Source organism: Hoplias malabaricus, chromosome 5 (genome assembly GCF_029633855.1).
Source record: "Hoplias malabaricus isolate fHopMal1 chromosome 5, fHopMal1.hap1, whole genome shotgun sequence".
Lineage (NCBI taxonomy): Eukaryota > Metazoa > Chordata > Actinopteri > Characiformes > Erythrinidae > Hoplias > Hoplias malabaricus.
Window position 1 is genome coordinate 40,762,410 of NC_089804.1, and position 70,368 is coordinate 40,832,777.

The following is a 70,368-nucleotide window of genomic DNA, read 5'->3' on the forward strand; positions in this document are numbered from 1 at the left end:
CCCATCACCTGCAGTGTGCGGAAACAAGCTGTGACACAATCTCAATAACCTGCCTCATAAGGAAAGAATGGGTTAGAACACAGCTCACTAGGATTAATATCAAGCTCATATTTGGCAGTAGGGCATCCCATTTCTCTTTGATAAAAAGGCACTCACTAGCACCCTCTAGGAGTACTGCAATGATGCACAGGACATGGTCCAATCTGAATGCAGTTTAAACAACTGTGACGTGCTTGGTAGTGAAAAAGATCTCTATGAGCATAACAAAACAAATAAAGAAAAACATATATTACACTGTGCTGGTAAACTAATAATGCAACATACAACACACATATTAAAAATAACCTACTTATAAATATTGCCCAGTTGATTTTCCACTATTAAGAATGTCGTTTTAACAGCCAGACAAGAAAAAAAAAATCACTTCCATTGGGCCTTTTATTTTGAAATATCATCTGGATCTCTAATGGGTACAAGAACATTAGTAGACTGTGTATCACCATAGCAACATTGTGACTCTCTCATTCCAATCACACTGTGCAGCCACAGGGACGAGGCTCACAAGAGGGTTTTGTGACAATTTAATAAGGCTGCCAATAACTTGTCAAAGTTCATTTGTCAAAATATGCCTTCCTTTACAGAAAGATTTTAGACCACCATGAGTTGGTACAGTGAGAAGATTACAAATGGACAACAGTTAATATTTCTTAACCATTTGTTTTCTGACGTCAGTCCCTTTGCAGAGAACACAGCGACTGTCCCCATTCAAAGGCCCAAAGCTACACTTAGTCCATTGGGCTATATCCTTAACCCTCCCAGTCCACTCTGGAGTTGATACAGGGTTATGTTTCTTCTTAAGCCTTTCTCCATGGTAACAATCAACAGACCTTCAGGCAGGGCACTGTCAGCAAGTGCACTGTCTTTTGAAAAAAGAAAACAGTCCTTAGTTGTGCTTGGAGTTTGCAAGTTCCCAGATAAAATGACTTTCCAAGGCCACACCAGCCCAAGTTTGGAAATGTGTCAGCAAGTGGAAAAGAAAACAAGGACAGCTGATAGGGACTGTGCAGATTAGATCCCGATGGACTGCAGGACCCTTCTCTCAGAATCATTAAGATGGCTAGAAAACATGCTGTAGCAAGGCTGCTGGGCAAACTGAGTCAGGAAATCTGTCAGATATGCCTGGGGAAAAAAGACATGTAAACATCAGGCTCTATAACAAAATGATTATATAAGAACAATAATCATTTATGAGCAAGATACCTGAAGGTCAATTCGATATATAGGATCCGTCAAGGCATCTGGGTCATCCTCATCATCCTCATAATAATCGTCATCTAAAGGGGGGGGGAGATACCTTAGTGTTAACATGGAAGCCTCTTAAGACTTTTTGTTGTTACTGTTACACTAAAATGACTGCATCACCTTAGTAATGGAGCTTTTCTGTTGCATAGTACCTACTCGGTTTGGCTCTTCTGCGTTCCCATTAGTCTAACAGTCGACCTGCTACATGGATCCAGGCTCTTTTTTTAGACCGTTAGCTTGTAGTTTCAAGTAAGCTGTATAAGGACTGACTGGTCGAAGAGACTCATCAATTATTATAAAACGCAGACATCCAGCACAAACAAGACGTTTGTAATATCTTCATGCTGGAGTAGTGATCGCGTTTGTTTTATCTGACAATAGCAGCTCATAAAAATTACAATGGCTGCCATCTGAAGTGGTAAAAATCGACTGGTACTTCCCATTTAAGATTGGTATTTGCAACGTCACTGGCTTCATTTCCGGGGCGCTGATAGTGGAAAAGCTACCAGGGTCCTAAAAGCTAGCACAGCAAGATTATACACCAATCAGCCAAAACACCACTGTTTTTCTACACACACTTATCAGCGTCATTTCGCATACAGCTGCTTTGTTCTGTTCTCTGATTAGTTTCTGTTGCTCTGCATACAGTTAACCCACTTTAATCTTGTTAAATTAACCTGATAAAACAACTACTTTGAGAAGCAAGGAGATGCTTTTAATGATGTGACTGACTGGTTTATATTTAACAGTTTCACTAATTTACTAGTGTTAAAATGCCTTCCTGTGGCAATATGCTTGGAATGTTTTGCAGGTCAAATTAAAGTTCTGAATGACTGTGTATTTATTAATAATTAGCATCCACTACTGCTCCACGGAAGACATAATATATATATATATATATATATATATATATATATATATATATATATATATATATATATATATATGTTTCAGTGACAAAGAAAGGCATAGTTAAAGTCTTTGAATTTGCCTATGCATTTATTGATGTATGTACTTCTGAATTCATTTATTCCACATGAACTATGTTTCTACAGTTTATTATTCATTATTGTTATTCTTTACCGCTGTATTTCAGTGATTGTATGTCAATTGGATTCCTAATACACGATTGGTTAAAGAGGTGTGAGAGGAGTTTTGATGACACCTTGTGGCAAGCATTAACAAGTAGCAGTCACTGAATGGCTTTAAACCAGTAGATAAAAGACATCAACTGTTCAAAAATAAAAGACATCAACATTAAACAGTAACCATTATTACTGACCACACAACTACAGACACAAGCTCCTTAAATTAATATTTTCCCTGTCACTGTTCCCAAGGCTGTAAACTAATGATCAGAGATTAGTCTACGATTATTTGTGTTTTCCTTTTAATACATAATTATTTACAATTTTTCAAATTTCACAGGTGTGTTCTCCCTGTGTCTGCGTGGGTTTCCTTCGGGTGACTGTCTGTGAGGAGTGTGGTGTGTTCTCTCTGTTTCTGCGTGGGTTTCCTCCGGGTGACTGACTGTGAGGAGTGTGGTGTGTTCTCCCTGTGTCTGCATGGGTTTCCTCCGGGTGAATGTCTGTGAGGAGTGTGGTGTGTTCTTGTGCCTTGCGCCCAATGATTCCAGGTAGGCTCTGGACCCACCGCGATCCTGAACTGGATAAGCACTTACAGATAATGAATGAAAAGTTCTGGCCAAATTTGGTAAATAAGAAAAAAAATATATAGTAATGTCCATGTGCGTTGATGTGATGTGTTAATTTTGATAGCACTAGCCAGAGGGGGCTGATACACTTAAATCTTGTTCTGTTTATAATATTCACACTATTGCTATCACGTCTCCCAGAACTTATTAGAATTCACTTTATATAAGTGAAGTCTCACCATATTTATTAGACGATATGAGGTCAGAGAGAAGCTGCCCTTCTGATCCTTCATCATCATCATCATCCTCCTCCTCTGCTTCCTCATCTTGATCCTCCCACATTCCACCGGAATCTGAAAAGGACATCCATTTGAGAAGCATTATTTTCTCCATTAAGATTTGGATTTTTATTGACACTGCTGCTAAGAAACACCACTAGAAAGCTAAAGGCCGTGTTATGCTTCTGTGTTGAATAAATGTCTTGAAAACAGAGTCAGTCAGTCAGGCTGTGGCATATGGTTTGGCGCAATCAGGTGTCTTTGTGGGAGGATTTTTTGACGCATATATGCTACACAGAAGCATAAGTTGGCCTGAAGTGCTCAGATCTGCTACGCCAGCTAACGTACACCCAGTGTATGACTGTAGTACCTTGACTCCAATCTGCAGGATTTGATCTATTTGTGTTAGCCTCTACTACAGATGACAGTTCATTGACAATAAGTTTAAAGATCTTCACCAGCAAGGGAATGTTGGTCCAACGCTCTGGGTCTGAAACATTAAGTATCAACAGATTTCTTAAAACAGAAATGGTAAATAACATGCATTAATGGCTGCTAAAAAGGTACAGTCTTACTTTTGGCAGATTTGGATCGTGTGCGTATTCCTTCATCAGAGTTAAAGATTTCCTCCCCTTTGACTACTATGTCTTGTAGTCTCTTGTCATTGGCATTAAGACCATGTTGAAGTATTTTACATAAAGCTATAGCACTGCAGACGAAGGAAATATGATCAGAGAACTTTTATTCTATAATGCATTTTTTCATCATTTTGAAAAAAAGCAGGAAGGTGTCACGAGTCCCCACCTGACTTTACCCTCATACTGCCCATAGAACAGATGTTGACGGCTCATCCATTCCGTCATGACAAACTCCAGAGCGGGTTTTCCTGTGGGTCCAGGAAGACTGGACAGGAACTCCAAAAGAGGTTCCAGCTGGGAATGGACCAGATGGGCAAACACCATAATCAGAGACTGCAATAAAAGAGAAAAGGACAGGAGAAAATGTCACATGAATATAAAAATATAACATTGAAGCAGTTGTTGTAAACTTGTCTTCTGGTGGTTTCAAAGTGAAGAGAGGAGACCAGTTGATATAATGCTGTTCATTGAGCGCTCTAATTGAACCTCAGACTGATCTACTGGTCTGAGAGGCACACATCTTTACCCTCCATTTTGCGACCTTCCACATGGATGGATCATTAACTAAACAGGATCTGAAAACAGGAGGAAACTGTCGTAACACACTGTCGTAAACAAGTCATAAACATCATCTGAGTTCCTGGTGCACTGTGGTAAAGTTAACCATGTTTATCTAACAGACTGAGCTTATCAGATGAGGTGTGTGATCTCTAAACCAGTCCAAATGCCAAATTCAAATAAAGGAAAAACAACTCAACACAGTCTTTGAGTAGTCTACCAGATTATTATGCAGAGGGTTTAACTGCACATGAAATTCTGTTTAAAAGGTTACATTTTAAAATGCAGAGGGAATTTAAAAAAATAAAATAAAATAAAAAATAATTAAAAAGCTGAATGGCAATTACAATTCTTGATGCATATATTTACATTTTCCAACAGAGATGTTCTAATCTATAAATATTCTGTTTTATGTTTTAAAGTTCACAAAAAATAAAACTAAATATGATTGGCTATTAGGAGCCCATAATGATGGCATGAATAGGCATCAGCCAGCCATATTTTTACAATGACTTCCTTGTTTCTACATACACTGCCCATTTGTTTAGCTCCACTTACGATACAGGTGCCGTACCTAATTCTACAATAACAGACTGCATTTCTTCTCTTTCACTGTATAATTTTTGCCCCATTCCAGTTTCACTTTCACTGCAGGTACTATTTGGGTGGTGCACCATCCACAACACTACAGAGACACTGATGTGGTGGTGTTGGTGCTAAACCCAACAAATTGCAGTCTGCTGCAGGAATCTTTAGATGGCCATTCTATTATACACACACCCACCTGTAGATTTAAATTCACTCATGTTACCGCAAAATTTGTAAGAATCCTCTATTCCTGAGATAACCTACTACAAAGTTCACCTGCATGGTAAGTGGAGCTGATAAAACGTACGATTCCAGAAAAAGGTGGTAATTTTAATGCTGTGGCTGATCAGTGTGTAAGACTGGATTATTAAAAATGTCTTGATTATGCACTGTTCTTTCCTGTTGTGTGGAAATTTATAAATGGATACCTGCATCACACTCAGTGTCTCTGCTTGTTGCATCTTGCTAAGAATGGCACGCAGTACTTGGTCCAGCTGCTCCCCTAGCTGTGTGCCAGCACGGGCGATCAGGGTGGAAACAAGACGGCCTACAAAGGCAGCAGTAAACTCAGACGTCCGCGGATCCAGGAGCTGACTGACCACCTGCATGACGTACCACAGGCCACTGTGGCCCTGCTCATCCTGCCACTGTCCCACCTGTTCCAGAGCCACAGAGACGTAGGCCCGCAGACACTCACCACCGTTCTGCAAGTTTTAAGACTAAATGTTTGTATGCAAAATTTCATCAAGCCATTCAATACACTCTTGTCTAATACAATTATTACTAAACATACGGATGCCTGGTATGTTAATAAGTATGTTTATAAATAGCTATTTACCTGCATTGTTGTATTATCATCAGTGCGAAGTGTGCACTGAGCCACAGCAGGGAAAGCCTGGCACACAAGCATCTCAGACAAAGGAGGTTTGGTGTTCCGAACAACTGTTGTCAATATATCTATAGCAGTCTGTGCAGTCAGGACAGTGATTAGTGATTAATGAAAGTGCTGAAACAACATTTAATATGAGATTAAATCTAAAATGAGAAATATACCCACAGCACAAAGCCCAGCAGGGATCTTATCCGGTGGGGCCTGCATGATGCTGACAAGTGTAGGGATGAGTCGCATCTGCATGGGGCCCTGGCAGGCTTCGATTTGGGCCAACTCTTTAAAGATGTCTTGGGCTAAGGATGCCACCACAGGATCTAATGTAATGAAGACAAAAATGCATATTAAATGTGAGAAATCCTGAACTGGAAATTGGTTCAATAATCAACTAGAGGAACATTAAATACTGTAGGTATACCATTGCTGTATTTCAGGAAGATGGCGATAGTGAGTGGGCAGATCTTGTTCTCTGCACTAGTGGTAAAAGCTGGATCCACTGTACATACGATGCAAAGAGTCTCCATGACTAAGGTAAGCACCTCTGAGCTAAACTGAGCAGCCAGTTGCACTAGACCCTCCAAAATACTGGGCAGGTATGGCTGCAAGATGTGAGTGCTTTCCGACAACTTCAGCTGATCACAATACCTGGTACACACACACACACACACACACAACATGGTTCAATCCAAGAGCATGAAAGAGTAACATCTTCAGCTGTCAAAAGACGTAACCTGAAGCTTGTCATAAAATAAGGAAACAATTTGTCAAAACTCAACACAAATTTCAGAGGTCCCTCATATGCTGGGGTTCTCAATTTTGCAACAAGGGACCCTTAACAGTGTGAAGAAAAAACAGAGAAAGGAATTGATCTTAAGAATACAGAACAATGATTCAGTTAATATGCACGTCAGAATGTATACACCACTTTTATTCCTCCTCATGCCTTAAATAAATTATTATTTTTTAAATTATATTAAGTGTTCCCTTACCGTTTGCTTTTCTTTAGTCAGTTGGTGCTCTAAACTGGTCTAACGTGTTTACAAAGCCCCAGTGTCAGTACACGAATAAATAAACAAGCTGTCTCTGTCCGGTCTTTCTCTCTATTTTAGACAATGTAGAGAACCCCAAACACTGAAATGCATGAACCCAGATGAGGATATTGCTCTATTCCTGCTCCATAGGTGGGCAATATTCACTTCTTTTGCTGTTTCAGATCCCTTAATGTAGGAATGTCTCCAAACTCGGGAGATAGATGCATTAGTGAAAGTGCTACAAAACTAAACAACTCGAGTTACAAATGAGTTTCTGTAGGATTTCTAAAAGTGAATAAAAACTTACAAGTTACAGACACTTTTAAACAGTTTTTCTTCTCAAACATACTGTTCCACCTTAAAAGACATGGAGCTTCAGAACGTAAAAACAATCGTAGATGTCCCCTTTAAAGTGACAGCTCCCTACTTATGAGTGACAATTGAAAATATCTTTAGAGAGGTGCTTAGAGGAGCCCATGTTTACTACATCGTAGCACAAATAAAGATGTGCTAATCAACATCTGCGGCACCGTGGCGCAGCAAGTAGTGTCGCAGTCACACAGCTCCAGGGACCTGGAGGTTGTGGGTTCGATTCGTGACTGTCTGTGAGGAGTTGGTGTGTTCTCCCCGTGTCTGCGTGGGTTTCCTCCGGGTGCTCTGGTTTCCTCCCACAGTCCAAAAATACACATTGCAGGTGGATTGGCGACTCAAAAGTGTCCGTAGGTGTGAGTGTGTGAGTGAATGTGTGTGTGTGTCTGTGTTGCCCTGTGAAGGACTGGCGCCCCTTCCTGCCTTGCGCCCAATGATTCCAGGTAGGCTCTGGACCCACCGCGACCCTGAATTGGATAGCTGAGCCTTAGGTAGACTTTTGCACAGGCCATATTGATTTTTTTTTAAATGCTTGTCAAGAAAGACAGAATAACTATGCATTATGGTTTTGTAGCTGAAAATCTGATTAGCTACAGACTGGAGGGGCAGGGGAATTAAAAAAAAAAATTAATAAATCACACAAAACGTCTTCTTCAAACACAACCAAACCCAGTTCAAATGTCTTTTCAAAATAAAAAAAAAATAAAACTCTTACCCCCAGATAGCACGCACAGCAGAGATACGGACCGACGGTGGCTGGCTGTCATGTAAACCACTCACTGTAGCCTGTAAGAACTGCTGGATTAATTCTGGGCACATGGCTGCAGTAAAGCGACTAGCTGCCCAAAGAGCTCGGCCCAGTAGGAATGGAGATGCAGCTGAGGAAAGACAAGGCATTCAAAAATGTAATAACTACCACAACTTATTTTCCTAAAAGAGGAAGTTGGGACCGCAATTAATAAAAGAGTATAAAGAGCTCAATTCTATGTTAAATTATAGAGATTTTCAGATGGATTGATATTTACTTGCTAGATTAAGATCAGCGAGAATAACATTGGCAAGAAAGCCGTGCATGTCAAACTGCACACGACCATTCTTAACATTCTCTGTGATGATGGTCTTAACTGAGCCAAGAGCCAGCATGCAAGCTTCATGGATTTTCCACCTGCATAACAGAAATATACAAACAAAAACAATTCAACGTGATTAGCCATGTTAATGTTTTTATGACTTAACTTTCAGTTTCAAACTGTTTCATCAATTAATCCATTTGAAAGCTGTGCTGAAAGCCTTCTAAACCTCTATACAATTCTTTTTTGGCGTCTTATCATCACCCACACTGACAATTAACATAAATCATCAATAAAAATCAGACTCAATCAAACAAAACCAGATTTGCAAATGCAATAAAAACCATAATCTGCCATTTGTTAATTTTTTTTAATTCAAACAAGAGAATTCCATTATTTTCACTGAACAATGTGAATGTATTTTGTAAATATAAACACATTTAGATTTTGATGCCTGCAACACATTTCAAAAATGTTGTGACAGAAGTTTACCAATGTGTAACATCACTTTTGCTTATACTGTTAAATCATTTTGGGACTGAGGAAGTTTTGCTCATTCTGATATGTATCAACCACAGTAACCACTGCCTTATTTTCTTTTTCACAGTGTGCCATAGGAGACAGGTCTGGACCACAGGCAGGTCATTGAAGCACTGCAGCCATGTTGTTGTAGTTATGCATAGAATGAGGCTTGGTATTGTATTACTGGAATATCCATGGACGTCTCAGAAAAAGACACTGTCTAGATGGCAGCATGTCTCTCTAAAAACCCAATGTTTGCATCCATATTAATGGACGTTTTTTTTACATTTGCGAGTCACCTGTCGTGCTGTCACCAGTGCACTATAGGTTACAACAGTCTGGACGGTCCCTAGCGACATTAACACGGAAAAAAAAAACATTCCTTTTTCAAGAAAACATGCTGAAACATTCCCACTGTCTTTTGGATCATTGGAGAAGAGCTTGGGCTTCTATGGTTTTGAGGTATGGCCTTCAGCTTGCATTTGACGCATTTGCTGACTGACTCAGTAAAATGGCAAGAGTTTTTTTCCCCCTATAATAAGCCAAAGTAGCTATATTTATCAGTGTAGCAAGAGTGTTTCTTATTCAGTGAGGGTTTGACAACCCTGGTGTAATGAGCAAAGACTGAGCCTATGGTGATTGTTCAATTTATAATCATCTGCTTATTATAATGCTTTAAAACAGTGTGGCATGGGGTTTAAATATATTTATTTCACCCATTTTACCCCTGTCCCAACAGTTCTTTGCAGTGTGTTGCAGGCAGTTATTGCCGTGTATTTCAGTTGTACAGCACATTTCAACAAAACCTGAATATGCACTCTTTTTTCATCTCCAGTTTTTTTGAAATCTGCTGTAAAATATAGTTGCTGAAAATTACACAAATGACAACTATTCTACCTATTTTTTTTTTTTATTTCTGCTCTCCACGCAAAGTAACATTTTAAGTGTTTTTTGAACATTTCAAATTATTAACACAAATCAACTCACTGACGTCAGCAGCTCATCTTCAACCTACCAGTGTTCACTGCCAGAATTCCTGGCCTGCTCTGCCTCTTGGAGGTGCTTAGTGGCTGCTGCTGCTAAAGCTGCAGCACTCTCATTCTGGAACTCGGCTGCCACAACCTGATAAATGACGTTTGATAAAATAAATCACAGGTTTAAATCAAAGGCTAAACAGTTATTACAAACAGACAAGATTTCACCCTTCCAGTTTTATATGTGCACTTTTCTTGTAGCCGTTTTCATTCTGGTCAAATTAACATACACATTTATTGTTTGTGGTCTTTTAAAGGTGAACACAAAATTCTTTTACCAGCAATAAGTCTTGAGCAGATATTCTGACTGAATAAGAAAATGTGTCATCATCTTCATCCTCAACAAACTGCTGTGGATTGGCAGTCCAAACTTTGATCTATAGAAAAACATGTTAGTTATAAATAACACATCGCTGAAGACTATAAACAGGCAGAGATGCAAAAAAAAAAATAAATAAAATAAAAGTCAGATAATGGTAAATGTACCTGATCTTCCGTAATCTGCATGTAAAGGATAATGTAATAGATGAGTTCCGGGAGAGCTTTCTTAACTGTGCTCTTAAACTTGTTGTTATCCAGCAATGTGTGGACAAATTCAAAGATACTGAAAACCAAGTTTTCAAAGCCAAGAACCTCCCCTAAACACAGGATTCAAGAAAAATGTATCGTGGTCAGTAAGTGCAGTCATTTTCCTCATGGTCCAACTGATAATAATGGCAAGGTTTATGTGGATAGCAATTTTAAGACGCAAAATTTCAAGTACACAACTTCTTAAAGATGATTTCAGTTTAATGTTATATTTTACTGATAAATAACTGTCACACATCTTAGACTCAAACATCTATTAGTGATCTTTTTAAATCAGCATTTACAGGTGCTGCTCATGAAATTAGAATATCATGACAAAGTTGATTTATTTCAGTAATTCTGTTCAAAAAGTGAAACTTGTATATTATACTCATTCATTACACACAGACTGATGTATCTCAAGTGTTTATTTCTTTTATAACAACTATTGAAAACCCCAAATTCATTCATTCATTATCTGTAACCGCTTATCGAGTTCAGGGTCGCGGTGGGTCCAGAGCCTACCTGGAATCATTGGGCGCAAGGCAGGAATACATCCTGGAGGGGCACCAGTCCTTCACAGGGCAACACACACACAATTCACACCTACGGACACTTTTGAGTCGCCAACGTGTGTTTTTGGACTGTGGGAGAAAACCGGAGCACCCAGAGGAAACCCACGCGGACACGGGGAGAACACACCAACTCCTCACAGACAGTCACTCAGAGCAGGAATCGAACCCACAACCTCCAGGCACCTGGAGCTGTGTGACTGCGACACTACCTGCTGCGCCACCGTGCCGCCACCCCAAATTCAGTATCTCAGAAAATTTGAATATTGTGAAAAGTTTCAATAATAAAGACATGTGGTGCCATACTTTAATCAGCAAATTAACTCAGACCATTTTAAAGGCCTTTGTAGGTGTTTTCTCAGTCTAGTTCTGTAGGTTCCACAATCATGGGCAAGACTGCTGACTTGACAGTTGTCCAAAAGACGACCATTGACACCTTACACAAGCAGAGCAAGACACAAAAAGGTCATTGCTAAAGAGGCCGGCTGTTCACAGAGCTGTGTTCAAGCTCATTTATAGAGAGGTGAAGGGAAGGAAAAGATGTGGTAGAAAAAGTGTACAAGCGATAGGGATATTTGCACCCTGGAGAGGACTGTGAAACAATTTCCTTTGGAAATCAAGGTCTCAGAGTCTGGAGGAAGAGAGGAGAGGCACAGAATCCACGTTGCTTGAGGTTGTAAAGTTTCCACAGTCAGTGATGGTTTGGGTTGCCATGTAATCTGCTGGTGTTGGTCCACTGTGTTTTCTGAGGTCAAAGGTCAATGCAGCCGTCTACCAGGAAGTTTTAGAGCATTTCATGCTTCTTGCTGCTGACTAACTTTAAGAAGATGCAGGACGTGCCAAAGCTACCAGTACCTGGTTCAAGGACCATGGTATCCCTGTTCTTAATTGGCCAACAAACTCGCCTGACCTTAACCCCATATTGCAGGAAGATGCAATATGCCAGACCCCACAATGCAGAAGAGCTGAAGGCCACTATCAGAGCAACCTGGGCTCTCATATAACACCTGAGCAGTGTCACAGACTGATCGACTCCATGCCACACCGCACTGCTGCAGTAAATCAGACAAAAGGAGCCCCAACTAAGTACTGAGTGCTGTACATGTTCATACTTTTCAGTTGGCCAGCGTTTCTAAAAATCCTTTTTTTGTCTTGATCTTAAGTAATATTCAAATTTTTTTGAGATACTGAATTTGGGGTTTTCATTAGTTGCCAGTTATAATCATCAAATTAAAAGAAATAAACACTTGAAATATATCAGTCTGTGTGTAATGAATGAGTATAATATCCAAGTTTCACGTTTTTCTTGGAATTACTAAAACAAATCAACTTTTTCATGACATTCTAATTTTATGACCAGCACCTGTGTGTGTAACAATGTTAATATCATGCCAAAGTTTTGATCATTTTTTGGGGTTAATTTAATTTACTCAAGTGTCAAATGTACAAACTGTCTGCATTTACAAACACATTATACAGTCATAGTAGGTTTCCCAGTGGTACAAGCATTTGAGTTTTTCTTACTATGCCCTAGGTTTGAACTTTGGCAAAGACACAATGAAGAAAAAAAAAAGGTTGTCTTCCTCCAATAACATATCAGTGTGCTCAAATTTTTTACAGGTGTGACCTGGGAAACAATTAAAATTCTGCTAAAACTTAACATACCATCTGAGTCAACAGGATCATCCACTTCTTCTGTGTAGTTGACTTCTGTTCTCACATAAGTAAACAAATGGTTAAGAAAAATGCATTTAATAAACAGTTTCGTGGTAGGGTTCGCACATAATCGCAATGGCCATACAACAACCAACTTATCAAAACTTAAATAACTGAACTGCAAATACAATGCCTTTTAAAAAGAGTGCATAAACATGACAAATATATAAAAGGATATAAAGAAGCACTTTCTGTCAATGTGTTCCACACAATGGGAAGTATTTGTTGCATGGAGGAAACCATAGATTTGGGGAAATTCTTCACCAAGGCAGTCACAGCCTTTGAGGAGAAAGAACCCAAAAGCAGTTAAAACAAAACGACAAATAATGTATACACACTACGGCAGCCACAATTCATTACTACAACCATTACCAGAGCCTGTCCAGACTTTCCTTGGGCCCCAGGAACTCTGAGACAAATGTGACCATTTTTTTGACAGTTGCACCTGACTCTCCACTAGTGTTCTACCTCCATTTTTGGCTTGAGAATAAACAGCCACACTCAGAACAAAATGAGGTATAAATTAACATTTATAAAGTATTACAAAAAAAAAATTATATACATGTCTCATAATTAACTTTGTGATTAGCCCTCCATCATCCAAGTCAGCATCTATCAGAAACTCCAAGACCTCAATTTAGCACATTTTTTAATGTGGAATGGAATAGTAAGGGACTTGGACTGTACCAGTGTGTTTGGGGAAGTTTAAACGAGTACCAGACATTATAAAAGCATCTGTATGTTTTCACTTTTCAGCTTCAAATTTGGTTCATAGTTTTGTGGCCCTGCGAGACTTTTAAGGTCATGGAGAGCAGCTGTGCGGTGCACGCCCTCTAAATATATTCCCGCTGCTATGTTCATAGAATATTATTTATTAACAATCCCATCTCGAGAAGAACAGTCACAGGTTTACCTCACTGCTGTTCCCGCAGCTCAGTCTCGAGGTATTTCTTTCCTTATTTGGTTTCCCGAAGGACAGATTCGCTTCATCATCTGATGATACAGTGGTTGGGTTTCCATTCAAAACGTTCGCAAATGTTTTGCGTAATAAAGAAATATCGGCAAAAAATGAATCGTGTTTCCATCCACTGCACTTTTTTTGCGAATAAACTTCAGATGATGTAGGCTCCGTGATCAGGGAAAGCATCGAAACGAGGGAGAGGGAGGGATCTGAGCGGGTTGTTTATATAAAAAACACACTCTATATCAAAAGGCTTGATTTATTTGTGGAGCATCTGTGGTATAGAGCTTTTTCTTAATGTTTTCATAGGAAAGTGAATTGCTGCCTCTGATTTTGCATGCTTTAAAAGGATGTGTCAGATCAGTTTTTTTGAGACTTTGAACACTTTTTTTTTTTTTTTAAATCAGGTCTGCACAGACATAACAAGCCCTTACCTTGAGGACTTCCATCTTAAGGCCACTGTCTGAAGTGTGACCATCAGGCATCTGCAGGGCTTGCACAAATGCCTCTGTGAACTGCTGTACCACAGGAAATATCAGAGCTTTTGCAGCACCCTTGGAGAGAGAGAGAAAGACACACGTTATTCTAAATTATATCCAAAATAGTAGCTATAATTGTAGCTGTTTTATCGTTGTTCACATTTAAAGCTCACCTTTTCGAATACCTCAATAGCACAGATAAGGTTGGCACAAGTGGTAAAAATCTCAACCGCTCTGGAACGTGTGCGAATACTGTATACCTTCAATAAGACAAAATGACAGGCCTTTAGTGCATTATTTTACAATATACATTACAAAGCCATTAATAAAACACAACTTAACATACCTCTGCCATGGTGAAGATTTTGTACATCTCTGGCAAAATGACAGGAGCAACCAGTGGCATCTGTGTGTCTGTCACTTCTCTGGTAAACTCTATAAAGCAGATTGTGTGTGTAAATTTATATTTTCAATATATGCTTTTATAAACTGTGTTTAGTTTAGAAAGCAGGTTTATACTGTACAGTTTAAGAGGTGGTTAGAAATTAAATAAACAGAGCAGGTAGTTTAAATAAAAGATGATGTACTCCACAAAGCAGTAAAAATAAATAAATAAATAATACAAAGGCTTTCATAAGATTGGGGGCTGGTTTTAATTAGGGATGCACTTTTTCCCTTCTGATAGCGATACCAATATTTCATGTTCAAGTATCTGCTGATACAGAGTACCGATACCAACTCTATCTTAACGCCTTTGAATCCAGATATTTATATTGCTACACTTACAGATTTTATTTTGTTAAAGCAGTGTTTTGTATGGCTAATAAAATATAATAAGCTTGAATGAACAACATTTACTTTTTATTCACTGCACATAAAAAAAACAAAAATAGCAACACAGGTCAGCAGCAGCCCTTAAAGTGCATTTCACAGTCGTGACAAATATACACATGAAAGTGTAAAAAGCTGTTCAATCCGGCTAGACTGTGTTAACATGCTCCTTTGTGGTTGCTTCAATTAAGTCAGTGTTCTTTGTAGTTTTTCATAGTTTTACTGTTAAATGCATGCCAATGTATTAAATAGTGCTGTATGCACATGTCTCCATATAATATGTATCACCTGTAGGAGAGCCACAAAACAGTTACAGCCTTTATTCCAACTGTATTCTAAATTTCCATTCCACCTTAAATGATGAAACACTGGCTCCCACTAGTGTAATTTCTGAACCTAGCCACAACTATGTGCTATTCTCCTAATCTCCAGCTCCTGCTACAGTGTGTAGTCATGCTGACAGAGTTTTCCCATCCATTTACATGTTTTTTCTTTGTGAATCTATACAAATAGCTGCGTAAACAATAACCAGAGACTTGTACGTCCGTATTTATCTGTGTCTCCTAGGAGTTGTGTTTGGTTGTGGAGTTTGGGGTCGTGTAGTGTGTTAAAATCGACAAAAACTGCTAAAATTCGTGCTGCATCTAGTGGCGTGTATGTGCATCAGTATCTGCTTCATGGAGTGTATCCTGAAAAGTGCCATGTAAGTGTTTAACTGCCAATATTGGTGGCGATACGGAATCGGTGGAACACGACTTTTTATTATTATTATTAGTAGTAGTAGTAGTAGGTGAATCCACATGAATATTCTCTAGTAAGAAAACAACATGCACATTCAAATACACCTTGCTGTGTTCTCCCTGTATCTGCGTGGGTTTCCTCCGGGTGACTGTATGTGAGGAGTGTGCTGTGTTCTCCGTGTCCGCGTGGGGTTCCTCCGGGTGACTGTCTGTGAGGAGTGTGGTGTGTTCGCACTGTGTCCGCGTGGGTTTCCTCCGGGTGACTGTCTGTGAGGAGTTGGTGTGTTCTCCCCGTGTCCACGTGGGTTTCCTCCGGGTGCTCCAATTTGTTCCCACAGTCCAAAAACACACACTGTTAGGTGGATTGGTGACTCAAAAGTGTCCGTAGGTGTGAGTGTGTGAGTGAATCTGTTTGTGCAAGTGTGTGTCTGTGTTGCCGTGTGAAGGACTGGCACCCCCTCCAGGGTGTATACCTTGCGCCCCATGAAGCCAGGTAGGCTCTGTACCCACGCGACCCTGAACTGGATAAGGGTTAAAGACAATGAATGAATGAATGAATGATGGAATGAATGAATGTTTCTTGAAGAGAAAGCGGAACTTGGAAAAACAACAGAAGACATAATTTGTGTCCTGGGGAGTCCATGCTGTTCACAGCTTAAGAACAAACATGTTTCAACACCTCTGGTGATACAATGTGTTTAAAAAATTAAATGTAACTGTATAAGTGTGTAAGGTGATATTAATAGGACCAGATGTGCAACTCTGAAAGACTCAATACCTGTGAGGACTCTCATGGCGCCATGCACAGCATTGACATCTCCACTGACCAACATGTCCATAAGGAGTGTGAACAGCTGAGGCCAGGCCTCTGGCCAGTCCCAGTGAGCAATTGCTGACACTGCATAGGCCACACTGGAACGCACCTTACTAATGGCCTCCCGCAAGCCGCCCGGAAGGAGCTCACGGATTGCTGCCTTGGCCTTGACAGGAAAGAAATTTTAAAAACAAAAATGTTACAAACATACAGAAAGTTAAACATGTAATATTCTGAATTTACAGCTGTGACAATCCTGATGATACCTTTAACAATGAAAACATTAATGCTTATTATCATTGTTTTATTATTCATGTCCCATCACAGTCATGTGACTGAAAGAGGAAAACAGACAGTGGAGAATGTAGTGCACACAAAGCAAAAATCCATAAAGTATTAAAACACATTAATGCACTGGCTGCGTAACTTTACCAATGAAAATTTTCAGGCAAGAGAGAGAATAAACACTGCATCCAAGGCAAAAACCTGGCAAGATGAGAATGTGTCTGTGTTCACGTAGTTAAATAGTTTAATAGTAGTTTAATAAGCACCCCTGGCTGAAGTACAGCATCACTGTCGCTGTTAATTTACAGTAATAATACCCTAAACCCCAAGAGTAGTAGTGAAAAGAGTAGCTCGGTTTCCATCCCAACGTTCTGCGTAAAAAAGAAATATAGGCAGGGAAAAAAAAGCGCAGAATGTTCCTATAAAGTCAAGTTTCTATCCACTACACTTTTGCAAATAAGCTCCAAATGACATCAGCGCCGTGATCAGAGACGGGTTCAGCACGAGGGAGAGATCTGAGCGTGTCGTCTATATCAAAAACACACTTTATATCAATGCAAGGGAGGAGCAGAATAGTGCAAACAACAGCAACAACAAAATGTGTCTGTTTCTAATGCATCTCTCAACTTTCAAACAAGCTGCAGCTTTAACATCTGAGCACTAACACTGATCTCATGGCCATGTAATAATTTAAAAAGACAATGAAACAAAGAAATTAAGTTTGGTTTGTTTTACATAAAGCTTTGGAGACAAACAGTGCTGTACGTTGGTGCACAGAGAGCCAATCAGAACGCAACGGGCAGGATCCTGACTGTGAGGCCACATTAACGCACTGAATGCACTGTGTAGCTGGGGGCAGAGCGTCTGTGGCTGTTGAAGCAGTAACCGTAGCTCTGCTTAGGTTATATCACCAACTTACCCTTTCAGTAGTTTCTGGAGGTCTGAACTTCTCTGACTGGGCACACCAGTGAGTCTCAACGTACTGCTTCAGAATGACCGAGGCAAGCTGCACAGAAGTAACACAGATGTTTAGTGGGTTATTAAAAAGAAAACAAAAACCCCACACCACCAAATATGCATTACAACTTGACAAAGATTTGTCAGCGGTCAAACTCTACTCACCTGTCGTATAGCTAGCGCCCCCTGGGGGTCAACCGTGAGCTCAGCAAGGTGAACGCCAAACTCTAACGCACATGTAAAAGAAACAGTTGTTACAGTGTTAATCAAACCACTGACTTATCTGTCTTCAGTTCTGTTTTAAAAAGTAAAAACAATTGACTATCAAATGTCAAATAGGAATTTAAACGGCTGACAACAACAGCATCGTTTCATGTTGTAATTACATTTTAAGAATCACCACTAACCTATTATTAAGAGGGCCCCTGGCTGGCACAGTGAATGCTAAGAGCCAGTGACACGTGCCATGCCTCTCTGTGCCAGGATTTAGCTCAAAGAGACTGTGGAGGCCAGGAGACAATGTTACTGCTGACAACCAGCTCACCACAGTCCCCTCAGTGAGGAACAGAGGCCTGCTGCTTACTATAGCAAATCCTGCCTTCTGCAAAATCAGCCTTGTGTCACACACTGATGTTGATTTTAGTCTAAGTTCTTATTACTGATTCACCAAGCTACAGTAGAGCAACTCAGTACAGACAATTCTCAATAGAGATGTCCCAGGTAAGGAATAATGGTCCAAAACAGATATTTAAAATGTTGCTTGTATATATCTGTCACTATTGATGCTGATACATAGATATTAATTACATGTAGATATTAGACTACACTTAGTATTATAGTAATATATAAGTATTACAGACTATCATAATATTTATATTCTAAATTCTATGTTCTTTCACTGTACAAAAAATACAAAAATGGTTTGAAAATCTACATAAAGCCTATAGGTTCCTACGGGAAATACTGAAGTGCGTTTTTAAAAGTACAAAAAGAGGAGTCCCCCGTGCAGAACAGGTCCTTCCCTTAAAATAAAATCTAAGCTGGACTGGTCCAGGGTCATTTCATGCTGCAAAAGTAGCTGAGTATTAGTGACTAAAAAACTGAAATTCAATATAACTTAATTAAGTGGGCTTTAACGTCCATGGACCAGAAAATAACTAATTAATAACAAAAAGAATAACCAAAGAGAAAAGATCCCATCCCACACAACCACACAAAGCCTTATTTATGTTGGAAGAGACAAACGAGAAGCCCCTCGCTGAGTACGGGTTTCTCCCTCTGACAGATTCACTTCATTCCTCAAGATCTCAAGTTCAAACTTCCACAGGGACATACAAGGCCTTTATCTGAGCAGCGCCAGTCGTTTCATCTCAGGAAAAAAGCCATGCCTTAAACTCAAGGAGAGAAATACTGGCTTTAATTCTGTTTATAGGTCGAACTGACTGAGTTTCTGAAAAAGAGACAGAGACAGTAACTGAAAACATGTAACTGGGCTTTATCCACAAACATGTAGAAACGGTGGCACGGTGGCGCAGCAGGTAGTGTCGCAGTCACACAGCTCCAGGGGCCTGGAGGTTGTGAGTTCGATTCCCGCTCCGGGTGACTGACACCACACTGAGGAGTGTGGTGTGTTCTCTCTGTGTCCGCGTGGGTTTCCTCCGGGTGATTGTCTGTGAGGAGTGTGGTGTGTTCTCCCTGTGTCCGCGTGGGTTTCCTCGGGGTGATTGTCTGTGAGGAGTGTGGTGTTCTCCCTGTGTCTGTGTGGGTTTCCTCCGGGTGACTGTCTGTGAGGAGTGTGGTGTGTTCTCTCTCTGTCTTCGTGGGTTTCCTCCGGTTGAATGAATGAATGTATTATACCAGTTGTATAATACAATTTAAAAATAATATGTTATAAATATGAATCTAACTAAGTTTTCTTACAGGATGTGACTTTTCTCTGGTTTACATGGTTAAATTGCCCATGGATCTGAAAGCCCTTAACTGGTCTGGAATATCAGCTTCTTATTTTTCTGATACTGTGTTCGAATCCTCAGTGTGTAGACCTTACCAGTAGTTATGAGGTATGAAATCATATTAGACCAGTTTCAAACTAGGTTTTATTTACAGTGAGGGATTTGTTTACTTTAAGGAATTTTTATCTGCAAAGGAACAACAATATGGTGCTTAATATTCCTCTGAAATGTCCCAACACAAACAAGGCCTTCAGTATGCTTCTGATATTCCATCTGGAATGTTCTACTGTTCATTACTGCTCAGTGTAAAATGCTGTTAGTTTATTTACAGGTATGAAATCACCTTGGGTCTGAACCCAGGTGTTCCTAACAGAGAAGGGTCAGGTTTTTACAAAGGAACTTATTTTTTTGGACCAGATCTGAATAAAATCTCCAGTAGGCCTCCTGTTTTTATTCAAAATTCCTGAGACTGCTGAGAATGTTTCAACTCACTGGAGAAACAGGGTCATAGGCGAAATTAAAATTTAAAAGTAAATACAAAAGTGCGAAGTGTATGACAGCTGCTCTCATTTCGGTTTAGAGTCGTTCGCTGAATAAGAAGCTACAAATTAAGAAGAAAAACTTTAAAAAATTAAGAAAAACGAATAAGAAATAGTAAGTAACTTCAGAATCACAGAGAAGGGCTACATCTGACGGACACTTCAGAACGGAACAAGGCGGGAAACAGGAGGCTGTCCGAGAGCCAACAGAATGATTTTATTCTCGGATGAAATTCAGCTAAAACTCCACAACAACTGAGAGATGTGGTGTTGAACCCTTCAGAAACACAACGCTGTATTTGACAAAAGTGGACGTGTTTTCTGTGAGCTTTGTTACAGAAAGGAATCGTGGTCAACGGCACACTGACGTTCCGTTTCAACGTATTCATTACACAACTGTTAACGCTCAAGTTTTGAAGCTAAAACACAAATTCACGTTTTTGTTTAATATTTGCTTTTCCAGACCCGGAATAACAGGCCAATAAAGTTTGTTCCACACTGCATCCTGCCCTATAGGAGCCAGTTAGCCAGCCCGCTAACCCCAGTGCTGTATGAATTACAGCGTGGCCAAGAAGCGCTAAAAGGAGTTATCTTTCAAGAGCAACAAAAACAAGAAAGGCTAACACACTGAGGAAATGTCCGGGTGTTCAGTGTTTTCCCCGCACGCGCGCACACAGCGGCTCTGGATACACACAGATAAACGCAGCACACTAAGCACCAATGTAAACCTAGTTTACCGGACTGGCTAATGTTAACCTGCCAATGCTAAAGCGCTTACCTTCGGTCACTTCTAACACTTTAACTTGCTCCTCCGCAGCAGCTCGTAGTTCTTGAACCGGCGACAGGATTGCGGTCAGTGTCTCAATTAAAGCCTCCTTCAGTCCTTGCTGAACGGGTCCCGCTGTGGACCCCGCACCGGGAGCTGAAGCGCTCATGCCCGCCATGTTCTCCCCAGTTTCTCCGAGGCTACGGAGGAAGAGCCGCGGCGACGCTGCGCTGAGCACTGCGCGCCAATGCCCTCAGAGGAGGGGCTTTAACGATTAACTGTTTCCATCCTGTTTTTTATTTTTTAAAGATATTTCAGCTCCATCTTCTGGACCGAAGTGTGAATAACGTCAACAACTTTGGAAAAAAAAATATCACATGAAATATATTGATAATTACTAAAAGCCATCTGTTCTCACAAATGTGAAATATATTTGTTAAATTACTATTTAGTATATAGTGGAGTTAAATTATGTTAAAGTGGCTATGTTTATGGACAGCACGATGGTGCAGCAGATAGCTCCAGGGACCTGGAGGTTGTGGGTTCGAGCCCCGTGGGAGACTGTCTGTGAGGAGTGTGGTGTGTTCTCGCTGAGTCTGCGTGGGTTTCCTCCGGGTGACTGTCTGTGAGGAGTGTGGTGTGTTCGCCGTGGGTTTCATCCAGGTGACTGTCTGTGAGGAGTGTGGTGTGTCCTCCCTGTGTCTGCGTGGGTTTCCTCCAGGTGACTGTCTGTGAGGAGTGTGGTGTGTTCTCCCCGTGTCTCCTTGTGTCTGCGTGGGTTTCCTCCGGGTGACTGTCTGTGAGGAGTGTGGCGTGTCCTCCGGGTCACTGTCTGTGAGGAGTGTGGTGTGTTCTCCCTGTGTCTGCGTGGGTTTCCTCCGGGTCACTGTCTGTGAGGAGTGTGGTGTGTTCTCCCTGTGTCTGCGTGGGTTTCCTCCGGGTGACTGTCTGTGAGGAGTGTGGTGTGTTCTCCCTGTGTCTGCGTGGGTTTCCTTAGTGTGACTGTCTGTGAGGAGTGTAGTGTGTTCTCCCTGTGTCTGCGTGGGTTTCATCCAGGTGACTGTCTGTGAGGAGTGTGGTGTGTTCTCCCCGTGTCTCCTTGTGTCTGCGTGGGTTTCCTCTGGCTGACTGTCTGTGAGGAGTGTGGTGTGTTCTCCCTGTGTCTGCGTGGATTTCCTCCGGGTGCTCTGGTTTCCTCCCACGTACCAAAAAACACATTGATAGGTCGATTGGAGACTCAAACACGTCTGTAGGTGTGAGTGTGTGTACCTAGCCACTGGAATGCATGCCAGCTAAACAGGAAGTGTTGTGTCAGGAAAGGCAGCCAGCATAAAACTGGTGCCAGATCAATGGATCCCAGTTGAGGGAGGGATCAGACGAAAGAAGATGAGGAAAAGGTTTGCATGTATAAGATACAGAAGTAATTGGCAGAAGGAAAATATGAACCAGATATCAGATACAGTATTTTCACTTTTCATAAAAAAGACATACAGACTACTGCTTGAAAGAAAACTATTTGTAGTGACCTTTTCCCAAATAACTAGCAATTCTAAACAACTAATTAAGACCTTAATTACCAAACTTGTGTATCATTGCCTGCATGTTGTCATTGATGCAAAGCGCTGAACAGTGCCCTCTAGTGGTGCACTTCCTAAAAGTGTGTTACAAGCCGGTTTTCACATCTAAAAACAACTCTTGTAATCCTGATTTGTGGTACTCTTGTCGGTGAGAACAACTCATTTTATTCCACAGCTGTATTAACATCTGATATTGTTTAAACAACAAAGTCATAAAGAATAATTCACACTTTTTTCTGTCTGCTACATCACTCATTTAACCCACATCAGGATTCTGTACAAACATTTGCTAATGCAATAAGCTACAGATCAAAGCAAATATTACGCTATTAATATATTAAAAAAAAAAACAAGAAACAAACAAACAAAAAAAAAACAAATAGGGCAACCAGCGTAAATGTTGCTGGCATAAATAAATAAAGTGAGAAACAGGTACCAAAGCAGAGCTCCAGAAATAAACTCAGAACATTTTGGTAAGTTCAGTTAATACAGTTTGGTGAAAAAAGCCCCAAAGCAAAATATTCTGATTATTTTAGATGTTTAAAGAAACATGGCTTCTGAAAACGGAATCCAGTTTTACATTTTTATCAAGCTGATATCCCCCTCTCGTGTTTCAGGGGACGAACACCCCTGAGGTACATCCGTGTCATATTTTCTAGACAAGAGAAAAAGTTAATAGGAGGAAAAAGCTTAAAAAACACAGAAAAAAGGCAACAAGTTTTAAAGTTAACAGTCCTATCAGAAACAGGGGGTAGACTGGTACTTCTGAAGGCAAAAGGGATCTGGGATATGGTGCTATTACTCATTTGCAAAAACTCAAAAAGTCTTCAAAGCAAAACCGTTTGCTTTTGGTCCTCATTGGGTCAAACCATGTACTGAGCAGTTAATGCAGACGTAGTCCTCGTTCTCAGCCTGCTCAGCAGACACACCCACACAAATCTGGTGGAACCACTGGTTACAACTGCCGTCGCACTGGACCCAGTTTACCTGTGTGGAAATGGAAGTGAGGATATCAGAACCTAGGACAGTCTGTGAGCATAAGATATTCATAAATGATGCACACTCATGTTACCTAGTATGTGCCAAATATAAAAATATAAGAATGCCTGAGAGAACTAACCTCGTTGCCCTCTGGCTGCAGACATCGCTTTGCAGAGCACACAGACCAGTCCTCTTCTGAATCCTCTGAATTGGATGGGTCCGAAAGCGATTTGGAAGGGGAGATTGTTCTTTTCTCGTCAAGTCGCCGCTCCTTTTTTGTCTTCGGCTTCTTATTCTTGGGTTTCTTGATCTTGTCCCTCTCCTGCATATCAGAGTTCTCCTTCTCCAAACGCCTCTTGGGATTCTTCTCCAGCTTCTCGGTTTCTCTCGGCAACTCCAGGAGAAAATCCTAAAATAAAATGATGATTTGTTTTTAATCAAACTTGTCCCCTCTGAATTACAACGTACAGACACTGAAAAAAATCCTGAAAGAACACTGCAGTCTAACCTGTCCTTTACTGTGTTGTGGGCTTTTGTGGGGTGGGCTCCTGTGCGGCGGACTCCTGTAAGCCGGGCTCCGGTGGGGTGGGCTTCTGTAAGGTGGGCTCCTGTCCTGAGCAATGTGGTACTGATGATCATGCTCACTGCTCTGGAGGGAGTAATGAGATGGGGAGAACTGGTTGAGCAGGCATTGGTAGAGTTGTTGCAGCTCAGGTAAAGTCACCTGCAGCAGGAGGCCCTCAACCAGCAGCTCTTCAAGCTCAGGACTAAGAACTGGGACACAAACACCCACCACATAAAACACTTCAGATATAACAGCACAGTTCAGATTTGTTAACACCAGTCACATTAAAATGTTTACATTTCTTAGCTCACCAGTGAGAGTAATGCAGGGATGCTGCATGTAGAAGGAGCTGTTACTTCCTTCCAAGGCAAAAGTGGATGCCATTCCAGAGAAAGGTCTCATCTACAGGTTATAAATCATAATTAGAAAATAAAGTAAACATATATGCACCTTATAAGTCACTTTAAAACATAAATGAATACCATCAATACTGTTTATAACATGTCCTCACTGACATTGGTAAACAGTCACAATCAGAACAGTGACCGTAGGTGTGAGTGAATGTGTGAGTGTGTGTTGCCCTGTGAAGGACTGGTGCCCCCTCCAGGGTATGTTTCTACCTTGCACCCAATAATAACAATTCCATTTCTGTGTGTGGACCTTGTTCTTAATGTTTTGGGAAGAAACTAAAATGCTGTGTGGTCGCTGACTTTTGTTCAGTGCTGTGTCTGCAATATACCACACATGATCTAAAACAAGAAGCTCGGGCGCTGGTGTGAGAACAGAGTGGTAAAGAGAGGAGAGGAGTGAAGAGGAAGGAGAGTCGGGGGGAGTCTGTTAAAACCCTGTGGTTGCTGGGTCGGTACGGTGCTGCATGTGTAGCGTGTATAAACCAGCTGAAATATCATCAAATGTTTTTCCAAAAGACCATTTTTCAATCACCCTGTTGCAAATGTATGCTTTAGTCTTATTCTACCTAACAGCCAATCAGATCCCTTCATAAAATGGGCCATGGTACAATGACTGGAAAACAGCCACTTCATGGTTTCCACTTGAACAGATCGTAAGGCAACTGTGCTTCAAGTGTTCTCTTCAGTTTACTTTATCTCTTTTGAGCTAAGGCTCAGCTAATGTTTACATCCATGAAGATACCATTAATAGCAGACTTTTTTTTTTTTTTTTAGAAGTGTCCAATCCCGTGAAATCCGCTAATAGTTGAACAGGTGCATGTGGAGGAGACCATGTCAGTTTGAGATGACTGGCATTAGGGATTACAAACCAAGTAACCTCCACGACCAAGTTCAGAAGGACATGTCAGAATCACTACTGAAATAGAGAGAGACGCTTTCTTACTTTTCCATTGAACTGCGGAGGAAAAGGTGAGACCTGTTGCACCTTATGTTGCCAACGCACCGTCCTCTCGATCACATAACGCAACGCATCACCCTCTGGGAGCCGGACCCGGATACGCTGAAGAGAAGCCAGTAAGGGCAGCACTTTGTCCAAGGGGGGCTTCTCAGATCGACTGCAGAGGGGGCATAACCACGGCTGCCCTTTTTGGGTCTCCTTGAAACCCAGCACACAGCCACTATGGTAAGCGTCACGGCAGAGTTCACACTGGAGCATGGGGCCAGCTGGCACTGTGTGGCACAAGCACACCGTAGTAGCCGAGCTGCTGGACAATGGCTGAAACTTTGCCTCATTCATGGACCTCAAGACAGAAATACTCTCCAACTCCTTCAGACGTACCTCACAGAGAGTGGCCATCTGTCGACAGACGAGTAATTATAAAACTGATAAATCATATCACTGCAATGATCCAACTTCTAATATGTACGTTCCATATTTTTATACTGAAAAAATGTAAATTATAATAAAAGGAAAAAAAAAAAAAAAAAAAAAAAAAAAAAAAAAAAAGCACATACAGCAGAAGTTGTCTCTTTGCTTTCGGAAAGGGCTCGTTCAACGTCACTGAGACAATCCAGTTTTACGCCTGTTTTTTTACCAGGCGGTGAAATATCTTTCAATTTTTTCGATTTTGATTTTAGACACCCGCTCTCACACCTGGGACAAAGGACCTTAAAAGACACAAAGCAAAAGGTTAAACCTTTCATGCAATTTTTTCCTCACAGACATAAGCTGATCTTCAATAGTTTGCTAAAATTTACCTCCAAAAGTGACAGGGATGAGTTCTTTAACAAAAACATTTTCGCTGCACTTTCCTTCCAGGACTGCACCTCGGACACCAGGCTCTCCAGCCGTGCCAGAGGTTCCAGCATGACTGGGATGCCCTTAGCTTTTGAGACCAGATCAGACAGAGTGGCAAGGACAGGGACGCGCCCTCCGAGCTGCAGACACAGAAACATTTAGACATATGGAACATAACTGACACAAGGTCATACCACTGACACATTATGAATTGCACACTTTTTCAGTGCATGTGCACATTAATCTGTGGATCTGGAGAATCTACCAAACCACAAACTGTGAAAGAAGACAACCCAAACAGTTTTTTTGATGTTTGCCTATGTCAGTGATGCGGGATAACATGAGCAGTTCTGATTTTAGTGCTGCTCCTTACGAAGTGCATCCCCAGTGTCGAAACCATAAGAAAAAGTTAAATAATCTAAATACATAAAACAGAACCAAACAAGAATGGGGGGAAATTAAGAAGAAGGTTGGGGGGCGGGGGGGTCACAGAGTGTCTGCATGCCCTGCTTGACACAAATGCTGTGAGCCCTGGGCGTGAAGGATCAGGGCATTTTTAACAGGTTTGTTCAGATAGTGTAACGCCTATGAAAATGTATCACAAGGCTCCAACACCATTTCCAGCCTAAGAGCCCAGGGAACTGTGGAAACCTAACTTATGGAAAGGGGGTTTAATATGTCCTCTAAGTGCTTTAGTAGGTGATAGAACCTTCACCTGTATGGCATCTGCCTCACGAATCCACTCTCTGGCTCTGCTGAGAGAATCCTTGAGCTGGAGACAGTTGGGAAGGTAAGCATGAATGCTTTTAATTTCTAACAGGGCTGCTTCCAGTGTCTCCAGATCATGAGGAGGCCTAAAGAAAAACATGTTAAGACTTATAATTAAAAATGAATAATAATAATACAAGTTCACTAAACACTGGTACAGTTTAATTATTCATTTCTACTGCAAAGCTTTTTATTACTGTAAAAACCCTGAGGCAAAATGGAGAAAGCTTCTCACGCAGAGGACACAGCTTTCATAATGGTGCACGCTTTCAATAAACAGACAGTGGCACAGACAAACTGTGCAAGGTTACAATACAATGATGCAGTTAATCTGTCAGGAAGCAGCTTCGCACTCAAAAGGCTAACACAGCACGTTTCACCCCATTAGGGATACATATGTTTTTCCAACATTTTGTGCGTGTTTTAAACTTCACTAAAACACACACTGTAAAACCTGTGAAAATAAGTCTGGCCCAATAGCCAAACCGAGGTCGGGATTTTGTTACATTGTCTTCATTTGGTCCGATCAGTTTTGCTTTCACACTGCAATAGAGTGAGCAGACTGAAGGCCTCACCACATCCTGTCATCAACACAGGCTTCTTATCACTGATTGGTTTGTAGAGGGCCATGACTTTGAATGAACATGTCCATTTCCCTTATGAGGTACTGCTATTTATTTGTGGCTCAGATCAGGACATATCTTATGTAACACACACACAGCTGCTTATGGTGGTTACATTGCAGCTATTTATTCACATTTTTGGTTCCATCTTAAATGGTTAAACCCTGGCTGAATATTGCTGTCCCAAACCACACCAACCTTAATTTTACCTTCTAAGTGCCCTACTGACTGTAACACTGACATAGAAACCAGAGTGGAGAGACAAGTTATACATTTCCCCCACTTGTGTATTCAACTCTGAATATTAAAAATGTGCTGAACTCCAGAAAAAACTTTATATTGAAAGTTGTTCACTGAAGGTTATGGAACCAGTGATTAATTCACAGTTAAATTAAAGCTTTGTACATGTTTCTTATGTGAAGGGATTGAGTAATTCACAGGGTCACGTTCAGCTCATATTTACACTGCCTCAACTTCCTGTAATTGGTTGGAAAGTCTGAACCATCGAAAAACGTGGTTTCACGCTGCACACGGACTGGACCTTGGTTCAGTTTGACCCAGACCGAGACCACCTCTTTGGGTCAGCCAACATCCTGGTCCAGACCACGGTCCGAGGCACTTCTCACATGTGCTATTATGGGTTCAGACCAAACTGAACAACCAAATAAGGCCTGATTGAAAGCACCGTACTGCTTTACCGTAATTCTGCTTGTACTTTATGCAAACCTGCGTCCACCTTGTAATGAGCATCCATGAAAAATCTCATGCGTTTCAGCACTCAAACATCTCATGTAAATCAAGAGATGCAAATCCTACCCAACAATGTCTGCTAAAATTAACGTACTGACCTGGATGTCAGCATATTTTGTGCCTTCTCTTCCCAGTGCTCGCACACTGTGAGCAGCTCCTGCAACTGGGCCATAGTTTTCTCCACACAAGCATGGGGTGCCAGGCCCACGCCCTGGTCAATTAGCCTCCTCATACAGTCCAGGGTCAGGCAATCCGGCTGCTCTGTGGCCTGCTGCACAGTCTCCACCCACCGTGCCTGTTCCAGCCTCTGCCTGAGCACAGTCAGCTCAGGCAAGTCCACATCCAGAGCAGTGCCTTCGTCTAGCAAGCCCTGCAGAGCCAAGGAGCAAGGCATGTCTTCACTCAGGAGGTCCAAACTTCGCTGCTGGAATTGCTCGATGCGGTTCAGCAGAGCCTAAGAAAGCAGGGGGTCAAATACATTTACATGAATGCCAAAACATTTCTATGTAAACATCATATTTCAACTTTTACAGTCTAACAAAAGGTTCAGTCTTACTGAGGTTACAAATATTGATTCAGTTAACTTTTCAAAGTATAAACACTCTCTGCATAATTTGTCCCCATCTCATTCTGCTCTTCAAAGGGAACCCACACAGAGCAGGTGTGACCTCGGTTGTGGATCATTCTCAGCTCTGCAGTGACCAGATGGATGCATGGTAGTTGTTCCTAATCCAGTGATCATTCAGTGTAAATAGAGTAGACAATTATACAATCCTTGTAAAAGGTCTCGTTTTGGTTCTGTTCCCTAAACTCTCTCATAGCAACATGCGGAATATATACTAAAATAATAATCAAAATATCCATGTCTTTATATATAGCTTTCTACTGTACATCAGGCACTTTCATATTTTGGCCTGAAAACATGATCTGTGTTTTTTTTGTGAATCCCTTCCTCTGTGCAGGCTGTGCATGCTCAACAGTGAGAAAGCACCTAGGCACACTCTGTACACACTACAACAGCACGGCTGATTAATATTCCTACGCATGTTAAACAAAGCATCAGGAAAACCAAATCTGTCTCCTACTGAAAATATGCAAAATATCACACTTCAAACACTTTAAAGTTATGCAACAGAAGATAAAAATAAGCCAAACCATGCTTTCAAACTAGATCAACTGGTATCTTCAGTTCTCAAATTCAGAATGCCATTAAAAACAAGAAGTTGCTACTGTCGCAACATCTGGGCAGCATTCACGTACTGTACAGTTGTTTTGAAACTTGACTCAACCCTTCAACTCAAAACTTACAGATAGCAGAAGCCAAAAGGTAGAAGTTAAGGCAAGCTTCTATCTGCTTTTACACGAGTGTTGAATCAAAGCTTTTATTGTGAACAGGGAATATAAAGTTATCAGACAAAAGATTTAATTTGTGTGAAAAATAGAAAAACTCAGCTTCACTGACTGTTTTTAATATAAGGCTACACTAAGTGTTATAAATGGTTTAGTCTATTTATTAAATGGTTACTAATTAGGTTGTAAACACACCAATAGTTATAAATATTTTATAAAACTAATAGAAAAGGCAACAGTGAGATGTTATTTGCCAAACAGTAAACTCCCATCCATCTACACAGCTGTGCTGCACACAGAGAAATTTGTTCTCTGCATTTAATCCAATCCGTGCAGTGAAACACACACACACACACACACAAGTGCCCGGAGAGGTGGGCAGCCCTAGACACTACGCCCAGGGAGCACTTGGGGGTTAGGTGCTTTGCTCAAGGGCACTTCAGTCATGCCCATGCCCCTGCCCCATTAGTCTTTGCCTTCTACATCAGTCGACATCAAGTCTCATTTTCAACACATGTGGTAATAAAGTGTAAACATGTAAACACTATATTAATTAATTTACCACAGACAGAATGCACATATGAACTGACTCAATCTGGTATTACACAAAAGAGGTCAATGTTGCCCATTCTACATCTGTGTTAAAAATGATTATTAATGACCATTAAGGTGTTTACACACTAATTAGGAATCATGTGGATTTTTAAACCATTTATGAACGCATATAACCATATAGTCAAAGCTTACTGCATTATGAAGGACGTGGACCATCCTACCCACACAGAGAGTGAGGCCGACTGTGCTCTCGTTAGCCCTAGGGCTCCAATAGTTGAGGCTTCATAGGGGATCAAATGTCAATCTCCCAAAAGTGTTTATTCAGAATGGTGTGGATGAACAATTATACTAGCTGTTACTGATTGAAAACTGCATAAAACAACACTTAACTATTATCACAATTAACAGCAATTTACAAATCAACTCTACATTATGGATATAGATCCTGACTGCTTTGTCTCAAACTGTGCCACTGCATAAAACTGACAGTTAAACTGTTTGCCTACTCAGGATCAGGCTGATGTCCAGTACCTTGAGAAAAGGAGCCTGTCTGATTGTGCAGGGCAGGTCATAGAGCTGTTGAATAAATGATCGCAGCTCCTCTACAGTGAGCTGGTTCTGAGATTTCCCTCCACCGGCACGATACCTAAACAAATCGAGTTCAGTAATTAGTGATGTTCTCTTCTAATTATCAGTACAGAAAAGTCTGTGTTGCATGTCTTTACACAACGTAAAACTAGGGGGTGGTTTCCCAGAGAGGGATTAAGTGTAGTCCAAGACTACACAGCATTTTATACTGTGATTTCCCATTAAAAGGAGGACATAATACAGGACTAAGCTTAATCCCTGTCTGGGAAATCACCCATTTGTGCTACTATTTATATTAGATCAAGGATGTACCATGTGCAGTATATTTTGGTGAATACAAAATAAAAGTGAGAAGCTACCTGGTTTGTCTCTTGCCATTAAGTAACTGCTGGGCCATTGAGGCGTTCTTTTCTGCCTCCTGGATAATCTGACGCAAGTTTCGTAATAGGTCTGTCTCAGGGTACATCTTCTTCTCTGCCTCCACAACCAAAGCACGAAGATCCTCCAAATCTGACAGCAGATAAAATTAATTAAAAAATAAAAAAATAAATACATAACATTTATTAGAATATAAGACTGCCACTATCATATAAAGAGTATAAACATGTAAACTATGTGATAACTTACCACATTTATTACGGTCAGCCTTTAAAACCTCATTAATTTTAGAAGCCCAGTCGTCATACGACTCAGCCCGAGTCCCAACAGCTTTAAACATTTTGTTTAATGTGTCCAAGGTGTATTTATAACTGCAAAGACACAGAAAGAAAAGATATTAATATAGAGCAGTCGTATTTTTCGGAAATCAAACTACCATTTCAATGTTTGGAACATAATGTAGAATTAAATACTTTAACAATATTTTAAGCATTATTACTTGATTAATATACTAGATTTCAGGCCATTCATCTGATTCCATGTTATGCAAATTTCTCAGTCATTTTAGAGACACGTACAGCTCTGTTGATCATTCTGAACACATATAAAACATCTATATGTTTTCAGCATCATCCTACATTGGAGTCATTTATCTGTAACAGTCTGATTTAATAAAAAGTAACTCCAAAACATGAATAATGAATCTGAAATTTACTTTTTTCCCAATGTAGCAATGAAAAATGATCTGTAGAAAAACCAACAGGGAATGTTCATTAAAACACACAGCTAAAAATAAGATCCAGCGGCCATCTACTCACTTAAGCATATAGTTGGTGGGAGCACAGGAGCACAGGTCATGGAGATGATGTACACAGACCAGCTGGCCAGGACTGCAGGGACATGTGATAGCAGACAGGTAGCAGGTGGTCCTGCACTTAGCACACTGCCTCTCTTCATCTGGCTGCTCTTCATAATCCACCTGCTGTGAGCGCCACACACCCTGGGGAAAAGAGCATGCACACAGCAGGATCAATTAAAGACAGAAGAGAAGAATTTCACACGCTAACAGAAAAGGGACAAATGTGGATGAATTATACACAATTACAAAAACACTCAAAATACAAAATGTGAATAACAAAATGATCTGTAAATCTCATTGACCCATAGTTTAATAATAATAATAATACATTTTATTTGTAATGCACCTTACATTTCAAGGAATCATAGTTTGTTCACAGTAGAAACATGAAACACATATCCCATGATGAAAGTAACTATTTACAAACTTGATGGGAGCTACATAAAGGCTGGAAAAGTAAGTGGTTCTAATTAAAAATAAATAAATAAAAAACCTGAGCAATGTGCAGATAGGTCACATGACCAAGAAAGAGCATCTTAGAGAGGTAGTCTCTCTCAGAAACAAAGTTAGGCAGAGATTCACCAATCTAAAAAAACTGCATTTAAACATTGCGTAAAATTGTAAAGACCTTGATGACCTCTCCATCTACATATTATCTGCAAAAGAGAATCTGGAGAATCCCTGTGCTCAAGGGACAAAGCAGAAGGTCAAAATTGGATGCTCATGATCTTCAGGCCCTCAGTCTGCATTAAGGCTCTGCATTAAACACAGGCCTGATTCTGTACAGGAAATCATGGCTTGGGTTCAGGAACACTTCCAGAAATCAAAATGCAAATGCAAGTTAAAACGGTATCATGAAAAGAAAAAACCTTATGTCAATATGATCCTGAAACACCACCGTCTTCTCTGGACCAAAGCTCACTAAAAAAAGTGGATTGAGGCAAAATAGGATACACTTCCATGATCAAATTAATCAAAATTTGAAATGTTTTGGAAAGATAGGCGTCACGTCCGAGAGGAGAGGGACCATCCAGCTTGTTACCAGCATATACTTAGAGCCCATATCAAGGGCAGCTACACATCTGGAAAAGCATGATCAATCCTGAACACTATATAGAGGTTTAACCCTAACCCTTGCGTGCTACCGACGATTCTCTTCTATAAAAAGTAGTAGCTAAACCTTGTACATAAAGTCGCTGGTGCTAGTTTGTATTTTTAAATAACTCGCTAGAAGATCTGAAAAGTCACTAAAACTAGCAGCAAAATTAGGGGAGGGAGAGGAAGCAAAGTGCTGCAGGCGCTGCCCCCCTGTGGCACTCATTGAAAATACCACTCTTACTTTAAAAACACTCCTTCAAATACCGTTACTAATTCTATTGGGTACTGTACTGTTTTTGGATGTAGTTTCATGCATAAGTTCATTTGCCTCAAAGTTACATCTCACCATCTTATGTGCTTTCTCTCGCAGTTCCTTCTCCTCCTGAATCATAGCGCTTAAATCCTTCTGCATGGCAGAGGCCAATTCCAGGTCCAGGCTGTCTGCCTTGGCCACAATATTACACACCATCTCATCGTGTGAAAAGACACAGTATCTGTTCAGAGAACGGTAATGCTCCACACACTGTCGACCAAGAGGCATCTGAAACCAAAAAAATACCACTTTCATGATTTCTTTATTAAAATATATATATTCTGATGAAATTAAAGACAGCATTATTTATATAAAATGCAGTTATTCACAACAAAATGTTTTACCCAGTCCACTGTGCAGAAGTTGACAGCCTCTGCAAAGTTGAAGCCCTGATTGAACCCACTGTGGTAAGCTCTGGGGAAGGTGATGACAAACTCTCCAGCACACTGGTTAGTGCGGTAAATCTAAAAGGACAAGAAGTTCAAATGAGAAAACTAAATTCCTCATGTTAAAGCACAGCAAGAATCAGGTAATAATCCTAAGCTTGGTTTAAATTGCAATATCAATGATGAATCAAAACTGACTCTACAGCTTCTTTCACACATGAACTCTGGAGAATCTCTAGAGAAACTCAGGAGTGTCGGGTCCAGAGATGTCCCGGAGCGGTCATTCACACGGCGGGAGATTTTCTGCGTGAGACCCGCTCTGTCAGCGGGAAATGAAACACGTGCTTTAGGCATGGGGGCGGAGACTGTCCAGCGTGTGCAGGAGAAACTCCAGAACATTTCTCACATGCGTTGACTCTGACTTCACCTGGAGTCTTTAACAGGGCGCGAGGAGGATAAAGTCCAGGACGAATATTGTGGATCGTTTTCTCACACACACACAGCTCCTCCAGGAAAACTCCGGAACATTTCTGGATCACCGTGCAGGTGTGAAAGGGGCATACGTAACATGACTTACCTGCCCTGTCTACAGATATTTCTTCAGTGCTGAAACTATAGTACATATATTGTATAGAATATTGTGCATGAGCACTTACAGGGACTCCATGGTCCATTAAGAGATTGGGGTTCATGATGGTAACCAGCTGGTGAAGCAGATCAGGCTGGGACTCAAAAAGCTCAGGAGCCAGTTTTTTCATCACCTTTTCCAACTGCTCAGCTGCATATCCAGGAGCACCATACCATGTCTTTGGCTCTCCCCTACACAAACATACAGGACCACAAATTGATGCCAAATTCATAGGACTCTGAATGCCACTGATCAAACAGTTAAAAGCATTTGTTTTGTGTTATTTGTATTTGAAGCGTTTGCATCAAAGAACAACAATCAATATAATACCAGTGCAAATAATTAACAGAGTAGCTCCAGTGGTCCTCTATGTGCCAACAGAAGGCGGAGAAACACATGCCAACATAGAGCCAGGGCAGCTTCATCCCACATATATCAGCCGTGATATGAGCAAGCACAGATGCGTCCAGCACAGGCATATTGTTCAGGTTCCAACCACTAGTAACATAATGCTAAAGGAACAGAAGGAAAAAGTGACTGAGTTTAGCAAAGAGTACAGTTGACATTTGTTAATGTTAAATGTTTACTACAATAAAATAACATTCCTTGACCTTTAATGGTTTTTCCAGCATTCCAAGTTATCACCCAGATATATGTAATAATTTTACATTTACCTGAGTGATATAAAACACTTAAATTATCGACCTTGCCTCCCCCTTTTTTTTTTTTCCAACTAAAGAATAAAAAGGCGCAGGGGTCCTTTAGTCAGCCATCACATTTAGATACATCATGGACTCTTCCAGCAATACAAAAATCAAAAGCACACCTCAAATTCAACACAAATACTTAAAGGAACAGAGAATCCCCCAGAACAGACAGTCCCCAGACCTAAACCACAAACTTTTAGGATGATATGAAAAGAGTCGAGAAGCCTAGAGTCTGGAATTTGAAGAAGGACATAGGGAGATTATTTAGAATCACTTTTTGCCACTGCGCTGCACACAGAGGGATTTGTTCTCCACATTTCTCACACACACACTAGTGAACACTAGGGGGCAGTGAGCACACATGCCTGGAGAAGTGGGCAGCCCTAGCCACGGCACTGGGGAGCATGACCTGCTGGCTCTGGGGAGCAAACAGGCAACTGTCAGGTTACAAGCTCAGTTCCTTAATCATCAGGTCATGGCTATTTCTGGAGAAAATGTCTGTTTTTATTTCTTTTCCATTCTCATTAAGAATCAGCGTAGAAGTCTCAGATGTTTTTATCTGTGCCAAGTAATGAATAGGAAGTTGCAGACAACTGTGACACATACATTAAGATTTCAAAAGGTTACATTTTTAATATTCTAAATGAAACATTAAAACATTGAACAATAAAGAATGGTTTAAAAGCTCATTTTGCTTATTCTGCCCAGGGCAAGTACAAGTATTTATGGACAGCACTGTACCTCTTCATCAGGTGTGACTTTGAAGGAGCCGTTCTTAACAGGGAAACCACTGCCAAAGTCTTTAGATGCAATGTCTGCCCCATATTCTACAGTTACATCCTCCTCGATGGTGCTGACCAGACGCCAGAACTCTTTCTCAACCAGCTCTGTAGGGACCATCTATGAAGAAACATAAAAATCTTAGTCGATTTATAGACAGCACTAAACTTATGTAATCCAAAAGAACTGATGTCTTTAACCTACATGAACAGGCATGTTAAAGTAGTCTGACTTAAAGGAATCCGCCATGTCTCCAAAGGAACGAAGAGTGTAGTGCCGGGAAGCTTGCTCAAAACCAAATGCAACCTGAGGCTTGCCACACTCCTATGGAAAAGAGAAGCATATGCAAACTGGATAAATTTGTTATTACAACACGCACAGACCTTGATGGAAACGTTAAAACAAAGGTGTTCTTCAGTCAGGCATGTAGCCTGTAAAAAATAAAATATGGCTCATGATAATTCAGAGTTTGGATGGTTTGGGTTCAGCAGAGTTACAAAAGGCAAATGCTAAATTATACTCTGCAAAACTCTGCTTCCGAATTTATTTTATTTATTGTTTTTTTTTACATTAATGTTCAAATAAATGAAAACCTATTTTTGAAGTGCAACCAATAAACTTAAAAAGTGACAAGTTTTCTTTGTACTATTAAATATCAAAATAAAATCATTTGCACATCTTTTTATTCATTTCCATTCTCTATAGTGGTTAGTAGTGTAAAGGCTCACCTGGGCCAGGCACCTGGGGCATCTCCAGTCTCCTTTGGGAACATCATGGAGGGGTGGAATCAGACAGAATGTGTGATAACTGTCATCACAGCCATCACACAGCAACAACCTGTCTTCATCTCCCCCTTCACCACACATCAAACACATGTACTGTTCGACCTGTGCAGTCACACACACACAAAGCTAATTCACTGACAGCTGAAAATATACATTATGACAAATAACATTTTAATGATCTAGGGAGTTTCAAAGATTTGTGAAATGTCTGCTAAGGAAATATTGCAGGAGTGTAGATTAGTAGAAGTAGAGTGTAGATTAGTAGAAGTAGAATGTAGAAGTGTAGACTAGTAGTAGTAGATAGTAGACTAGTAGAAGTAGAGCGTAGGATTGTAGACTTGCCCTTGTATCTCACCTTCGATTTCCCCAATTCAGGTGCTGATTCACCAGGCTCAACAACTTCTTGTTTTATCTGGACTGTGATCATGTTCACTGAAGAAGAAAAAAAGTCAGCTCTATTTAGAAACATTATGACGGAAATGGGGGAAAATATAAAAATATTTTCTGTGAAATATAGATAAAAATAGCTGGGCAGTAAATTAAAATATTTCTTCATTAATCACAATCAAGGTAAAGTGTTAAATGATTTCTGATATTTATTTGCAGTCATATCGCCCAGCACTATATGCAAAGATTGAAAAACCTATAAGGGGGTAACCTGAGTCAGGTTTGGCCACATACGAGCCCATTCTCCTCCTCAAATTGGGTCTGTTCTCACACTGCTCACCCTGCTCACTTTTGAAGCAGCGGCCCTGGAAAAGATAAACGGACAATCTTAAAAACATAGAACTTGAGCGGCCAATGCATATCTCTCAGGGCAAAACATACTTATAGTAAGGAAGGATACAAACACACACATCGCCAGCCCCTACAGTTTGCCCATAAGGAAATTTACCTCTGTGCGTTTGGCTCTGCGAGCAATGGTCGCCGTCTCTGCGGGCTGCATCGACTGCCTCTGGGGTAAATCATGTGATTTATACTCCTTATCTTTGGTGTCATTGGTAAGCATGGGCTTTTGCGAGTTCTTAAGAGATAACAAAAAACAGAAAAATCATTAATATTAAACATATCTGAACAGTTTCAATGACCTCTAGTTTTCATTCACAAAAGGTAATATAACTAATTATTTTGACGTGATCTTTAGAATGTTTATTAATTCACATGGAACCTTGACCATTTATATATATTCACAAAGTGCTTTATTTACAAAGAGCCTGCAGTTCTACAGCACAAAGCCAGATGCAATATAGCTTTAATGGTGTCTGCATGTCCTCCAAAGTTCTGGAAAAACTTCAAATAAATACATTTTTACACTGACTTCCACTAAAATTAAGGATGTTTTTTTTCCCTTTTGCCATTTTGGCCAGAAATGTTTTTCACTGGACAGCAATGATATTATAGTGCTGTCAATGTTAATGCGTTAACGCTTGTGAATAATCTGGGAATTTTAACCCCTTTTTTTCTCTTATATAAGTTAATCGTTTTGCCAAATTTGGCAACAACTTTCTCCCATAATTCAATGCATCTAGTGACATATTCACCAAGCCGTGAGCACGCTGTAGTTTTCTGAATAAAGATTGTGTCTGAGCGTTGTGGTGTTTGAAGTAACTCTCTCTGAAACTTCTATTCAACATTATTGAAAATTTATGAAAAAAAGACTCTGAAAAGCAAAAATAATGTAAAAAGATTGTTTTTCTCTAATCATATTTTCATGCATACCATTGCACACTCATCTCCCCCCAAAAAAAGAAATACTAGCATTTTAAATTGTGATTAATCATGATTACTCAAAGAATATATATATTAGAGAGAGAGAGAGAGAGAGAAAGAGAGAGAGAATGTCATGGTGTGGGGAGGGAGTGTGAGAGTGGGAAGAGGACTCAATTGTCTCATTTGTTATTAAGGAGACTCGAACCACAAAAACATTAAGAACACTAGAGCACTCACACAAAGAAATATTACAAAGTACAAAAACAAACCCACAAAGTAAAAACATGGAGGACACCCACCTCGTATATTACACACATTTTTGTTCAGTTAAAAAGTACTTTACGCTGCAAATATATAAAAATGGCCTGTTCCTGAAAGAAGCAACCACGCACTGTATCATCTGTTGATACTGAAAGTGAGTGCAGAATAGCACCAGCATTTAAATAAACTCAGGCAGCTTTTCTGCTCTAACGCTCAGACGACAGGTGGGTCTTAGTCAGAAAAACAGAAGAAAACGGTTGCCTCCAAACAGAATCAATTACAAACTACACGCATATGATTCTCCTCCAACAAACTAAATAAAAACATATCATTATGGGATGTACCAAATGTAAGGACACAGAACTGCTGGGTCTTCTTCCGAGAGTATCTCTTGCACTGAGAGTCTTTCTTTAATGCACTTAATACTTCCTGGCATATTGCACTCAATGTAAGGTAATTTGTATAATTTGTGCTGTAGTTTGAATGTTAGATCCTCTTTTGTAAGTCGCCTTGGATAAAAGCGTCTGCCAAATGCATAAATGTAAATGTAAGTGATGTGTGTTTAGTGTGGAACTGTTTCCTGAACCCATTTTCTTTTCTACAAAGGAATCCATTCAAAATGCTGTGTTTTTCAACTCTAAAAAAGACACCTGTTCAAATTCACCTATTCGACAGGGGTTTCTTTTCCAAAATTAAATATGTGTTAGTGTTGACACTGTTTTGGACAGATGGTGTACAAGAGTGTGAGAAATGCGAGAGACATGTAAAGGGTAAAGAAACTCAGTGAGAAAATAAGAGAGAAAAAGAGGAAGGTCTGTAACCGCCTCACCAGAAGGTTAGCTCCTGTCTGGAACAGGTAATAAGGGTACAGAACCCTTTCATAATGGGCACGAAGGTGAGAGCCAACAGCTTTGCCAGGGGCAAAGCCCATCTTTAGAGAGATCTGGGTCCATTTCCGCTCTCTGCACACACACTCGAAGCCACCCTCCTCAGTCACCAACTACAGGGGAGGACAGATATAACCAGTTTCACTTAGGCAAATACAGATTTGGATGGGTACACAAGACCGTCCAGAATTAACGCTCTGGGGATCCTCTAACGATTTACCTTGTACAGCTGGTACAGGTCAAGAGACTTGCGTTCCACATGAGGTATTTTCAGTGTGCAGCCCTGCAGTTCCCAAAACTTAGCAATCTGGTCAAGAAAGTTCAGCTTCACTCTGGTCTGAGCCTAAAAACACGACAGACAAAATGAACAAACACAAAATAAGCAAAAACACGTTGATCAAATTGGTCAATCACATATTTGTGAAATGATCTTTACACTCATTCAACTTCCTCTTCTTAATTTCTATTCCCATTAGACTATGGGAAACAGACTATATCAAACATCTCATTTAATGGAACATTACAAATTTATGTTCAACATTATCTTACATCATGGGATAAATGTGCCATTCGGGGCAAAGTTTTAAGCAATTTAAACGTGAGCGCTTTAGGATAAGGACAATAAATACAGTACGAAGACATTCAATTTAATTATCAAACTGTATTATACCAGTTGTTCAACAGTAAAATTATTTAAAAACATTGATGTGTTCGTGCAGTTGTCTACATGCACACATCTTGCATTAAACTTTTTCAAATGAAAAGTCAATTACACTTTCCCAACAATTTTCAGCACAGTTCCCAGTGAGGTCATGTGATTAGCCAACATCCAGGATTTTTTACAATGACATAATGGCAATGAAACTGTCTTCAAGGCTTACAATAAAACAAACAACATCCTGCATATGAATTCAGACTATGTATTTCATATTCACTTGCAGTCTCCATAAAGTGCATCTTGCTGAATATGAAACAGTTTACAAAGAGAAGGTTGTTAAAACACAAACCTCCAACTCATTGAGCCTCTGTATGCGGGGGGTGAAATGCAGTCTGTCCACATCGCAGGCAAATGGTGGCTGCCACCCCTACAGTTACAAACCAAGACATTAGACGAAATGAATGATGTTTCCTTAACAGCATGGAATTAAAACAAGAATGGCCTTTAATCCACAAGGTTAAATATTAAACATTTTATTCATTAATTCCTTCTTTCATTTCTCTGTAACAATTTTACCCTCTTCAGGATCGAGGTGGGTCTGGAGACTACACTTCTGCAAAACCAATCCCACTACAGACGTGTTTCTGGATCATGGGAGTAAACAAACACCTGGAGGAAACAAAGCCAACTGTCCCCAGACCAGATAATGACCTTAGGTGGTGTTCGCACCAACGCCCCCCAGAACCCCGGAGATGTGTGAGAGCACCACAACAACCACACACTGTAGTCTTTTTTGTTGTTGTTTTCAATGAAGTTTGAAGTTGTGCTTTCAAAACCAAACCTAACAATTTGTAAGACCAAGTCATTAGTTAGGGATATTTTATTTCCAAAACACATACGTTTTTTACTCCTTCTCCCTGAAGCATAAACACAGAACCAAAGTATCAAACCCATAACTGTTGACACCTTTGAACCAGGTGAATGAATGTATGAGTAAAAGAGAGCACAACGACCCAAACGCGTAAAGATTCATGAAATAAACTGCACCATTTTAGTTACTAAATACGACACAACTGCTACAAATAAATAAATAAATGATTTTGACAATTAAACATATTCATTAAGGTCGCTTTGTCATTTCTAAATGTGATAACCTCATTCTGAGGTCTGCAAATTATAAATGTGCGGTTTTTAAAACTCAAATTCGGTTTAAGGTTGTAGCTCAGAGCAGTCCGGTGTGAAGCAGCGCTCTACACAACATGGAGGACAACACCTTTCTAAGAAATAACGTTAACTTAACGTTAGCGTCCAGGGAACATCTTACACACGGTCAAATCTAAATCATATCCTTCTTTAACACCATAGGAATCGTACTGTTGATGTGCTTTTCTCCTTATAAAGAAATTAAGAAACATAAGAAAATGTTTAGTGGCGCTGTTATGAAAAAAGGTGGCCGTTAAATCAACTGCACTCCCATGGCGAGACTAATGAGATTAAATTATATCGCTAACACTAACAATTGTTAATTGTTAACAATAACAATAGTTAATAAGGATTTATTTTTGTGTGTTTTTAACGGTATGTATTTCATTAATTTCAAAAAAGTTTTATTTCTTTTTGTAAGCTAGCATATCTTGCCATTTTAGGAGGATGGAACCTAAAATGTAGAAAAAAAAATTAAGTTTAGAAATAATATATTACGTCTCTACAACATACGGTTTACACGGTTTTATTATGGGATGGCCTTCTACTTCAAAAAGTATCAGAGCTTGGCTTGTTCCTGTTTGGGTGGATGCCCTGAGCGCTATGAAGACAATAACAGTTACTGTTTACTGTAGAGAACACATTCAGCCATCGAAATGCTGGTGAAAATACGAAACTGCTTCCTTAAACACCACGTTAATCTCGGACTGTACGTGAGCCTAAAAGCTAAAAATGTAGCGAATGGACCCTTACAGCTCGCTAATCTGCGGACACTGTTACTGTTGGCCATCTCAACTAAAGCCGCAATCCGCCATGTTGAAACCTGTCTTTACAAAGTGTTTCGGACTTAAACTGTGAGGGACATTCGCCGAGGAACACGCACTATAGTGATGTCTGATTAATAACACACCGGCAAAACTTACCGGTGGAGGTCTGATTTTGCAGATTCCAGTGTTTTCTGCGATGGAACGTATTTTGTTGATAAACCCGAAAGGGTCGGCGAATTCTTCCCAACTGGGCTCAAAAACAGGGCACTCCGGCGGTGGAATAAACTCGCTGGGTCGAGGTTGGGTCATTCTGGGGAACTGCATCCAAAAGATGGCATGAAGAAACCTGTTTAAAGTTAAAAATAACCGATCAGTTACTCCGGCAACTCCTTCATATCAAACGATTACACCTGAACTCCGACAATTATCATCCTCATCCAGTTTGTAAACGTACACACGGACTGTTGACGTTTGAGCCTAGTCTCGTCGTGTTCCGCTTAAAAAAGTAGAGACGGCATTACTCCAAACCACCTTTTAACAGCTTTCACTTCACAAGAACTTATATATCTTGTGTGAAAATAAACCGTACAATGATGGAATTATTAACGTATAATTACAAACAACCACGTAAACACACAGTAATAATTTGCACATATGTTAAAGGATTGCGGCCACAGACCCACACACGACACAGGAAATTATCGTTTTAGGGGGAAAGGCAATCAGAATTTATAACAATTCTCAATACGAGTAGCACATGAACGCATAGAATAAATTCCCATTTTTCAGCGAATTAAAATGAATTAAGGAAATATATAGCCGTAAAAAGGAATGATGAAAATGTCACGTCAACGATTAATTCACATTAACTCCATTTTTACTGCTGAAAAACCTTGGGGCTGCTACAACTGTCTTATTTTATTGGCGATGATATCTGATGATATTGTTAAAACCGTTGGCTTTACTAATAAGGCAGTAGTTTTATCACCTACATAACGTGTTTGACAACCAACTCTACATGATTTTGAACCATTTCGGTCAAGAACGATTAAAATCAGATTATTACATAGAGCCAAGAGAAGTGACTTTCGCGGATGAACGTAACACAACTGAGAGCTACATGGCGACCGGAACTACTTCTTTAAATGGACTCTTTTAAGTTGCCTACGGAAGTGGATGTTGTGTTCAATTCTGTGGCCAGCTTTGCCACAAACCAACGCTTTGAAGCAACAATATTATAACAACATCATGAATTCTTAGTAATGATTAAATACATGTAATAAAAAACGTTCATCGTTTTCCAGAAAATATCGTAAACACAGCTCATTGTGCCGTGATATTGTCGCACTGGTAAACTACGACACAAATTTAGGAGCAAGAAACAGATGGGCTTTTGAAAACAGAGACATGAACATTCATTAACTGTGATATCTTACCGGAGTCGTAGGACCGCTTAAGTTACGGCCTAGCAACGGCTCGCGCCGCTTGTTTCTGACGGAGGAACCGCCATCACTGTATCAGTCCGAGTCCGAGAGCACGTAGCGCACGTCTGCGCATGGGTCTGACCGCTGTTACTGCTCCGACCTATCACAGCAAAGCCCCCAAATCCCAAACAAAGTCGAATATGCCCACCAACTCCACTTTACACTCTGACTGTTAAGGTGCTGATGGTGAATAAAATCTTGTCCAATATACACTTGAATGGCTTCAACTAAGTGCAACAATGTGTTATGTAATATGGGTCACATACGTCATGCGCCCTGAAAACGAGTTCATACCATTTTTAAAAATTAATTTGCAGCCTTCAAAAAAACTAAATAATTTTTGTTAATTTGGTTAAATAACTGAACCAAGCCACATGTTTGTAAACAAACGTCAACCATCCTTTTCTTATTATTTTCTGCATTCGTTGTCTGTTTTATAAGCTACTACTGTGTCCTTTGAACAGTGATCAAGCAACTATTTCTATGCTAACTCCTCACATGCATAACAAAACCAACCTTTGTGGGGGTGTGTGTGTGTGTCAGAACAGAACTATTTGACCTGTATTTTTTTCACCAAATTTATTCTCTCAAACTGAATCACATGCCTGGCGGAACTGTCCATGAGCTGTCTCTATTTGGGGCAACAGGAGAAGTGCCCAGAGGCATCAGATTTGAGGAAACTCATTAACTAAATTTACTGCTAAGTATGTATTTACTCTCAGAAAAGGTTTATAAATGTCTGTGCTCCTGTGATTCACCGGGCCGCCCAGGAGCCTGATATTTTACCCTCTGCACCAGAACAGCCATCGGAAAACTGTTCACTACTGTTTTCAGTTCCAAAACACAACAACTTCACCATTTGAGACAAAGACCTGCATGTAATTAATGGTGCTGTATGTCCACTGCAATGACACTTCTATACATTTGTTGGATCTAGCAAATTAGCTGTATATTTCCCTTAAAATATATAGCTTTATAATTCCCTTTCATCAGAAAAAAACAACTTTCTGTGGAAAAATTCTTTAAATTTGGAATCAGGTAAAATCCCTCTTTTCTGAGTTGGGGCTGTAGGGTTAGGATGGACAACCAAAATCACTCAGAACACTGTGCTCAATTTTCATGGTAATTGCAGCACAACTAACCCAGTAAACAAGGAACATCCCTGGATGTTCAAAATAGGTCTAAAAGTAGTCTGTCCGTCAAGGACATATTTTAAACGTCAATGGACGTCCAAATTCCATCTTAATAAGTTAGTTAAGTGGTGGCCAATTGATAACGTCAGTGGACGTCCAAAACGCGTTTTATACAAGTCATTTATTTCGGGACCAATTAATAACGTCAATGGACGTCCAAAATACGTCTAATAGTTGTCTTTTCAACTTTCATTTTCAACCTTAAGAGAACGTCGATTAGACGGCAGTCATTATGTTATTTCAACGTTGAATCTACGGCTAATTGTTTACTGGGAATGATATTCTTAAACAAACGAAACATTTCAACCTTCTTTCATCAGTTTATTCATTTAAGGTCAAGACTGCAGATCTGCAAATTACAATACATAAGTATTACTCCATTTCTGTTCATAAATTTGAGAAGTCTGACTATAGAAAACATACAGTAAGAAAACTAAAGGAGATAAATAAAAGCATACTACATTGAGACTACACACAGCATTTTTTAATAACGATCTTCCTGAAGCAGTTAAAGGTCAGAGAGACAGTTACAGATGTGTCTAGATAAAAGCCATGTTAGTTAAGTGTAGAATTGATAAAGATATTTATGCAGCAAGCAGGTTTTTACGATTGGAAATGTTAAAAGGCATTTTTCTGAACTCATATACATAAGTATTCACTAAACTATTTTAGTTAATGCCTTGTTCTTGGACACGGACCACTGTCAATGAATTTCATCTAAATAATTAATTCAGACAAATAGACAACAAAAGGCATCTCAAAAAAGGTAAGAAAAAACTTTGAAACTGTAGTTTCAGCGTGCTGATGGTCAAAAAGGGGTGTCCATATCCTAAAAGGTGTTCTGAGAAAGCTCAGATGTTCTCTATTCATGATTAACTCTGTCCAGTGCCACATAGAAACTCTTTTTATCATCAAGGTTGTGCCATCCGATCGGTCCGATTTCACAGTCAGCACAGATAAGATACTTCACCTTCCCCACATCTTTGGTGAAGCCCACATTCTCAAAGGTGTACATATCATCTACGAGCCAGTGAGCCGTTAATGTGTCCCCATCTAAAGTTCCATCAGACTGGTTAATGGTGTTCTTCTTTCGCATCGAAGGCAGAAAAAGCTGGTCAGAGAAAACGGGGGTTGTTCAGAAAAATGGATTACAGAAATTATTTGGCTGTTATCTGGTCTGATAGCTCAGGAAATTATGTCTGTACATCGGTAGTTATATAACTTAACTTTCAATTACCCCAAATGGTCAATGAGTGAAGACATATTTGATGTCCAGTGTATAGTTATGTATAATTTCATGTAGTGTCTTTAAAGTGGTACACGATATCGCCAAAAGTATTCACTCATCTGCATTCACACATATGAACTTGAGTGACATCCCATTCCTAATCCATAGGGTGTAATAAGATGTCGACCCACCCTTTGCAGCTATGACACCTTCAACTCTTCTGGGAAGGCTTTCCACAAGGTTTAGGAGTGTGTTTAGGGGAGGTTTTGACAACCAGACCACCAAACTTTACACTCAGCACAATGCGGTCAGACAAGAACCATTCCCTTGGCCACCACCAAACCCAGACTCGTCCATCGGATCGCCTGACGGAGACGTCACTTCAGAGAATCCTTAGTAATATTTAGTGATGAGGAAATGTCACGACGCAGGTGGCATCCTCTCACTGTACCACGTTGGAATTCACTAAGCTGCTGACAGAGACCCATTGTTGGGTTGGGTTTTATTCACCTGTGGCCATGGAAGTGTTGAAACACCTGAATTCAGTGATTTGGTGGGTGAGTGAATACTTTTGGCAATATAGTGTAGCTTTAATCACTGAATTAAAACATTTAAAAATAAACACAAACAACTCTGTGCATGATAATCCTGTATTTAGAAATTATTAAAATAAAAAAAACATTCATTTTCTTTCAATATGTGCATTACGCATTTGAACCTGTCAATTATTTAAAATCACTCATCAGGCTACTGCCAGCCTGCAGCTCAAAAGGCCTGCCCTGCAGTTTCACAAGGTTGGTTTCCTAGGTTTGTGACAACCCTGAAACCCTGGTTGTCTAAATCCCAGCATTTGAGACCATCTTTCAAAGCCAAAATGCTCAGTCATGAAGCTGATTGTTTATTCCCCACATATAAATCTTATACAGTCTAATAAAATATAGACGTTAAATAGGGAAATCAAACAAAATAGGGGTTTTAAAGATAGCAAAAACACTGAGACTTAGAAAATGTTCATTTGTTAATATATCCATTATAAGCTGTCATTATTTCTGAATGTTTGGGAATTGAGAACGACACCACGTGCTGTTGAGCAAAAGTGTGTGAAGTGTGAAGGAATATTTTTCTTTGTATTCTTTGGTGAACATTATGTCAGTGATGTCAAATTATCAAAAAAGCTCGCAATCTATCGTCAACATATATCAATATTCTCTCTCTCTTTTTAGATTAATAAAAAAATGCTACATATATGTGCATACCCTTACCTCCTTTTCTGCAAACACAGCCACCCCTGGGCACAACACCTTTGATCCACAGCGCTGGCAAAGCACAGACTTCACGTTTTTCCCGTCATCAGACACAAGACTTGGATCAACACATCCTTCGCTGGTAGATTTCTGATTACTGTTATTGTCCATGGTACACTGCTCTACAACAAGAGAAACAGATCATCGGTACAGAATTGGATTTAAGGCTGAAGTGACAATCCACTTTAACATTCGCATTATACCTACGGTCTTTATAATAATTGATTTAAAATATTTATCATAAACTTGTAGTAGATGTTAATGAAGCACATGCTACAGTTGACGTTAGCCGCCTATCACGCCTATCAAATTATGTAAAAATACTCGCCTCTCACGCCGCAAAGTGGAATATGACCTGAGGGAGTTAATAACTGAGATGTCGCCGGTCAGAGACGTGTCTGAAACGCGCTGAAATCCCAAAACCTTTGGCTCATTGTTATTTACTCAACCAGTAAACACCATTCACAGCGCACCGAATCACAAAGACCGGCCAGGGACAAAAGAAATTAAAGTAGGTTCCCCTTTATTTTCCGGAATTCCAAAGAAATAATACCATATTCATGAAGGACGCACGTATATAAATTCTCGCTACTGAAGTCCCCCGCCGGTCTTAAGTTAAATTTGTGTGCTTAATTAAAGGGTAAACATTTTTAATCCTCAATTACACTGAAAGTCCGCCCTCATAAGTCTTTGAAATGATGCTGTTTCAAAGCGGAAATGCTCAGCCCGTGTCAGTAAAGTTAGTTTTCAGGAAACGTTTAATTAAAACAGTTAATGAAAAAAAATATATAAGTGAAAACATATAGCGGAACATTACACTGTTGATATCCAATTACTGTAGGTGACCAGATCTTCTGAGATGGTGAAAAAGAGGACGCGTCTCCGGGGGGGCGGGGGGGACGACTACTGACGTGCAGACTGACCAATTAAATGTTTACAGAGAAGGTTATCGTCCAATAACGGTGCCCTGCAGTCAGACTGTCCAATCAGAAGAATTTAGGCTACTTCACCACTCCCTCTTCTTACTCAAGCGAACCAATCGGAGTAGGGGAGGGCGGGACTAGTTTGTGAACTAAACGCTTCTCCAAATTCTATATAGGCTCTGGAAAAACAAAATCCCGGACGTTTGTGAAATTTACCAGGACATGTCCGGGTAAAAGAGGACGTCTGGTCACCCTAAATTACTTCCTTTATTCAGTTACGGTAGTATTGTGGCATTATGTCAAAATTATGAGAAATAGAGGAATACTTTTTTAGCACATAAGGCATTTAATAAAATTGCATGTTATTGGAGGTACCTTTAGTCAGTTATTTCCCATATATATATATATATATATATATATATATATAAAAATTTTATTGTATCGACTGCCAATCTATAAAAGGCTGTAAAGACTGCCATGTACCGCCAGAGGGCGGTTCATTCACTCTCAACGACCACTGTAATGTAGGCCAAGCAAAGTGTAATGGCTGTCACGCACAGCTAGAGGGCATTTTCCACACTGTCACGGCCCATTGTTATTATGAAGGACAAGCCATTCGTCCTATAAAATAAAGAACAAATCCCTTTAGCTTTACAAATAATAAAACTGTTTCCCCAACTTGTGTTTGAAGCTTAATAAATGATAAATGTGAACATGAATGAATATACACAACACTTCCTATTTTACATTACATAATACACCTGTTAAAACAGATAATATCTGGAAATCTGGATCCAAACCTTTAGACAGAAGGGAGGAAAATAACTTTAAGAATACAATTGATTAATGTAGAAAAACCCTTAATACCTGGGACATACTAGGCTCTGGAATAAATTTGTTTACAAAAATGGAAAGTATTTCCAGGTTGATCTATCCTTCGGATTTTTAGCTATATTTTCCTAAATGAAAAAGGCAATTAACGATCTACGTTTCAAATTCATATGAAATAATAAACATTCTTATATTCTTCCAGGGAACATATAAAAAAGTTATTAAATATAATAGAAAGACATGAAAGTGACAATATAAAACTGGCCTTTTAAATAATTTGAGTGGATGAATGTTAAAGTGCATGTTAAAAATATATATTAAAATAATTACAACAAAACATGAAAACACGATTTTGGAGCAGAATAAGGCGATAACCTGCTTTTTCATCATGTGTCGTGTACAACTGAAGAAATTCACATTATGTGTGAGTTATAACTTGAAATGGCCACAAGAGGGCAATGTATCCTGGTGTCATGCTTGGGGTTAACATTATTTGTTAACGTAAACTGGTCACTAGAGGTCTATGCATGAACAAATAACCTCTAAATATGCTGGGGGTTCATTCATTCATTGTCTGTAACCGTTATTCTGTTCAGGGTCGTGGTGGGTCAAGAGCCTACCAGGAATAAATGGGTGCAAGGCAGGATCACACACTGTAGGGGGCGCCAGTCCTTCACAGGGCGACACACATTCACTCACACCTACGGACACTTTTGAGTCACCAATCTACCTACCAACGTGTGTTTTTGGAGCGTGGGAGGATACCGACGAAAAAAAACCCACGAGACAGTTACACGGAATGGGGCTTGAACCCGCAAACTCCAGGACCCTGGGGCTGCGACAGAGAAACTACCTGCTGCTCCACCGTGCCGCCCAAGCTGGGGTTTTAATTTATTAATTTATTCCCTTTTCTTTCCCAAACGCTGAGTTATCCTTAAACATTTTTAATCCTCAATTACACTGAAAGTCCGCCCTCATAAGTCTTTGAAATGATGCTGTTTCAAAGCGGAAATGCTCAGCCCGTGTCAGTAAAGTTAGTTTTCAGGAAACGTTTAATTAAAACAGTTAATGAAAAAAAATATATAAGTGAAAACATATAGCGGAACATTACACTGTTGATATCCAATTACTGTAGGTGACCAGATCTTCTGAGATGGTGAAAAAGAGGACGCGTCTCCGGGGGGGCGGGGGGGACGACTACTGACGTGCAGACTGACCAATTAAATGTTTACAGAGAAGGTTATCGTCCAATAACGGTGCCCTGCAGTCAGACTGTCCAATCAGAAGAATTTAGGCTACTTCACCACTCCCTCTTCTTACTCAAGCGAACCAATCGGAGTAGGGGAGGGCGGGACTAGTTTGTGAACTAAACGCTTCTCCAAATTCTATATAGGCTCTGGAAAAACAAAATCCCGGACGTTTGTGAAATTTACCAGGACATGTCCGGGTAAAAGAGGACGTCTGGTCACCCTAAATTACTTCCTTTATTCAGTTACGGTAGTATTGTGGCATTATGTCAAAATTATGAGAAATAGAGGAATACTTTTTTAGCACATAAGGCATTTAATAAAATTGCATGTTATTGGAGGTACCTTTAGTCAGTTATTTCCCATATATATATATATATATATATATATATATATATATATATATATAAATTTAATTGTATCGACTGCCAATCTATAAAAGGCTGTAAAGACTGCCAAGAGCCTACCAGGAATAATTGGGTGCAAGGCAGGATCACACACTGTAGGGGGCGCCAGTCCTTCACAGGGCGACACACATTCACTCACACCTACGGACACTTTTGAGTCACCAATCTACCTACCAACGTGTGTTTTTGGAGCGTGGGAGGATACCGACGAAAAAAAACCCACGAGACAGTTACACGGAATGGGGCTTGAACCCGCAAACTCCAGGACCCTGGGGCTGCGACAGAGAAACTACCTGCTGCTCCACCGTGCCGCCCAAGCTGGGGTTTTAATTTATTAATTTATTCCCTTTTCTTTCCCAAACGCTGAGTTTAGTAACTTGGGATTTTATGTTGGGTTATTTCTCTATTTCATATGTGAGCTATAATTTTAAACTGTCTCGTGGGGTTAAATTTAGATTGTATTCAGGCAAAGGGTTAATGTTAGTTTAGTGCTAAACTACACCTCAGTAGATTAACCACTGCCCCAACCCAAGTCAATAGTACAAAATTCTGTCAACCAAGTCTATTTAGTTATAAATAAATGAAGACATAGAAGATTTAAAATAAAACATTCACAGCAGATTTACTGTTCTTAAATATTTATTATATCATTTTTACATTTGTGAAATGTATGATTACTTCTACAAAGAACACAACAAATCAACACTTCAAATGTTTAGTGTTTAGTCTGTAATAATGCCACAGTCAGCTTATTTAAAAAGGAAATATTAACAGCAGTTTGAGAAATGTCCTTGATGTAACCGACCTTTAAGGTCATTAAGATTTAAAGAAAAGTTCTGTTTAAGTTTGAGACTAACAAAGATTACCAGACTGCAGATTTTGGCCAATCTACATAAAACTATTTTCACTGGCCTAAGGCACAGGAATTCTAAAGTTCATGTTTTATAGACTCCATTTTGGCACCATGCAGTAGCTTTTCTCTTTAATTCCGAATATTATACTGTAAGGTGCGTCAATATTTTTCAGGATTTTCTCCGTTGGACCTTGTAGTGAAAATGTGAATTAGTAAAAGCTCAAGTGAGTCTCAACTCATTACTCTATGATCCTTTATTTGCCCGTTGTGCGTTTTCCAGTCAGTATGATTCGAGGAAACACACAGACATGATTCTTTTTATAAAAACAGGGCAATAAACGGAGTGTGCATCAAATGATGTTGCAAAAACATCATTAAATTAAATTAAAAAAAAAAAAGTAACAGCATTTTAATATCGGAGGGCTGCTCTACAGCTTGTCTGAAAGTGCACTAGGATTGAAAATCTAATAAATATTGCATTTAATTTGGTGTTCAATGATGTCAGGATAACATTTCAGCTGTAAAGTACTTTTCAGCTTTACACACTTTACTCAAAACACACTCTGCTAAAAAGCGATACACATCTTTCACTTTAATAGAGAGGCTTTGTATTGTCACACCAGCATTCTCCAAAACATACACCACCAGATTATCTGAATAGAGAAAAGGGATTTCAAAAAGGGATGAAGACAGAAAAGGGCACTGGTGACCATGTTTTTAGAAGTGACACTGATGTGGTTATAAATCTCAGAGTAGAGTATCATCAGTGCAGCCTCCTTCAAGCCCGTAGCGGAATTCCTGGAGGTTAGACACCCCATAGAAATGGATAAAGGCAGCTGCCACCACAAGCACATGGAATATCTGGTGGGAATGAAACTAAGCAGAAGAGAAAGACAAAATATCAGTAAAATCATGCTGTATGTTTCACATTTTTATTCTAATATGATCTTTCCTCATTTATTTGCAATGTATAAAATAACTAAACACAAGAGTTATTAAACAATAATAGCCATTGCAAAAACATCTATTACCACAGACTATATTCACAATTAATGGACAAATTTGATCATTTCAGACTACTACACAAGAAGATTTTCATGATTAAGAAACAGGTAAACTCACCCAGATATCACACTTTCCAGGGAAATAGCGCTCAGGAATTCGCGCAGCATACAACCCAGCCCCTGTGATGTACATTGCGCCCATTAAGTAGAACCAACCCATCTGTCCCACTGTAGTGGCCTTGACAAAGCCTTCCTCGATCGTGAAATGCATGGTGGGGACTATACCACTTAGTCCAAGACCCATAAAAACACCTGCGAGGGAATACAACATTTCGGCATTTTAATGAAAGTTATTCATTCTTTCATTCATTGTCTGTAACCCTTATCCAGTTCAGGGTCACGGTGGGTCCGGAGCCTACCCGGAATCACTGGGCGCAAGGTGGGAACACCGGTCCTTCACAGGGTGACACACACTCACTCACACCTACGGACGGTTTGAGTCTCCAATCCACCTACCAGCGTGTGTTTTTGGAGGAAACCGGGGGACCCGGAGGAAACCCACGCAGACACAGGGAGAACACACCACAATCCTCACAGACAGTCACCCGGAGGAAACCCACGCAGACACAGAGAGAACACACCACAATCCTCACAGACAGTCACCCGGAGGAAACCCACGCAGACACAGGGAGAACACACCACACTCCTCACAGACAGTCACCCGGATGAAACCCACGCAGACACAGGGAGAACACAATACTCTCCTCACAGACAGTCACCCGGACAGGGACCTTAGGTGTCCATAGGTGTGAGTGAATATGTGAGTGTGTGTCACCCTGTGAAGGACTGGTGCCCCCTACAGGTTGTGTTCCTGCCTTGCGCCCATTGATTCTGGGTAGACTCCGGACCCACCGTGACCCAGAACTGGATAAGGGTCACAGACAATGAATGAATGACTGGTTCTAATTTCATCCGAACATGACTTTAAAGACTTTATCTTAATGAGTGGTTAGTGTAGTGGTAAAGCCCTTTAAATTTCAGATTTCTGGTTCCAATCCATACTGTTCTGACTATAGGTTTCTCAAGCATTTTACACTAGATAACTTTGTTATTCCCCTTTAACTTGTTTCGAAAAACATGCAAAGCAGCATTTATGAAGCCTCTGTGATATGGTACATTTGAGAATCCAGGCCCTGTTTATTGACCCAGATAAAATATACCTGCTCGTGTGGGTCTGTGTCGAGGTGTGGAAAAGCGATCCCATTGGGCCACGATGATCGCCGCAATACCCAGCACACAGACAATAGTGAGGTAGATTAGACGAGGCTGGGGAGAACAGTAGAATGAGTAGTAGAGCCAGGGCACAAATGAGCCCATGATCAGCAGAGCAATGCCAGAGTAGTCCAGCCTGAGGAAGAAAAAGAACCAAGAAAAACGTGGGACATTCAATTTTGAAAATGATATTTTCTAGTGTAAATATGCTCTGTGCTACAAGGTTATCTCACTTGGAGAAGGTGCGAGACACTTTCTCTGAATGGCAGTAGACTGTGTGAAAAAGCCAAGAGAAGCTGAGGCAGAGCACCGCTCCCAAAAAGAACATTCCAAATACTACTTTTTCCTGTAGGGGTGCCATGAAGTACATGTTTGGTCTCAGCATGGTGAGCGTGCCCAGACACAGAAACAAGATCAACCCTGTGGAAATACACGAACAGCTTGTTAAAGATGAGGCAAAACATAGAAATTAATTAGTTCATCCAGTCAGTTTCACAAGTACTTAAACAGTGAACATTTAGCCTTTGTACTAATTTAAAGGTTTGACAAAAATCTACACTGTAAAAAAATGCTGTAAATTTACAGCGAGTCTGCTACAGTATTTTACTGTAAATCACAGTATTTACAGTAAATGATTGTATTATTCAATTACAGTAATATGCTGTAAATTTGAAATATAGTAGTGTTCCTGTAAAAATACGGTAAATGGCTGGGAACTCTGCTGTCAGTATTTTACTGTAGAATTTACAAGAAATAATTTACAGTGTATGTATTAAATGGATGTGAATGAAAAATGCTAAAATGAAGAGAGACAGCAGAAGCGTAATAATGGCCAAATAAAAAAAATGTGGAACTGCAGAAAAACGTTTGGGAACCATTTAAAAAGGTTAAAAAGAAAATTAAGAACAAAATAAAAGCCTGTTAGGAATCCAACCAGCCCCTACAGTAATAACTGTACTTCTACGCTGTAACACAGGTACATCTCATTACAGGTAACAAAATCCAAGGCAATGATATCCTGGCAGCCTGCTTTAGTAGACAGCTGTAAATAATTAAATATCTCACCTCTTCAGAAAAAAAAAAAAAAAAACTGTCTCACTTCTCCTTTCAGCTCTAACATTCAAAACCAAAGCCAATGTTAATCCTTGTTTTAACAAGTTCTCTGTTGCGATCATGATTTGTATTCCACATTTCTTTGGTTTGAGAAGCAGTCGCTCTGGTAACCAGCAAACCCAGCAAAAGGTGCTGAAACATCTTTTTTTGAGGCTCGGCCAAGTACATAAGTATATAAACTATAAATACTCCTGACATATCCAAAAAACACCTGCAAGTATGTACCTGGCCACTGTTCTTTTAAATTTAAATATTGTGATGGTAGAGCAAGGGTACCGCTCTAAACTTTAATACAATATATATGTTTAAACATCTTTAATACTACACTCTACTCTTGTTCAGATAAATACATTTGCAATTGCTAATTACTGGATTAAATAGAAGTGCATTTCTAAATTTGGATATATTTTTGTTAATTTCCATTTCAGTTAATTAATTTAAATTAAGCTAAGAGCAGCATGTCACAAGTTCACGTGAGGATCTGTCACCCTTGCTGTAACTGGAGGAGCTTCTTACCCAGCCATAAATATATACATGAGCTTCACAAGAGCATCTGTTATTTTCTAGGCCACACAATGTAATCGAAACCCACCGAGCAAATGAGTCCATATATTCCCAGTCTCTGTGTGGATTCTGAAGATGCTCCCAAAGCAGGCACGAAAGGATGGCATGGGTGGCCGATGTCCATGCAGGAGGTAGTCATTGTCCTTAAGCCACTCAGGTAAAACATGAAAGGGAATGACCCTCCAGCGGCCTTCCCAAACCTGCAGGAAGCAAAAAGCCAAGAAAACAGGATGGTCCTTGCATCAAAGACTGCTCCACAACTCTATCTATACTCAAAGGTTTACTTGAAGATCATACCTTGTGGACAAATTCTTCCATCTTTTCCATGGCGTGATGAGCCTGCAAGGGAAGAGTGAGAACCTCACCCACCTCGTCTTCATCATTTTCCTCAACTGCAAGATCGCTTGCCCCCTGCTGAGAGAATCATACAATCATCAAATCACACAACAGTTTGGGAAACATTCCTAAAAGTGAATACGGACAAAAGAATACAGCATTAATTTACCTCTGAGTGTGTGTTAGCCACCAAGGGCCCTGGCTCCTCCAAAAGAGGTCCCAGCTCAATCAGCTCCACGTCAGTCGGGACATGACAGTCCTCAGAGATTTGACAGTCTGCATCGTTGGCAGACCCGTTTCGACCTGACATAAGTAGATTGTCCTGTGACCTGTCCAGGACTGTTGTCTCTCACTGAAACGTGACACTTTGGATTACTTCTGAAAAAAACAAAATATACGGTTCTGTTAAAGCGAGGTCAAAGTCAGCACACACAAGGCAACAGACTACAAACAGGCCCTAATTTACAATGTAGCTAAACTCTGCATGAACACAAAGCACTGGACATCACTAATATGACAAAGCGTGAATTACGAAGTATGTCGTTATTACTTTAATTAATCTTGCTCTTAGTTTGACTGAGTACTGATGGGGAGGCACAGTGTCCTGGGGTTGTGGGTTTAAGTCCCACCTTGGGTGACTGTGTGTGAGAAATTCAGCATGTTCTCCCTGTGTCTGTGTGGGTTTCCTTCGGATGCTCCAGTTTCCACAAAGCTGTTAGGTAGACTGGCAATTCAGAAAAAGTGTGCACAGGTGTGTGTGTGTGTGTGTGTGTGTGTGTACGTGAATGTGAGAGTGTTTTGCACTGTGATAGACTGGTGCCCTGTCCAAGGTGTATTCCTACAGTGCCCTCAGTGATGCAGAGTAGGCCCTGGACCCACCGTGACACTGAACTAGAGACAAAGTTACAGATAATGAATGAACGACTACAGCTTCAGGGCAATTTTAAAAATAAAAAAAAATAATAAATTGGTGGTTTTGTTGCACATTTATCTGTATTTCTAACGTTGGGGTGAAGCCACTACCTTCCTGAATGTGACAGAAAGAGATCAACAGAATAAAACAGCAAACAAACACGGGTTAACTTCATAATCACTGTAAATTGCATAAAATAATTATATATTAAACATTTCTTTATTTATTTAAAGTCCTATTTGAGAGTCTGACATTTCAATGCACATTCAACTGAGAACTGGTCACAAAAGCCAAGCTCAAAAACACCACAACCAATTTATTGGTGAGATACCTTTAATTAGTTCTAGTTTACACATCTATGAGCACAGACGCTTTAATTGGATCCAGTCTGCCAACGTTATTTTATTTTTTTGCTAAATAGCTTCTTTTAAACTGGAACTAATTACATATATCAACAGGACAGAAATAATCTCAGGGCAGACGTTTCTGTAAAATGTTTTCTTGAAGTATTTTTTTTAACGTGCAAAGAAAAATAAGCAGAAAATGCATTCATCAGTTTTTAAATTTGTGAATAAAAACAAGCACAAATTAAACAATAATAGGCTTATTTACTTCACATGGACTTAAAATGGACAGATTACCTTTTGACAAGATTTCTGACAAATCAAGTGAGTCTTGATAAGCCGCTGAGCTCTTCTTTCTTCTAGGGTTTTTCATTCAACCCTGAAATCCCCAAAAATCAAAACCAGGACATTACCATCTCAAATGACAAATTACATTCTGCATAAATCCACATCTGGACTGGTCCCTCATCCAGTGAACACAACAGAGCCAATTAGCATTAAACGGCTAAAATGCTAGCAAAAAAAAACTCAGGACAAGGCTTTTGAAGGAGGGTAGTGTGGTTATAATTTAACGGTTAACAGATGAGAGTTGAATAAAATATAGTGCGGTGTCAAGAACGTCGTGCACACTTTGCGAACATAAAACAAATCGACTCTCCACCCAGTTATAGCCTTCCTCCATTGGGTTAGATACATTACGCCTTCTCTCAATATTAACGTTCATTTCTATAAACAAAAAATGAATTTACAGTAGTAAAAACACAAAGAGCAGTAGCATGAGAGACGACGTTCGTTTAAAACGAATTAAGGATCAACTGTCTTCGCTGGTTCTCATGACAACAAAGCTAACCTCACTGAGCTTCTGACGGCTACAAAATGAGAAATAATTTCTGCAGATAGCTTTGGCAGTCCGAAACTACATTACCATCCATCATTTAACAAACTGAATTTATTATATTTCGGTAGGTTTCGTCGCAACGTAACTTACCTATCGTTAATGAAGCTGCGCATGAAAAAAGAAACGCCACCAAGCAACACAAAGCAGCAATATGTCTGAAAGAGAGAGAAACCGCTACCGGAGCTATTGCTAATGCCAGGCAACCACTGTCAGCAGCCGCTTAGCTCTAAACCAATAACAGAACTGCGCCATCTGCTGGTAACAGGACTCACTGTATATTGTTGTGAGCAGAAACCCATTTCCAACATTTATAAAAAACATAAAAATGTCATATTAATTTTCATTTAAAGACTTTAATAATTCCGTATATTATGTTTATATCGTTACAGAATATAGGTGCTGTTTATATCAAACATCACCGTTTCCATTTTGTAAAATACAGTAGAGTCTCTGATTTGTGTTAGTTCTTTTAAAATTTGTTCAACTGACAAACATACGAGAAAAAAAAGATGCCTGCCAGATTTTTAGAACTTTATAAACACTAAATAAGAATCCACCAAACAGAACCTGAGGGGGCATGGCTCACCACTTTGTACAAAACCAAACAAAGAGAACATTTCTCAACCCATGATGACAAAGAATTTAGGTTTTTCTCCATGTCATACATCGCACTGTGGAATAATTCAGGAAATCTGTCTGTGCAAGTCAAAAAACACTGTTGAATGAGCATGACCTTCAAGAACTCAGAGGGCACTCAGAAGGCAACACAAACTGTATTCTTTCCAAATTATTATTAGAAAGTGTAATTGAAAGGAAAAGTTATGTAACACAGAGGGTAAACACACCTCAGTATCTTCACTAGCAGTAATATCATGGAAAGGCATCAGCATTTTACAGGTAACATACAATGACATAGAGAACATGGACATGGACTTTATTGTGAAGGAACTGGACTGACTAGTCTACATTAATATATAATGTTTATTACATGCTGGTGCTGGTCATCATGTAAAAACATAAACTGTACATCATGGAAGTCTGCAGCATATTTCTGACAAAGCTGTGCTCTTAAATGTAAACTCAAGATTAAGCCAAGTGCCAGGTTGTACTGGTATATGGAAAATACCACATTTCATTTGTAAGAGTCATATTTAAGTGGGGTTTTATGCCACTCCTTATTTACTGAGGTTAGGACAGACTTCACTTGGAAAATCTATCGTAGCCCCCTACTGTTCTGGAAGAACTGTGCATTCTAAACACTAAGGTACGAGATTAACTGATTTCAAAAGAAAAGCCACAAGTCATGAAGACATCAAGCCATTCCCCCTGCCCTATTTCTTGCCCTAAGCCCCAAGGTCTTCCTGGAAGTGTGCACTTTGACGACATTTGATGACGTTGTTGAAGGGTGAGCAAAAGTGGCTCGAGTGTTCGAAGCGTTAAGAGCAGAATGGGACACTCACCTTTCAGATGTTTACATCACTGCGGGTTAAACGCGGTGTTGTATTAAATACTTACACATAAATATGTTTAAAGTTGTTGAGATCATTTATTGTAAATTCTTATGAATATCTGGAGGCTATGACCCACAAGCTTTTACCTTTCTGCTCATTTACAAATTACATTTTCTCCTGAAATAATGTATTATAATTTCTATTTAAAATATACAGTCTTCTACAATATAAAGTAGAAGACATTAGAACGTTTACTTAAAAAATTAAATAAAGGTTTAAATACTTGTTTTTATTTCCTTTGACAAAAAAGTTCGGGGGAGATTATAGTATAAAAATAGTACTTCTATATTGTTATGGTCCAATAAAAACGTGTATCCCCAAAACATAAGAAAAAACATTCTTTAAATTCAACAGAAGTCAATTTAAAAATTATTTGTCCCGAGTAATTTAGTCTTCAAATGATGACGTAATCTAAAACTGACAAAAAAAGAAGACGCAAGGATTTTGGGGGACAGCAGGTAGTGTCGCAGTCAGCTCCAGGGATCTGGTGGTCGTGGGTTCGATTCCCGCTCCGGGTGACTGTCTGTGAGGAGTTGGTGTGTTCTCCCTTTGTCCGCGTGGGTTTCCTCCGGTCCAGTCCAAAAACACACGTTGGTAGGTTGATTGGCGACTCAAATGTGAGTGTGTGTGTGTTGGCCTGTGAAGGACTGGCGCCCCCTCCAGGGTGTATTCCCGCCTTGCGACCAATGATTCCAGGTAGGCGCTGGACCCACCGTGACCCTGAATTGGATAAGCGGTTACAGATAATGGATGGAAGTTTTTATTGGACAGCAATAATATTAAGATTCTATAGGGGTCTACAATAGGGTGAGCAGATCTGAGATGAGCTCTCGCGAGAACTTACATTTACGTTTCCGCATAGCTGCTCGAGATGAGAGTAGGTACATGAGCTTTGCGTGACGTAAACAAAGACTACTGACGTGCAGACTGACCAATTAAATGTTTACAGAGAAGGTTGTCAACCAATAACGTTAGCTCTACAGTCAGACCGTCCAATCAGAAGATTTTAGGCTACTTCACCACGCCCCCTTCTCAAGCGAATCAAACGGAGTAGGGGAAGGCGGGACTAGTTTGTGAACTAAACTTCTTGAACTTCTATGTAAACTCTAGAAAAACAAAATCCCGGACGTTTGTGAAATTCCGCCAGGACATTTTTTAAGTCTAAAAAAGAGGAGATGTCCGGGTAAAAGAGGACGCCTGGTCACCCTAGTCTACAATACCATACTATACACTACGACAGACATCCAAACTGTCTTGATAGACCTCATGAAATACAGTAGCCAAAACATGACAAACAAAATTGGAGCATTATTACAGCTTTTTCATGAGAAATTTTGAATTATAGTGTATTAGGACACTGAAACATATTTACCAGTGTGTCTGCCTGGTCACTTTTACCAAACACATGGTTAAAGACCTTTCAAAATCCTCTTTCATTGCACTATTTTGGAGTGTTCAAACCAAACACCACTTATCTGCTATCCAGCTTAATCCCTAATCCTTATAAACAGTGAAGCAAATGTAGCCACACGCACAGTCTCTCAACTCTAATTCCTTCTAGCTTACGTTGTGGTAGCAAAACAACTTCATGTCAACAGAAAGAAAACTGCTGCAGTTTAATAACATTATTTTTAATATAATCTTTTTCCTTCATGTTTATGAAACATGGTGTATTCCACACGCATGCACAAATATAACTCAAATATTATACTGAACATTTATATAAAGTGATTTTCATGCATTGAGCAAATACTGTTCATTACAATGTAAAATCACTGTGCAGCAATAGAATGAATGTGAATGCAGTCACACAAAAACAACAGGCAAAATACTTCAAGTGCTTCTTATTTCAGCATGTGGTTGTAGATAAACTTATTCAGTAAACAAGGGCAAACTGTCTTTGAATGTGAAGAAATGAACATTTCACACAAAAGGGCAATTCAAAGTACTTTACAGCATTTAAAAAAAATAATACAATTGTAGATGGAATAATGGAAAAGAAATAGACGAGTACTGAAAAGATGCAAATTGCAGTCACTTAGGGCATGTGAAAGGCACAGATGATGATGAGTAGAGTCTGTGTGCATCTAACTACTTCTGGGACTTTATTCGAATGCAGAGTTGTGACTGAAAGCTGCTTCATTACGTTTATCTGTGGGTCCAGGATCTCTGAACAGGGCTGACTCTATTGATCTGAAATAAGCTGTAGGGCTGTATTTTTTTGAGCATCTCATTATAGCTAGGTCTTTAAGTACATTGTAAACTAGCAGTGTGCTGCAGGATGCATTTTAAATGGATGGATGTGGAGGCCATGGAGGTTTTTTTTCTTATTTAGCTCAGGGCAATTCTAATGCATCAAGTTATCTGCTCAGTACATTTACATAACGAGTCTAAAGGACTGTAGTCCATTAAGCTTTTCATTTTCTTGCAGGATTTGGCAAAGCGGGAGCATGTAAACCTCTAATTGTGAATAAATAGTCCCTGCCTTCAATAAATTCTGAAATTAAATTAATAATAGAATATTATATAGAATGTTGTGGTTAATTGTGTTGATATTTTGCCTGCATCAGTGTTTAGACAAATAGGGTTTCAAACTTTTATAAGAGCCCCCACAGTGCTGTGACGTGGCTGGAAACGATCAGAAGTTATCAAAACAACTATTTAAACTGTATTCATTCATTCATTCACTTTCTGAAACTTCTCCATCCTTTTCAGGTTTATGGTGTGTCCTGTGACTGCCAGGAAGGAGCACACTCAGGATCCAACACAGGGCATCACACACTGAAACATTTACATACATTCACACCTATGGACTCATTTGAAAAGCCAATCCACCTAACAACGTGTTTTGGGACTGTGGGGGGAACCAGAGGAAACCCAGGCAGACACAGAGTCATGACACTTTTAAGTTTTTAATCTCAAGTATATCCACAATAAAGGCATTTGGTTTGAAACGGCACAGCCATTTCTCAAAAAGCATTTGTAGGTCGGAATATTAAATTGCAAAATGGTTGGGAATACCAAGCCAGAGGTGCTTAGCCCGACGAGGTTTCCATAAGCGCATAGAGGCTTAGGCGATTACGACTAAGCGCTGTCATCTTTGGCGTCTCATTTGCTCAAATGAACTAAATCAAAACCATTTATTCTTTCCCTTTTTACAACATTCATTGCAGAGGAGGAAAGTCTAATAAACAAAGCGCTGGCTCTGCCTATAACCCAGTTTGTCCAGATTGGGGTTACAGGCGAACTGGATCATGGGAAGTGGGCCACACATAAGAATCATACAGTCATCGCTTTGTGGTGGAAGGTGCTCCTGGATCATGTCTGCATTGATGAAGCCCTCGCTATATTCCCAGTCTGCAGTCAGAAGAAAAGAGAGAGACATAGAAACAGATACACACACACACACACAGACTTTTCACAAAACACCTGATCAAAGTAAATAACTAATTTGCAGCTGTATACTGTTGCTAATAAATGTGAAAAATCTTGGATAGTACAATTTTCTTATCCTTGAAGAGTTTCATAATTTTAGGCATTAACTCGAAAATATCTAAAAGAAAAGACTTTCTCTGTTTGAGATTTAGAAATAACTGATGTTCAGCCACATTCTGCCAGATTTGAAGGTTGGGTTTTTTCTTAAATCAAAAAGAACTTGAAGCTCTAATTGGTTTATTTTATAGGTTTTTCATAGTACTTTTAAAAGCAATACTTTAAGAATTATATCACACTGCACAAATGCATTACACCACTGTCATACATAAATATAAGAGGTTGTGTTTATTTCTCATTTAATTTTTTCCAGTTCTCGTCATTTTAGCACTATAAAAGAAGGAAGCAATATCCTTTCACCTATGAGCGCAGCCACCCTCAGAATTTCACTTTTATTGGTTAACTACTTAAATATCTACATGAATCAGGGTGTATTTCCTGCAAATATTATGTAAAATCAAGCACTGTTAGGCACTGAAGCCGATTCATCAACTGCACTTAAATCTCTGCTTATTTCTGTTTCAAAAATCGGCGGCCCTTATTAAATTCAACGCAGTTAAATCTGCAATTGTTTTTAACAAACCTTTGATTAATAAGGGCTCATGACCAGAAAGGTCTGCTTTAACAGGAAAAATATAACTCCTTTTCTAGCAGTAGGAAGGTAATGAAGAGAACATACCGGCTGGAGCTTTGTCCACAGTGAACCACAGCTTAAATTTATCTGGGTGTCTCGCCTGAATCTCTTCAAGTTCGTCCCTCAACAGAATGTCCTTCTCAGTCTGTTAGACGCATACACACACAGCTTTAACACTTTTGTATGATGGCATTGATAAAGAGTAATCTTCTGAATATGAATATAATAATAACATCAGCAACCACCACCTCATCTCATTTTTTTCTTTTCTGCTTAATCCATTTCAGAGCCACAGTGGCAAGAGATTCTGAATTTTTAGAATATGAGAGAACTCTAGCTACAGACTTATAAAAGATACTGAAGGTAGTGTGTGGTTTTATTAGGAAGGAAACTGAAGAGGGAACTGCAGTATTCTAGACAGGAAGGGATTAATGCATGAACAAAAACTTCAGCATCTTTAACTGAGTGCATAGGATGAAGACAAGCACTAAATACATGTTTGGTTTAGGGCTCTTACATGAGGTTTGAAGGAAACGGAGGAGTCAAAAGTACAGCTAGATTGCGACCCACCGGAGATTTTACAGCCAGACCATCAAAGTTAGGCTTAAGATCAGAGAGTTTTAATAAAAGAGACTTGGGCCCTATGATCAAGACTTCAGACTTCAGTTTCGTCTGTGCTGAGATTCAGAAAGTTAGCATGAATCCACGCCTCAGATCCCAAATGCAGGTAGTGTAGAAGGGGGCAGAGGTGGAGCATTGTCAGCATAACATGAAAATTAAGACCATGGCTTCAGATAATCAGACTAAGTGGCAACATGTAGATAATGAACAGTAAAGGGCCCAAGACTGAACCTTGGGGAACTTGTGTTCCCCAACAAGCACTAGGGGAAGATTTGTGTTTACCAACAGCAACAAAGTGAGGTCTATTGGTAGGAAATGAAGTGTTCAGTGTCAGTCATGCCAACAGCTGAGGGACAGGAGATGAATATCTTGTGATTAAAACTATTTAGTGATATAATACTAAATATTGATATTATGCAACAAACCTGGTTGGCAAACAGCAGGCTACATCTGGTTGTATCACTAGGGTTCTTCATGATCTCACGAATCAACTGCAGCATTGGAGTGACTCCTACACAAGCAAAGAGGAAACTCGCTAGAATTATTCAGCTCCATAATCACTGACATCCTCGATCACACAGAGCAGTAATAGGATCACACTGTATGTGTTTATGTGATTAGGTGTATGTAGACAACACCTGTCACACGTGGTTAAATATTTACCTTTGGCAGGCGTATTTTCTTAACACTTAGACAGAACGAGTTAAACTTGTGCTAGGGCTAATAATGTAAAAAATAAATTAAAGTCAGCTGATCACAGACGAAAGTCCAGACGAATACAAACTCTTCTGTGAGGAGGTACTGTCTTAAATGCTAATTTGGTTATCAAAGTGATTCTGAGTATCCCACAGACAGTTCACATTTTTGCTTCCACACAACTATTAACACAGGTCTATCAAGTATATACAGTGGAACCTCTACCTATGAACTTGATCTGTTCCATGACCCGGTTCGTAAGTAAAAAAAAATTAGTTTCTCGAGTCAATTTTCCCCATTTAAAATAATGGAAAAGCAATTAATGCGTTCCAGCCCCCACCCCGAAAGTCACCCTTTTTGCACTGATATATGTTTACAACACTCTCAAATTAGTAAAAAAAAAATACAGGTAGCATTACTAAAAATAAAAGAGAAATACAGTGGAAACAGTAATAAAAAAGAAATAATAAAGTTGTAAGTGGTTACACATCGCTACCTTGAAGACGTGACGACTGGCTGGAGGAGTAACACAGGCACTGGCTATATGACGGGAGGTGGGGGGTGGGTGGAATAACGGAGAGTAGGCGGTGAATGTGGGGAGACGAAGCGTAGATACGGCTTAACTTAGCACGAATTTCGATGTCTGCTATTTACACTAATGCTAAATTGCTAAAGCTACAATTTGCTAATCTTAAAAGCTCACTCAAGTCTGGGCGCTGGGAGACTCGCCTATTGGGGTCAGTGGCCATTTCCAGACGCCGGCTCGGAGGAGACTCGGGTTCATTTCTAGAGTCGTGGTTCGTTGGTGGAGGCAAAAAATATTCAAATGCCAGGTTGGAAAGTTCGTTAGTAGAGGTTCCACTGTATTTAAAGATACATACAGTATAGTTAAAGAAAAATACAGAACATAGTGTTTAACACAAATAGCTAGAAAGCTTTAAAGACTAAGAACTTATAAATAAATAAGTTAATAACATTATTAGGTAAAATGATGTATTGTAGCAGTTCAAACTCCTTGGAAGCATCATATAATTGGTGGGTGATTTAGTTAGGGTTTAATTGGGAAGAATATGGAGTTTAAAAAGTTAAACTGTCTCCCAAATGCACACCTGATTTTCTTCAAATGTTCTGTCACTTGCTTAATTCCACATTAATCTACTCACAGATCATCAGGAGGCCTGAGGGACATCTCAATTCCTGTATTATTTACAGTTCTGTACAATCAGGACATTTTTATAAATTGTGGAAACTGACTCACGCTATAATCTCAGCTAGAATTTATAATGTATCTGTAAATATGCCTATAATCACTAATAAACACTGATCAACACTGATCATACCCGTTCCACCAGCAATGAGACCTAGTAAGTTGGCCTTCTTTATCTCCGGTGGAGACTTCTTGTCAGCTTGTATAGAGAACTGCCCTGTGAAAAGGGAATGTAGGTAGAAGTTTAACGAAACCGGTGCTTAAAATACATTTGATTAATCAAATATCAAAAATGCAGAGAAACACAACTAAGGCATACCATGCCCTTTGTATTCTAGCAAGCCTCCAGGACCTCGAAATTCAACTACATCTCCCAGCTTCAAGCTTTCCAGGTACGTGGACATCTTTCCTCCTTCAGGAAACTTGGGGTTGACGTTCTTGAAGTAAATCTTTAAAGTGAATGTATACAAATGTACGGCATTAACAAAATGCCTCATTTGACTACAACTGTTTACTGAGTCTAAGTTTCATTGATTCATAAATTTGTAGGGAAATATTTTTATTCACTATTTTATTATTATTATTAATGAACAACAACAAACAATCACATGACTACCATCCATTGTCTGTGACCCTTATCCAGTTCAGGGTCGCGGTGGGTCCAGAGCCTACCTAGAATCATTGGGCGCAAGGCGGGAATACACCCTGGAGGGGGCGCCAGTCCTTCACAGGGCAACACAGACACACACACATTCACTCACACACACACACCTACGGTCACCTTTGAGTCATGACTACCATGAGATTTTTCTAGCCCCAAGTTTTTAAAATGATCACACAATTTACAATGTGAACAGAAGAGGGATTAGAGAGTAAACAGTTTGAGGTGGTTTCCTAGACAGGGATTAAGCCTAGTCCTGGACCACAGAGTATTTTGATTTGCGATTTTCCATTGAAAGGAAGGTATAGTCCAGAGCTACGCTTAATCCCTGTCTGGGAAATCATCTCTGTGTATGTTCTCTATGATCTAGGCTTTGTCAGGCCTTTAATATCAGCAAAGTGGTAGAATAACAGATTACCTTCACAACCAGATCAACGAATCCCTTGTCATCATCGCTGGAGACTGGAGTGTACGGACGCACGATTAAGCTGCCATCAATGCGAGCAGACAGGTAGACATGTTTCCCTTTAAGACACAAGAGATGCTGTTCATCACGTTATATAATTATATATCATTGTCATTGTCTGTAACCCTTATCCAGTTCAGGGCAGCGGTGGGTTCTACCCGGAATCACTGGGTGCAATGTAGGAACACACCCTGGAGGGGGCGCCAGTCCTTCTTAGGGTGACACACACTCACACCTACAGACACTTTTGAAGCCAGATGTTGGGCCCTATGGGACGCTCTAATGGACATTTCTGTGTATAATATAATTACATTCCCTCTCCTGCAGTGAAATGTTTGAAAACAACTTAGCTTGAATATTCTGTGAAATATTCAGTTACTCTGCCTCTGACCCAACTTCTTTCACGGCATTTAATGTATTTATTCTGACAAAACACATCCAAGTTGTCTAACAAAGACTAATTTAACTCATTTTATTTTTGTTGTCCATTTGTCAGTGAAATAAAGTTTCAGGAGAATGACCAAATTAAAGGTTATTGTTTTTGTTTTTATTACATTTTACAAAATGTCCCAACCTTTTTGGATGGGGTTGTTGTGTATAAACACACACACACACAAGGAAAAACTGAGACTTACCCACAGGTAAACCTAAAATATGCTCTGGAGTAGGCAGGGCAAAACGAAACTTGCGTGTATCATGGCTGATAACCTGAAATGCAAAATAATCACCAAAAGAAAATTAGAAAATCCCTTAGAAAATAAACAAACAATATGCATCCAGAGGAGAAAAAAAGCCTCCTATTTTTGAAAGACATCAAGGACATTAATAGAACATTCACAGGGACACTGCCAATTGTGGAATACCTCTTTGTCAATGAGTCTAAGCTTGTATTTTTCAGTAGGGTCAGCCAAGGTAACCAGAGGTTTTTTCTTCTTGTTGAGGTAGAGGTAACCCAGAATGGCCACAGTGGAGGCCACCAGCACCCCAGCCGTCACGGCCACAGTGGCATTCTGCGAAATCAAATATACTGTCATCAGCAGCATTTAAAAAATCATAAACATGGAAAATTAAGCATCTGATGTATTATTTAAACAAGATACACTCAAAATAGCAGCCCACAGGTGTAAACAAAGTTTTTGTTTTTATGTGTGCTGTGATCACACAAAACCACATGCAACCCCTTTTACATTTCCACATAGTCATCCTCATAGTCATGACTCCTCCTGCTCACACTGCACAGTACAGGGAGCCAAACTGAAGAGGGGTCACTAATACATAAATATACACACACACACACACACACTAAAAAATAAAATAAGAGAGAGAGAGAGAGAGAGAGAGAGAGAGAGAAACCCTGCAGAGACCATTTGTCCATTTGCGTTTAAGGCCTACATTAAAACCCACTGGACTAGGACCGTTACTGAGCTGCTGTTAAACATCAAACATCTATCTTCTCTCCTTATAATGACCCTGTTAGCAAACTAATCCCGCTGTTAGTTTTAAATTTAAGTAAGTTTCTTTACTCGTAGAAACGAATGGTCTTTTGCCTACTTACTATATTTAATTACTTACCAAGGCGAATGTCATGATGGAAGCTAAACCAGTGCCTAACGTTATTTGCCAAAGGACTCGCCTGTCTGGAGTCAAGAGCGGACACACCTTTTGGCTTGAAACTACAAGACTCTGTTGAAGATAATCACGTCTGCGCAGCGAATGCGCATACGTCACTATCATTTTCCTTCGGCTTCTTCCAATCCGTTTCTTTGGAAGATTCATTATTTATTTTCAGCACACGCCTTTGGCTCACCGAGAGCAGAAAAAAATTAATGATAAAAGTCCCCTTTCTTAAGCTAATCCTCAATGGTTAGGGGTTCACAATGCAAATTATATTGGAAAAATATTATTTATTGACATAATCCGTTCCCTCAATTAAAAAATGTTGAATTAAATGGGACTTGTTTATAACTAAGAGAGTTTGGCGCGGCGTATTCAGCTGGAGGTGGGCTCCTACTTTTGAGAGAGGTGTCAAATTAAATCTTAAGGTGCCCTCTTGTGGACGATATTAGATATTGCATGATCTTGTCTTTTTCCTGGGTTGAGGCTTAATTTTGTCCACAAAATAAAAAGGTTTTAATTTATTTGTTTAATGTGGTAATTTATAAAAAATGACAATAGCAGATTAATTGGATTTTATTTAATAATTTGCTCGAGAATAAGATGTGATTTAGACCACGGCTGTATGCAGCACAACAGGAGCCCACTGTCCCACCTCCGTCAGATTCACTCTCTCCTCGACCTGAACTACCAATGTTTTAATCTATAAAACGTGGTTGTAACGTGTAACTAAGGACTGAACACAAGTGATCAAACGTGTATCATAACCCATAGCTCCAATCATGGCTGTCTGAATACGATTTTTATACTGAGGGAACGAATTAAATCTACAAAATGTTTTTTTCAATGATTTTATTTTCAAACAATAATCATAAATGAAACAACAGTTATAATTCATTCATTATCTGTAACCACTTTTTCCAGTTCAGGGTCGCGGTGGGTCCAGAGCCTACCTGGAATCATTGGGCAAAGCAGGGATACACCCTGGAGGGGGCGCCAGTCCTTCACAGGGCAACACAGACACACACACACATTCACTCGCACCACACTCCTCA

The 70,368-nt window shown here is 39.7% G+C and overlaps 5 protein-coding genes across 8 annotated transcripts; all 5 read right to left on the reverse strand.

Moving 5' to 3' along the window:
* Window positions 1-404: 404 nt before the first annotated feature.
* ipo9 (importin 9) lies at window positions 405-21,367 on the reverse strand. The gene is made up of 24 exons (XM_066672973.1): window positions 21,125-21,367; window positions 18,021-18,082; window positions 17,818-17,904; window positions 16,578-16,779; window positions 14,575-14,663; window positions 14,402-14,488; window positions 14,184-14,303; window positions 12,967-13,067; window positions 12,738-12,796; window positions 10,420-10,571; window positions 10,212-10,310; window positions 9,915-10,021; window positions 8,333-8,472; window positions 8,023-8,185; window positions 6,326-6,552; window positions 6,076-6,224; window positions 5,857-5,985; window positions 5,447-5,722; window positions 4,039-4,205; window positions 3,810-3,943; window positions 3,605-3,724; window positions 3,196-3,309; window positions 1,261-1,334; window positions 405-1,179 (listed from the first exon to the last, which is right to left on the reverse strand). Exons 1-24 carry the CDS (start codon window positions 21,288-21,290, stop codon window positions 1,069-1,071), a joined length of 3,135 nt encoding a protein of 1,044 aa, XP_066529070.1. The 5' UTR covers window positions 21,291-21,367; the 3' UTR covers window positions 405-1,068.
* A 1,332-nt stretch (window positions 21,368-22,699) lies between these two features.
* Window positions 22,700-44,078, reverse strand: kdm5ba (lysine demethylase 5Ba). Of its 2 annotated transcripts, XM_066670889.1 has the most exons (28): window positions 43,934-44,078; window positions 42,654-42,843; window positions 40,877-40,954; window positions 40,090-40,212; window positions 39,812-39,982; window positions 37,907-38,035; window positions 37,670-37,763; window positions 37,367-37,443; window positions 36,955-37,113; window positions 36,431-36,550; window positions 36,188-36,346; window positions 35,070-35,251; window positions 34,768-34,930; window positions 34,070-34,189; window positions 33,759-33,953; window positions 32,274-32,455; window positions 31,705-31,826; window positions 31,437-31,587; window positions 31,021-31,135; window positions 28,683-29,038; window positions 27,159-27,297; window positions 26,404-26,583; window positions 26,161-26,313; window positions 25,589-26,002; window positions 24,547-24,637; window positions 24,179-24,444; window positions 23,810-24,079; window positions 22,701-23,676 (listed from the first exon to the last, which is right to left on the reverse strand). In XM_066670889.1, the coding sequence occupies exons 2-28, from the start codon at window positions 42,819-42,821 to the stop codon at window positions 23,545-23,547; spliced, it is 4,509 nt and encodes a 1,502-aa protein (XP_066526986.1). In that variant the 5' UTR covers window positions 42,822-42,843; window positions 43,934-44,078; the 3' UTR covers window positions 22,701-23,544. The 2 variants fall into 2 exon arrangements, with proteins under 2 accessions (XP_066526984.1, XP_066526986.1); XM_066670887.1 differs by lacking the exon at window positions 43,934-44,078 and having other exon boundaries at window positions 22,700-23,676.
* Window positions 44,079-45,486: 1,408 nt separating this feature from the next.
* On the reverse strand, window positions 45,487-48,592 carry rabif (RAB interacting factor). Of its 3 annotated transcripts, none has more exons than XM_066672654.1 (3): window positions 48,524-48,592; window positions 47,665-47,823; window positions 45,487-46,285 (listed from the first exon to the last, which is right to left on the reverse strand). In XM_066672654.1, exons 2-3 carry the CDS (start codon window positions 47,815-47,817, stop codon window positions 46,037-46,039), a joined length of 402 nt encoding a protein of 133 aa, XP_066528751.1. In that variant the 5' UTR covers window positions 47,818-47,823; window positions 48,524-48,592; the 3' UTR covers window positions 45,487-46,036. The 3 variants fall into 3 exon arrangements, with proteins under 3 accessions (XP_066528751.1, XP_066528750.1, XP_066528749.1); XM_066672653.1 differs by lacking the exon at window positions 48,524-48,592 and adding an exon at window positions 48,035-48,222; XM_066672652.1 differs by lacking the exon at window positions 48,524-48,592 and adding an exon at window positions 48,035-48,214 and having other exon boundaries at window positions 47,665-47,828.
* A 3,199-nt stretch (window positions 48,593-51,791) lies between these two features.
* Window positions 51,792-58,641, reverse strand: adipor1a (adiponectin receptor 1a). Its single transcript, XM_066671215.1, has 9 exons — window positions 58,502-58,641; window positions 57,811-57,892; window positions 56,426-56,634; window positions 56,218-56,334; window positions 55,949-56,120; window positions 54,477-54,663; window positions 54,192-54,379; window positions 53,090-53,283; window positions 51,792-52,843 (listed from the first exon to the last, which is right to left on the reverse strand). The coding sequence occupies exons 3-9, from the start codon at window positions 56,564-56,566 to the stop codon at window positions 52,715-52,717; spliced, it is 1,128 nt and encodes a 375-aa protein (XP_066527312.1). The 5' UTR covers window positions 56,567-56,634; window positions 57,811-57,892; window positions 58,502-58,641; the 3' UTR covers window positions 51,792-52,714.
* A 2,932-nt stretch (window positions 58,642-61,573) lies between these two features.
* Window positions 61,574-69,468, reverse strand: cyb5r1 (cytochrome b5 reductase 1). Its single transcript, XM_066673056.1, has 9 exons — window positions 69,272-69,468; window positions 68,563-68,709; window positions 68,335-68,407; window positions 67,652-67,758; window positions 66,892-67,021; window positions 66,706-66,789; window positions 65,095-65,180; window positions 64,094-64,193; window positions 61,574-63,279 (listed from the first exon to the last, which is right to left on the reverse strand). Exons 1-9 carry the CDS (start codon window positions 69,431-69,433, stop codon window positions 63,107-63,109), a joined length of 1,062 nt encoding a protein of 353 aa, XP_066529153.1. The 5' UTR covers window positions 69,434-69,468; the 3' UTR covers window positions 61,574-63,106.
* Between the last annotated feature and the right edge of the window lie 900 nt (window positions 69,469-70,368).

Coding starts and splice junctions, on each gene's coding strand:
- ipo9 (XM_066672973.1), bottom strand. CDS start 21,290: ATGGCGGGCATGAGCGCTTCAGCTCCCGGTGCGGGGTCCACAGCGGGA. Junction 17,905..18,020: donor GGGCGCTAGCTATACGACAG/GTGAGTAGAGTT, acceptor ACTTCTGTGCAG/CTTGCCTCGGTCATTCTGAA. Junction 5,986..6,075: donor TCCCTGCTGGGCTTTGTGCT/GTGGGTATATTT, acceptor CTGACTGCACAG/ACTGCTATAGATATATTGAC.
- kdm5ba (XM_066670887.1), bottom strand. CDS start 42,821: ATGCAGTTCCCCAGAATGACCCAACCTCGACCCAGCGAGTTTATTCCA. Junction 24,638..25,588: donor CTCCGCAGTTCAATGGAAAA/GTAAGAAAGCGT, acceptor TATAACCTGTAG/ATGAGACCTTTCTCTGGAAT. Junction 24,080..24,178: donor CACAACACAGTAAAGGACAG/GTTAGACTGCAG, acceptor ATTTTATTTTAG/GATTTTCTCCTGGAGTTGCC.
- rabif (XM_066672654.1), bottom strand. CDS start 47,817: ATGGACAATAACAGTAATCAGAAATCTACCAGCGAAGGATGTGTTGAT. Junction 46,286..47,664: donor CTGTGTTTGCAGAAAAGGAG/GTAAGGGTATGC, acceptor TTCTCTGACCAG/CTTTTTCTGCCTTCGATGCG.
- adipor1a (XM_066671215.1), bottom strand. CDS start 56,566: ATGTCAGGTCGAAACGGGTCTGCCAACGATGCAGACTGTCAAATCTCT. Junction 56,121..56,217: donor TGGAAGAATTTGTCCACAAG/GTATGATCTTCA, acceptor TGCTTCCTGCAG/GTTTGGGAAGGCCGCTGGAG. Junction 54,664..55,948: donor TATATGGACTCATTTGCTCG/GTGGGTTTCGAT, acceptor GTATTTCCACAG/GGTTGATCTTGTTTCTGTGT.
- cyb5r1 (XM_066673056.1), bottom strand. CDS start 69,433: ATGATAGTGACGTATGCGCATTCGCTGCGCAGACGTGATTATCTTCAA. Junction 67,759..68,334: donor TATTTTAGGTTTACCTGTGG/GTAAGTCTCAGT, acceptor TGTGTCTTAAAG/GGAAACATGTCTACCTGTCT. Junction 67,022..67,651: donor TCGTTGATCTGGTTGTGAAG/GTAATCTGTTAT, acceptor TTCACTTTAAAG/ATTTACTTCAAGAACGTCAA.